Source organism: Hordeum vulgare, chromosome 7H (assembly GCF_904849725.1).
Source record: "Hordeum vulgare subsp. vulgare chromosome 7H, MorexV3_pseudomolecules_assembly, whole genome shotgun sequence".
In the NCBI taxonomy this organism is placed as follows: Eukaryota; Viridiplantae; Streptophyta; class Magnoliopsida; order Poales; family Poaceae; genus Hordeum; species Hordeum vulgare.
In genome coordinates, this window is record NC_058524.1 from 4,148,344 (window position 1) to 4,220,110 (window position 71,767).

The window sequence follows — 71,767 nt, forward strand, 5'->3', positions numbered from 1 at the left end:
GTGGTCTCCGCGCCAATGTGTTGTGGGACGCAGTCGATCCAGGAGGCGACGCTTTCAAGAAGGGGGGAGCCGAGCACTGGAAGGATCGGCAGGCGGCATCGGCGATTTACTCGGTGATGTCGATGGATGTCCTCCAACACCTGATCGCCAAAGAAACGGCGAAGGAGGTGTGGGATACCTTGAAGCTCATGTTCGAGGGACACGACCGCGTCAAGCAAGCCAATCTCCAAACTCTCTTAAGGAACTATGAGACTTTGGTCATGGGCGACAATGAGTCCGTGGACGCGTTCGCTTCACGCGTTGCTACTCTCGTCAATCGGATCCGCGCACTTGGAGAAAACCTCACGGAGGCCTCGGTTGTCCGTCGGTTCTTGCGCGCGGCTCCTCCCCGGTACCTGCAAATTGTCACGGCGATCGAGCAGTGCGTCGATCTCGCGACACTCTCCATTGATGATCTCGTCGGATGCTACAAGGCTCACGACGAGCGTATGCGGTATAGTCTCGGGGACGGGAAGAATGATGAGCATGTCATGCTCACGCGGGCTCAGTGGCAAGCGTTGGACTCAAGGAAAGGAGGTGAGGGCTCAAGCAAAAACACTCGCCAAGATCGTGCGCCAAACGAACAAATTCAGAAGAACGCTAGTGACGGCGCTCCGAAGAAGAAAAAGAAGTTCGACAAGCGCAAGATCAAGTGTCACAACTGTGGCATAATGGGGCACTTCAAATCGGAGTGCAAGAAACCACCGAAGGAGAAAGCTTTCATGGCCAAGGAAGGCGATGATGGCGACATGATGCTCATGGTCGAAGTATGCGAGCTAATGGACGAGGATAGTCTAACTCCTAAGGCGCCAGCTACGGAGGTTGTTACGCTCATAGAGGAGGCAGTTTTTCTTCATGACAAGAAGAGGATGAACTCGGCGAGGCACGTGTGGTACCTCGACACGGGAGCTAGCAACCACATGACCGGCGACAAGGACCAGTTTTCTGAGCTCAGACTTTCGGTGGGAGGCACGGTTCGGTTCGGCGATGGACGGACCGTTGACATCGCAGGGCGAGGTACTGTCCTGTTTGAGGTGAAGAATGGCGGCCACAAGGTACTCACGGATGTTTACTATATTCCCAAGCTAAAGAGTAGCATCATAAGTCTTGGCCAGCTCGAGGAGCGTGGTTGCAAGATTGTGCTCGAAGATGGCTATCTATGGGGGTATGATCGTCAGAGGATGCTAATTATGAAGGTGCAGAGGTCACCGAACAGACTTTACATCCTCAACTTGTCTCGTGTGGATCCAGTATGTCTCTTGTCGAGCATGGATGACTCGGCATGGAAGTGGCACGCACGCTACGGACATCTAAATTTCCAGGCTCTTCGGCAACTTGGACAAAAAGAGATGGTACGTGGTCTACCGTGCATCGAACATGTCGACCAAGTGTGCGACGGTTGTCTTATTGGGAAACAAAGGAGGGCCCCGTTCCCAAGAGAGGGAAACTTTAGAGCGAGTAAAGTTCTTGAGTTGGTCCACCGAGATTTGTGCGGGCCGATTACACCGGCCACCCCTGCCGGAAATAGATATTTCCTGCTCATCGTCGACGACTTCAGCAGATACATGTGGATTGTGTTGTTGAAGACGAAGGATCAAGCTTTGGAAGCCTTCAGGATAGTAAAGATGGCGGCCGAAGTGGAATCCGAAGCCAAGATGAAGGCCCTCCGTACCGATCGGGGGGGTGAGTTCAAGTCTTGTGAATTCACAAGATTCTGCGAAACACAGGGGATCAAGCGGTATCTTACGGCTCCATATTCACCACAGCAAAATGGTGTTGTGGAGCGGAGGAACCAAACTGTGGTGGCGATGGCACGGAGCATGTTAAAGAGTAAAGGCATGCCAGGGAAGTATTGGGGTGAGGCGGTCAATACGGCCGTTTATTTGCTGAACCGGGCTCCAACCAAGAGTGTGGTTGGAATGACGCCGTACGAAGCATGGTACGGACACAAGCCCGCGGTTGATCATCTTCGTACTTTCGGGTGCGTGGCGCATGTGAAGACAGTGGCGGGGCATACTAGCAAATTGGCGGATCGGAGTACTCCAATGATATTGGTTGGCTATGAAGCGGGCACAAAGGCGTACCGTGCGTGCAACCCCTCGAACAACAAGGTGGTTGTGACGCGTGATGTGGTCTTTGAAGAAGCGAGGTCATGGAATTGGAACTCCACCGAGCAAGTATACCCGTCATCAGATGACATTTTTAATGTCGTTTACGACGAACCTGAACATACAGAAGCTGACGATCAACTGAAGAGGTCGTCGGGACAGAGCGATCCTCCGAACGCAGGTGCTACTGAAAACACGCCAGCTAGGTCGGCCGTGTCGCTTGAGCCCGCGATCAGCACGTCCTCTAGCGCTGCTGGGTCTACATGCAGCCACCGAGGCAAGGGAGCCATACAAGCTGCAGCCTGCAGCACGCCTGACAGCGTTCCCCGTAGCGCTGGTAGCCCAGGCCGTGGCACCTCTCCTGGAGGTTCACGTGATGGTGGTATGACCCAGAGTCCACCAAGCCACGTGCATGGGGCTGATGGTTCTCTTGTACGTGCACCAGTTTCACCTGGTTCACCTCGTGGATGTGTAGCCAGCCCAGGGGTGCTCCAATCGCCAGAAATCAGAAGTGTGGCAACTTCAGCAGAAAATTCTTTGTCTTTGACGAAAGAGGAGACGAGGGAACGTCCGCCAACACCAGTACGTCTGCGATCAGTGGTGGATTTATATCCGAAGGAAACATTTCAAACCATAAATCCGGTGAAAATTAAGAGAAGAGGACGACAATGTTTGCTTAGTGTCGAGTAACCGACAAAGTTTGAAGAAGCAAACATGGAGGAGTGTTGGCGTCGTGCTATGGATGAGGAGTTGGGGTCGATCCGAGACAACAAAACATGGGAGCTCGTGGATCCTCCCAGCGGCCATAAAATTATAGGGCTCAAGTGGGTGTACAAGGTCAAAAAGGATGCCGATGGAAATCTTGTGAAATACAAAGCAAGGCTCGTAGCTAAGTGATACGTGCAAGAGCAAGGTGTGGATTTCGAAGAAGTGTTTGCTCCAGTTACAAGGATGGAATCGGTGAGGCTAGTTATAGCTCTTGCGGCTCAAGAATCTTGGAGGCTACATCACATGGATGTAAAATCCGCGTTTTTGAACGGGGAGTTGGAAGAAGAAGTTTATGTCAAGCAACCACCGGGGTACATCAAAGAAGGAGAGGAACACAAGGTGCTGAAACTACACAAGGCATTGTACGGGCTATGTCAAGCTCCTCGGGCATGGAACAACAAGCTTGACCGTACACTGGTTTCTCTTGGTTTTGAGAAAAGTCCACTCGAGCATGCTATGTATAAGCGAGGCAAAGGCAAGGATCGTCTCTTAGTGAGCATCTATGTCGACGATCTTTTGATAAGATCGTGAGCTAAGATGCATAAAGAAAATCAGGCACGATACGTGCCTGTGGCAATCAGCCGAGTTTTTTCTGCGCGTGAGTAGCTACTATACGAGATCAGTCCGTGCATACTCGTACGTGTATTCCGGCCGGCGGCAAGGAAGTAATCAAGTCACGGCTGTTGTGTACGTACGTGTGATCTTGGTGTCGCTTCCCAGATGATCGAGCAAGAGCAGACTAGCTAGTACAAGCTAGCTTTGCACTACAGTGTGTCGCGACGTAAAGAACTTCGTCGAGTTCAGCCAGTGGTTTGTCTTCGTCGTCGATTGTCACCGTCGCTGGAAAGTACTCGGCGTCGGGTCTGGGCCAACAATTGATAACCGGAGCAGATGAGGAGGAGATTGCTAGATTCAAGCTACAAATGAAGGAGCTATTCAAGATGAGTGATCTAGGGCTCTTGAGTTACTATCTCGGGATTGAGGTACAACAAAAGCCTGAGGGGATCACACTATGCCAGGAGGCATATGCAAAGAAGATTCTTGAAAGTTGTGGCATGGAGGACTGCAAACCAACTTTTGTTCCGATGGAGCCTCGTCTTAAACTTAGCAAGAGAAGCAAAGCATCCGTGGTTGATGCAACGGAGTATAGGAGTGTGGTCGGAAGCCTAAGGTATCTTGTGAATACACGACCAGACTTGGCCTATTCCGTTGGCATAGTGAGTCGCTTCATGGAAGCACCCACGAAGGAACATTGGGCAGCTGTGAAACATATACTCAGATACATCAAAGGGACAACAAACTTCGGTTGTGTCTATTTGAGAGGGAAGAAGAAGGAGATGGTGGAGCTACTTGGCTATAGTGATAGTGACCTGGCAGGAGATGTGGATGACCGCAAAAGTACCTCGGGAGTGGCATATTTCTTGGGCGGGAGCATAGTGAGTTGGCTATCACAAAAACAGAAGGTGGTCGCATTATCATCCTGTGAAGCGGAGTATATTGCAGCTGCAACCGCGGCGTGTCAAGGTGTGTTTTTAGAAAGGCTACTCGGTGACCTCACACACAAGGAACCGAAAGGAATGGTGCTCTATGTTGACAACAAGTCTGCGATTGCTCTATGTAAGAATCCAGTGCATCATGACAGGAGCAAACACATTGATACGAGGTATCACTACATACGGCAGTGCGTGGAAGAAGGCAAGATTAAAGTCAACTACGTTTGCACCGATGATCAGCTTGCAGATATCCTGACCAAATCTTTGGGACGACAGAAGTTCACGGATTTGCGGGAAGGATCGGCGTCCAAGCTGTAAAGTGAGGACATCGTGCTTAGGGGGTGATTGTTAGGAATAATCACGATTAGGCAAAAACCAGTCCGGCACGGACTTGGATTCTTTGCCGAGTCGGCTAGCTGCTAGATAGGACAGCTACTATTTATACATGCATCTAGTCCCCTGTAATCTCAGATCAAAAAATCAATGAGTATTGACGGGAACGATAAACTCCCGTGGCCATAACACGTTTTGTCTTCCGTGCTCGTAAGCGCTGGAAAAGCATCCAACTGCCAGTTTGTTTGTCTAGCTAGCTTACATAGCGGTTCTTAACGGAAAGTAAATCGCTGGGAACTACGCTCGACGATCTCGCCGAAAGTACTTCGCCCGATCGTAAGCTACGCCTCGTCGGAAGTCTACGACGAGTTGAACCTGTGCCAACACCATCGCGGGGGATACAGTTGCTCCAACTTGGGCCTGTGGTTTCCCTTGTCTACTGCTTCACTCAATAGCTCGAACTACGGCAATATTGTGGTCTCCACTTCATGGTACGTTGAAGCATTAGCAAGGAGATCCTTCAAGATCGGTGATGCAGCCACTTTTAGCTAATGCTTGAGGCAGTGCTAGTCAACGCCACTTCCATCGGATTGCAGGATTTATTTTTTGGGTGTATATGCCGAGGGAGGGGAGCTGTGTTTGTTTTGTGTGGACACTTAAGACGAGCACAGGAATTGCTTCTGGATGGCTGATGGATGAAAACCATGTTGAGTGGGGAATCACGAGATAAATTAGCCATCTGCAATGGCGACAAGAAAATAGAAGCCTACCTCCGTTCTTTTTTACTCCCTCCGTTCCTAAATATAAGTCTTTCTAGAGATTACACTACGGACTACATACGAAGCAAAATGAGTGAATCCACACTCTAAAGTATGTTTATATATATCCGTATGTAGTTCATAGTGGAATCTCTAAAAAGACTTATATTTAGGAACGGAGGGAGTATAAGACAATTTAGACAGCTGACCATGAACTGTTTTGAGCGCTGTCTGAACTGTCTAAAACGTCTTGTAAAAGTGAACAGAGGGAGTACTTTGGGGGCGGGGAATAACCTGAATAATTGATAGACAAGCAATGAAAGTACTATTTTCTGAGTGGGTACTTGTTTTTGTTTGTGGACTCTTAAGACAAGCATTGGAAATGCTTCTGGATGCTGTGATGGATGAAAAATCTGTTGGAGTGGGAAACGACGAGATAAACTACTCAACTGGCGATAAGAAAAAAGTACCTACTGGCGGATCAGATCTGTAGACAATAGCCAAGACAAAGAATACTATTTTGAGAGTGAAGAATGACCTGAATAATAGATAGAAGAGCGATAAAAGTGCTTCTGGACCGGAGATAGAAACGACCAATGAATAGAGCAATGGGCGAACAACCTGTTGAAGTGAGAAATAAGGAGACATATTAGCTGGTTGTAACAACAAAGATAGTAAGCAGCCATAAATACATGTAGAGGTGAATAGTGGTGAGTTTACAGAGATGAGAAGTGAGCCCCCCAGCGATGATGCAAGGTTGCTGGAGAGGCAGATAGTAGAAGCTAATGGTGTTGCCTGACAAGAGAAACGCACAAGCAGTCTGCTTCTCCCTACTTTTCCCCTGTTTCTCAGGTTTTTTGCTGTCCTCAAGCAACTATTGTTCGATCTCACATCTCAACGCTTGTCCAAGGCAACAGGAAATGACAGTTTTTGCATAGCCCTGCTTAATTGCTCTCTGTCAAGTCAAGTAGTCCACCATAATAATCAAGAAAATATCAGAAATTACCTCAAAAGGAACCTCCTCTTCAGGGCATAAACAAAAAGAATTTGGATATCATTGGCGCAAAGGGGATCAAGTTCTCCAATATATATTGTCAAAAAGTTGTGCATGCATAGACATACTGCATACAAGAACTAACCCACAAATACAATCCCCATGAGTGCATACTTGAAATAGCGAATACAGTCTCAGTCAACACTCTTATTATGTTCTGATGCATACACTACAACACAAACATGACACTATATATGGGGGTTGTAAGTAAGGCCCTTATACTACCTCGGGACAGTCCTTGCTCCGGCACCCCTCTACTCTGCCTCTGCTCCTGCGGTGTTGCACTAGGGATACAGCTGAGGCGGAGGGCCTCGGCGGCCAGCAGGAATCTACTATCCATCGATCTGCTCCCAGGCCGGAAGCAGGAACAGATCTACTAATGCACACGAAAAGGAACCAAAGATAAGGCAGCAGGGAGATGAATCTCAGCTATCACCGAGCCCTGAGACAGCCGCTGCCGGTGATCGGAGCCGAGGAAGGGAAGCCACGCGACCGGCATGGGAAAATGTAGTGCATCAATGCCAGAATCAAGCAAACTAAATCTTGAGGCAAGAACAAGAGTGGGCACTGTGCATGCAGTGACAGTACAACATAACTGATTGAGCTCAAACCTTTGATGGCAGTACAGAGCCCGCATCTCAACCACAGTCGTCTCTCAGTTCGTTGCACTTGCACAGGATGTGGTACGCGGTGGTGGTCCAGTAGGCAGTCACGGGCTGGCTGCGCCGGCTGAGGACACAGTCGGCGACGGGAGTCGGGCGGTGGGCGGGGCATACGGGAGATGCACACGGCACACCAGACCAGAGAGAGGACTTGCCGCCGGTGCCGATTTGCGGCCGAGACGCCGGAGAATGGGAGGTACGTTTTTCTTTTTTTTTTTAGAACCGGGAATGGGAGGTACGTGCGGCCTGGACTATGCGCGGGTCTGGACTGGGCTCAGCTGAGGTGCGTGCGTGAGTTGTGTACTGGACTAAGCCCACTGCAATTTCCATCCTTTTTCGAGCTATTATTTTTTTAATAATACATTTTGAATTAAATTTAACAAATATTACGCTGGTTAAAATATTTGCAAAAATAATACAGCGTCGGCCTCACCGAAGCCGACTGGGTCCAGTCGGTCTAGCCAAGACCGGTTAGGTCCTGTCGGCTACGCTAGGCCGATAGGCCTCTCAACCTTGCATGCTGCCTCCAATCGGCATTGGCTAGGCCGATTAGTACTAATCGTCTTCGTCGTGATCAATTAGTATTAATTGGTTTATTCATGATCAATTAATACTAATTGGTGTTGACAAAGCCGATAGATGTATTAAAAAAAATCCCTTCATAATTTCATTTTTTATGACCACAGTAGCAAAATAACCCCTTTATAATTGTTCCCGCCAGTTTTTTTCTTCTTTTTTCCCGCCAATTTTTCGGCTTTTATTTCCAGCCAATTTTTTTGTCCTTATTTTTCCGTCCTTGCACTTGTCATTTGAACCTATAAAACGAGGCATTGCAATTGTCTTTCTCCATCGTCCAACCACACATCAAAATACCAACATGCTAGTCATTATGAGTTTGCCTTACTCGGATCGAAGCATTAGGCCTAGGAAAATGAAGAGTGTGGGTTTGCCTCCGGGGGTGGAAGTACTGCGTTGTTGGTCTGACGATCTCTGCAAGGTGAAGGAGATGACAAATTTTTCACATTGGTTGGGCATGAAGTTTTTCATGTGCGTCAATTATGAGTAAGATCCATCCGTTGTTAGTTCACCATACAACAAGCCTCCGGTATGCTTTAGCCATCAAGAATAAACACGTTGTTGATTTGATATTTACATTTCTGTTTTTGTTGTAGTCTCCTCCACCTCTATGCATGTACTATCGTTGGATCGACATGAAAATACCGAACTGGGCGGTCACTGGGATTCGTGAAAGAGGTCGTCGTGCATGGAAAAGTTTGTGCTTGCGAGTGAGAAAAGTGTCATCTACACATATCACCGGTCGACAATGTCTGAAAGCTTCGATGCAGACACCGAAAGAGAAGAACAATCGATGCAGCACCCTCACAGCTGGGAACTCTGGTATGAACAAGTCTTGGATGTCGACATAGGTGTGTGGATTCCGGTTCTGCAATGTGGTGTGGAGCAAGACAACAGAATCATATACATCGAAATATGAAACAAATCTGGTCTCAATTGCCCTCTGCTTAGCCCTGCAAGCCTTGTCATAAGACATTTTGTATTTGAATCCGACGAAGACTTTCTGGATAGCCTTAACTTCCATCGCTTTGCTCTCCACTATCTCGTTGTAAAGCAACCGGGCAATGGCCGTGGAAGTAAGGTTAGGATGATCTTGAGGGATGTATGGAATAACACAAGTATGATGAACTATGTCACTGATGACCCAACTTGTGCCATACTTAGAGAGATAGTCATGCACCGTTGCGGGACAACCCTGGTTTCTACATACCATTGTCAAGTATTTCAGACTTGACACATTAGCTACAAAACTCTTTGCGTGGACATTGCACAATCAATGATTGCATCCTTCAGTGCTTGTTTGTTTGGATACAAGACACATGTCGCAATGTTGTTCTGGTGATACTGGCAGAATCATGACCATCGTTCACGATCATTGCAGATGAGAAGTCATGATTTCATGATGCAGGAATAGGCGCTTCATGTGTGTTCTCTTCTTCAACCGTCTCGACGGAATCATCGGCAATATCACCATCTCTATCTTCTTTCTCCATCTAGGTTTGCATGTGCCCGTCTATCTCGTCAGAGTTCGCCTCACCACTAACATAATCATCTACATTTCCTACTTCTTCCTGACTGCTCTGCCTTGCTTTGTAAACATCATTTACAGCATGAGACGCATAATTTTGTTCTGAATCATGCATCCCTTCACTGCTCTGGTCATAATCGTAACTACATTTGGCTTCAGATGCACTAATCGGCTTCATCACGAGGAGCAGTAAGGCGATAGGATTACATCCCCTACGCTCACAAACTTTTAATCAGTGCACCCACTAATCGTCCCGCTCTATGTGCTTCAAATAAAAGTAAATATTTGAACTGGGTCGGGTCCATAATACATGAACACTGATGGTATGTGTTTTGATATTAAACCCTAAACATTCGGCCAGTCATTCTGTCAACTGACTAACAGACCATGTTTCACGGGAAGTCACTCGCACGTCAATGTACTGAAATTCACTTAGGTCAGCTCACATCTCATTTGTTTGAACAGTACCACAACCATAGTGAAAACCTAACTTTACTACATCAGACATCTCTACTGACCTAAAAAATTATTCAACATGAACAAATTTTAAACAGAAGGACAAACCTAAAAGAAATACTAACAATATTTGACAGCTACGTGTATTATCAAAGCAACTACAAATATTCGCACAACTAATAATAAGAGGGAACGGACATTGTAACTTACCCTTGAACCGTGCGAACGACGAACCACGGGGAACAATGACGAACACCGAGAGACGAACGGCGAACACAACAGCCTCGACCATGGCCGACCCTTTAGAATCCCGAGTGGCGTGGTCCAGCCAGTAGTCCGCTGCCACATGACGGAATTCCCACTTGTCGGCTTACTACTATCCGATTGCCCCCTGTCGGCTCTGGTGTAGCCGACTGGATCCAGTCGGCCACCGTTAGACAAACGTTGTAATATAAATAATTTTTTTGAACTTGTGCCATATTTCTCAAATTTAATAAAAAAACATATATTTTTTTAAAAAAAAAGCCTTTTGGAAGCTCTCTAGTGACATTTTTCGAATGATCTACGCAGAGAATTGTAGATTTTGGCCTAAAAAATAGAGAATTGTAGATTTGTAGTGATAGTTTTCATAACATGAAAACTGCAGTGGTGTTTTCCAAATCTGCTATTTTGGACTAAAAAATAGAGAATTGTAGATTTGTAGTGATAGTTTTCATAACATGAAAACTGCAGTGGTGTTTTCCAAATCTGCTATTTTGGACTAAAAAATAGAGAATTGTAGATTTGTAGTGATAGTTTTCATAACATGAAAACTGCAGTGGTGTTTTTCAAATCTGCTATTTGTACTAAGAAATAGCGAATTGTAGATTTGTAGTGATAGTTTTCATAACATGAAAACTGCAGTGGTGTTTTTCAAATCTGCTATTTGTACTAAGAAATAGCGAATTGTAGATTTGTAGTGATAGTTTTCATAACATGAAAACTGCAGTGGTGTTTTTCAAATCTGCTAGAATCATCAATGGCTGTCTTTTTCAAAAAAGGACAGTAACGATTTCTCCTGCGCTCGCTAATCCGCCTATCTGCGTGCGTTGCATGCAGCCTGTTAGGAGCTCCTAATTAGATGTATGCAAAAAAATGATGTCAGTGGATTCTTTTTAAAAATTGAAAATTAAAAATGTTTTGTAGCTTAAACTATCCACTCGATTGAAAAACTGTTTTCACATAAAAGATTCTTCATCACGAGACCTTCAAAATTATATCGCGCGTTTTGATAAATTTCAACGACATTTTAAAAAGATTATAACATCTAAACTACGTAACCTATCACACCTATAACACATAAATTATCATGGTTTTTACAGTGAGGCTATTGGGTATATTTTAACCTTTTTTGTCTAAGTCAAAATATACCACATGATTCGTAAGTAAATTATTAGGTCCGCAATTCCACCGTCCATCATCGATGTCATGCCTAGCCGCAAGGTGAGGTTCACATGCCGATGTTGTATGGCCCGCTCATAAACATGACTTTGTGAGTCGTGCTTTGCTAGGTTCGTTTAGTCATGTGCCGGGTTGTGATTATTGTACATGCATTATCTGCAGCGTTGTCCATTCCTAAATATAATTTTTTTAGGGGTTTCATTTAAAGACTACATACGGATGTATATAAGATAAATATTTAGGCATGGAGGGAGTAAGCCTAACAGGGACGGTTCTAAAATGTTACTCCCTCCGTAAACTAATATAAGAGCATCTAGATCACTAAAATAGTGATCTAGATGCTCTTATATTAGTTTACAGAGGGAGTACATGTTAAACCAATACACGGTAAAAATGACAAAATAAAACGGTGCATGGGCTTTTTAGAGTCGGGATTTTTTGGTTCGGTCCAAAGCCCGGCCCGGCAAGTAATGCCCAGGTAGAGTGTGTACCGAAGCAGAATTTGTGTTTGGTCGTTAAATTGGCGTGAATTTCTCCTTCGGGCCGCGTTTGGGTAATAACCGGACTTGTTCCGTTGGATGCAATTTTGTCCTGGTAGTCGTAGGTATACCCCTCGGCCCAGGCCCCGTGCACACCGTTGGATTGCTTAATATATGGCATAGCAGGGCCCGGCACGGAGTGTGGTCGCTTGTACTAGAATCTAGAGACATCGCCGCACCGCCAAGAGACGAGACAGGGAGAGTTGTCCGCCAAGCCCTAGCAGCAGCCTCCTGCCCGATCCGCCGTCCATGGCCCTGCGTACGCTGGCGTCGAGGGCACGGGCTTCCGCCGCTGCGGTCCTCGTCCAGACGCCGGCCCTCCGCCTCCCCCCTCTGCTCGGCCGCCGTCCCAACTTCCACTCCGACGCCGGCCCCCGCCTCTGCCCTCCGGCCGGCGGCCGGCCCTGCCTCATCTCCACCAGAAACCTGGTACCTCCCGACCCCTTCTCTGTTGGATGATTGATTGATGCGATTTGGATCTTTTAGATGTTTATTTTTCATTCTACTGTATCTCGTTCGTTATTAAACACTGTGCATTCTCCTTTATGTCTTACTACTATATAAACACTAACTATGGTGGGGATAATTATTCATTCACTGATTATTGTTACTTACTTGGAACATTGATCCAAGCTATAGTATTATTTTCAGTAATTTTTGTAAAGCAGATACTGGTACAAGCATGCCTGCCCTAGAAAGGAGGTGAGATTTCTTATTTAACAAGATCCCTTACAGGATTTTTCCTATTTTTTATTGTAGCGCACAAGAATTAACTTGGAATCAGCTAACGTAGAGGAGCTTACACGTGAGGCAGCCTTCTTAAGAGAACAGATGGATGAGGTTGGGGACCTTCTCCGGTATGATTTTGTTTCCCTTTTCTAATGTTTAATACTAGTTTTTTTTTGGCATTTAAATAATCGTATGTTTTTTCTTTTGAAGTAAGGAGAGGGACAGGTCTGATCTAATCATGAAGGATCTTTGGCGTACTATGAAGCGTATGGCCTGTTGTGCTGCTGTGGTGAAAGTCATAACGCTTGTCATTTCTTATAAACTAGAGGAAGAAGATGAGGTGATGGATTAACTAGTGGAACAAGCTAAGGTGATGGACTACTGGAACAAGCTGAGACGTCTTGTCATCAGCTTGCAGTGAGCACTTAACGATTAGTAGGTTATATTAGGGAACTGGTGTATTAATATGCCTATCAGCCATGTGTCACTACTTGATTATATATGTTATAGAACTCCGAGCTGTTTGTATGGGTGTACGTCTTTTACCAGCTAGGTGTGAGCTCTGAACGAGTAGTAGGTTATGTTAGGAAACTAATGTATTGATATGTGTATCAGCTGTGTATAGACGTATGGGTGTATATCTAGCTAGCTATGATTATATATATATATATATATATATATATATATATGAATATTTGTTTGAAGAATTGACAGTGCTTGAATATATATTAAGAAGGGAGCAACATAGAAAAGTTGCTACAAAGTTGTAGGTGCCCAGAACAGTATACAAATAGTACAAGTTAATCTTGGTTTGGAGGTGGGTACGTAGTTTACAGTACACAAATATTACAAATTAATTTGGGTTTCAAGGTGGGTCATTTTAGTCATCCGACATCCAGTGAGTTGAAGACGAAGATTGCGAGATCTCACGTTTGAGGATGTTAAGAAGGGGAGCAGCGCTGAAGGAAGAACCCTCGTAATTAAACTAATCTGTTTTGCTCCTTCCAAATGTGCTAGCAGGTGTAGATGGTTATTCTTATGTCATTCTTGAACCATATCACTCCGCCGGGAAGCAATGGAGATGCCGGAGTTGGTGCTGAAGCTAAAGGCCTGAGTACCAGTCCACGAAGAAACCAGGAACCAGACCTCCAAGGACAAAGAACATTTCAGGGTCAGGCGGAAAGGAGCATCATCCTCTTGGTCGCACGGATTACAATAATCATTATGATCCAGCTCTCTAATTCCTAGGTTATCGTTAGTGACGATGCAGCCCTTTAGCCATAGACACATGAATAGCCGACGGTTGCCTTCAATCTTGCACTTCCAAAGCCTGGCAAAGTTGATTATGGAGAAGGAGCCTGGGAATTGGCAGCAGTAGGCCATACACACATTGTATATCACCGATCGGACAGTTCCATTTGAAGGAATCTTGAATGTCGCCGGTGAGTAGATTGCGACCATTCCTTGATGACATCATTTCACCATACCAAATGCTTTTGTCCCAGGACGTTTAGTCATAGACAATGCATTGTTAGCTTTTGAATGTCTTCACTTCCTTTGCCATGAGAAAATATCCAAACAATAGTTTATGTGCATATAAATTGGATCTTTCTAAGGCTTATGACATGGTGGATCGGGGTTTCTTGGAAGCGATGATCAAGTTAGGCTTCTCACATCAGTGGGTGCAGTGTAATAGGTAATGTCATGTGTTACCTCGGTGGGATATTCTGTTAAATTTAATGGAGCCATCTTGGATTTGTTTGCACCATCGCGAGGGCTTCGGCAAGGTGACCCACTGCCTCCCTTCTTATAACTACTTTTAGTTGACGATTTATCCTCTTTAGGCCTTATTTGGTTCCAGGGGAACTAATCCCCTAGTGGAACTAATCCACTAGGGGATCGAATTGATCCCTGCCTGTCACCAATCCACTTCATAGCTCATCCATGTCAAACCCCTTCTCTTCGAACTCATTTGGTTCTCTCAAACTAAAAGGGGGTTTGGTTCAACAAGAAAAACAAACATCTCTATTATTTGAGTACATTTATCTGAGAATTCTGAAGCTCTGAAGTTTAATGTTTGCATGCATCTCTATTACCGCCCGTCGTCATTTGCGCGGCACATCCAGCTCATCCAGAATTTGAATTCATCACAAGCATCTCAATAAAAGAAATTAACCAACTCATCCACTCCAACAATGCAGATAAAAGCTAAGTTCTCTCAGCTACTGATAGATCGTCTCAACTATGGGCATAGATTGAAAGGGGGCACACAGGCAGATAAAACTGAAGCCTTCTAAGTTCCAACAAAAACATCAGTACACAACATAAACATAAACCGAATTCTTAGACATCAGTGTTGGTCGAATTCAACCTGCTGACAACAGACATGTCATACTACATCAGCGCCACCTTGAACATCCGCCATCTACTCCAGATGTATGGCCCAAGCAAGATCAAGCTCAGATCTGCATACATGTATTTAGTTAGTTAGAAATTTTGAGCAACAACAGTTGATGCAATAGGTATCTTTCCTGTCCCATTTTCTTAGGAAGGAGGCATGTATGCAGAATCAAAACATATCCTGCTGGCAACATTCTCAATCACATACAATTGTCAAACATGCATGCAGAATCAAACCATGAATTGACTACCTGTACTAGCTAGTTTGACAATAATTAACTTTCTTTATAACCATGGGATTAGAAATTTGAAGCAATTGTTCATCAGTATTTTTCTTTTCTTTTTTGTATCTGAGATTCTGTTGTTCATCAGCTGTGTTCCTCGACCTCTTTCCACGAAACAGCTACCACAACCTAGCCGTTAGGAGTTAGCATGCGGTAGTAGTGCTTGGGATGTAACCAACAGGAGGAGGAATTAGTTGATCCCGTTGATTCCATTTGCCATTAACGTGCTTGGGATGTAACCAACAGGAGGATGTAACCAACAGGAGCAGTAACAGGATGTAACCAGCTACCTATACTAGCTGGTTCAGTAACAGGATGTAACCAGCTACCTGTACTAGCTGGAGCAGTAACAGGATGTAACCAGCTACTTGTTGTAACTGAATTTCAACAAGAAGGTGGTAGTATGTGCATGGAAATGACACAGTTTCTCTACTAAGAAGGTGGTAGTATGCTACCTCCGTCACGATTCAGTTCTACTAAAATGAGAGTAATATAAATGAACAAGATATGCATGTAACTTTGTTCCACGATTCAGTTCAACAAGATATGGAGCAAATGCTAGTATGTGCCACTGCTAGATGCAAATCAGTAAATACTACTAGATCCAATAGCAGAAATAGAGCAGAAACAGAGCAAATCAGTAAATAAGTAAGCAAGCAGAGAAATTATAGTATGTGCCACTGCTAGATGCAAGATATTATAGTATACCTTACTCAGGCTAGTCTAGCCAATTGCCTCCTTAACCACATGATGCGACTTGAAGGATCGGCGCTGAGGAAAATCTCTCTCTTTTGTTCATTCATGAAAACATCAAAGGCATCTACTTTTTCTTCAGTGGTTAGCTCTTCAATTTCGTTCGCCACAGCGATGCATTTCTTGATTGAAAACTCATCTACATCAGCCTTGGCTCTCTCCCTTGCTGCAGCTTCCTCTTCAGCTTGCTTGGTCTTCATGGCAATATAGCTCTCCATCATCCCTGCAACATCAACTTTCTTGCGTTTCTTTGGCTCCTTCTCCACTCGCTTGCCAACAATACCTTGAACCTCCATAGGATCTTTTCCAACCGTTTTTTCTGGTTGCTGGGTAGAGATGCTTATCTCATCTTCGTCGTCATCACCATCCACTCTCTCTTCAATATCCAGAAACGTGCTCGCTCTCTCGAAAGGCTCATCGACATTATCAACTTGAGTAAGAATAGGATGTTGAGAAGGTTCAAATGACGTGAAGTTCAAAGTTCCTTCAGCTGTTTGTCCTACACAAGGAAAATGACATAAGAGATCAATTAAACATAAATGTGACAACCTGCATAACTCAGTATAAATAAGTTTAGCTCACCATCATGTAGCTCTCCTAAAGCATCAAACAATGGAAAGGAAGCCCTGTTGGAGCGGAACTTCTTCGCTTTAGGAAATGACTAAAAAGAGAAGAAATTAGTTGGTGAATAGCCACACAAGAATTTATCACAATGAGGACAAAAGGCTAGATGAGGACAAAAGTAACTTACAATGAGAATATTTTCCCACAATGCAGGTTCAGCCACCACCATCTTCCTTGAGTCATCCCATGAGATTCCGCTTTTCATCCTTGCTTCTTTGAGGAAGCGATAGTCCCTTTTGAGTTCCTTTTCCTTATTTTGTATTTGCAGCTTTGTGAATAAAGCATATGGATGCTTCTCATTCATTTCTCTTGTTATCTTGTTCCATGCTTCAGTAGACCATCCATTGTCTCCCCTAAATGATGGGTTGTTATGCTCATGAAACAACTCAACTAGAGTCTTCTCTTGTTCAAAAGTCCATGATGCTCTAGCTTTTGGAGATGTCCCTTTCCTTTTTGAGGTACAACCTTTTGGAGATGTCCCTTTCCTTTTTGTACTACATGCTTTTGGTGACATCTTCTTGGACGGAGCCACGAACTTTGGAGAACCTCTTCCAAACATCATAGCTGTTGAGCACAATAATGTTAGTAACATTGTTATCTAACTTAGTCATGAAAAAATTATGTGCTAACAATTATGGAAAGAAACAAAGAGTTCAGATTACTAACTCTTTCCACATCCTCACTCCTCCCCACATCTTCCTTGCTACTGTTGGCGATAAATGACATAATCTTCCCACATCCTTATTGCAATCATGTCTCTATCATTATCTCCATGAACTATTTGATTACTCAACGACTCCACATCATTGTGGTATTGATTGTCACCTCCCGGGAGATCAACAAAATCCCTCGCTGGTATGTTATTGGGTTGATTGTCTAACCACTCCTCGTCACCTTTATGCATTCTAATGATATTATGAAAAACCGCAGCAGCTGCCGGTATCTTGACTTGGTTCTCTATGCGATGAAATGTACCAACTCTGAGGATAGGAAATCGTTTTTTCAGAACCCCCAAAGCCCTCTCTATATAATTCCTTAATATAGCATGACGAAGGTTGAATAATTCCTTGTAGTTCCTTGGTCGACGTTGACCACGCTGGAACTCTTTCAAGTGATATCTAACTCCACGATATGGAGCAAGAAATGATGGTGTATTTGCATAGCCACCATCAACAAGGAAGAATTTTCCTTCAGGAACTTGAAACCCATTATTCAAAGCCGATCTAAGGACTTCCGCATCCGTTGCAGATCCCTCCCAGCCACATGAGATGAAAGTGAAATTTAAATCAAAGTCGCAAGCCAACATCACATTGTGACTTAGTGTGCCCTTTCTATTCCTATATGGAGCAGCTTTGTCTCCTCTTATAGTAATAGGGATATGGGAACCATCGATTGCTCCAATGCAATTCTGCAAGGAAAAGGATGAAGAATGATTTTGTGATCTTGTGAGAAAAATAACTACTTCACAGCTAATACCTAATAATGTACCTTGAAGTAGGGGAAGAAGCGTGGATTTGTACTAATCGTCTGATGGGTGTGTTGAACATTGGGAAGTTTTAGAAACGTATAGGTGAGAGCAGGGACTATGTTGAAAAATGCCTTGATATGGCGATGTAATGTCTCGCCGCTGTACTTGAACTGGAGTTGTAGATCTTCAAATGATGCATTGTGTGAAAGCATGTACAAGAAGAACCCAAGTTTTTCCTCTACCTTCACTCTTGTATCACGCATCAGATTCTCTCGTCTAAGATAGTTAGCCAATGACGTGAAGATCTCAGGTTCCATACGGAATGCTACTCGGCAATCCATCACGTGACCTTCAAGTATTTCTCGTAGGCGCTCCTTGCCGGACAGTATCGATGTATGCCGACGCTTTTTGGGTACACTAGGACCCAAGAGGTGCAATGCAGGCAACAAGAAAAGCATAATATCATCATCTTCCTCCTCCCTCATCCTCTTTCCATCCACACTTGTCGAATTCATATTACCACTAAATAACCATCAAATAAAAAAATGTAACCAACAGGATGTCAATTTTTCATCAATGTAATGCATATCATATATGGCATTATGCAGAGATATATGTTTAAATCAAGGACTATAAAATTCATCATTGTAATGCATATCATATATGACAACACACATAAATCAATGACAAGGGTAAAGGTTGGATGCATCAAACCTGAATTTTTGACTTGATTTTTTTGACGTTGTTGCTTATGTCGCTTATCTAGATGATGAACTGGTGTCTTAACTGGATCCCACGACGGAGGTAATTCGTCCTCTCCCACTCGACCTGCAAAGAAAGTGATCTACAAAACAAAAAGAGAATATTAGATAATAGTTATGCCAAAGAAACTGTACTGAAACTGCGAGTAACTATCTATATCTATGTTGTCCTAAGCTGCTCTCTGTATTTGTTTCGTCCAAAACTCTGCAGCACTTCCGGTTCACTAGAAACAAACTATTTTGCAAGCATGGTTGCATCCGCTGTTTATTTTTATTTTTGTTCATAACAAAATCATTTAGTAGAAAGCAGGAAAAATATTCCATCTCACTGGGAGATCCTCTTTCTGCACCAGCACAAAACGGGAGTTTGTTAGACAAAATGCCATATGGCTTTGTCAAAAATATTCCATCTCACTGGGAGGCCCAGGAGATTTGTTTGATCATAAATTAGGTGTGATTGGATCCCATATGGCTTTGGCCTAAATGCCGAACCTATGCAATGAAACCTACAAACATATATCACAATTGATAAGCAATTATGAAAATCCAGCAATAATCAGATTGTATGATTAAATATGGCAAGCCACACTTTTTTGTCAGTAATGTGGATGGCTGGAATTAAAAAGAGAACAAATAAATCTAAACCTTCCATTAGACAATACAAATATTTCAACAGTCCACGACAAAACAAATAGCCTTTTCTTGTAAAATCTAAAAGCAAAACATATTGGGTTCGTAGCAAATGAGAAAGAGATATTATGATTTTGTAACATATTTACAGTACCACCAGGAGATTTGGTCAGAGCTATGCCATCTCACTGGGTCTCTCCCTCACCTTCCCCTCTCACAGCCTCTTGTAAAATCTAAAAGCAAAACATATTGGGTTCATAGCAAATGAGAAAGAGATATTATGATTTTGTAACATATTTACAGTACCACCAGGAGATTTGGTCAGAGCTATGCCATCTCACTGGGTCTCTCCCTCACCTTCCCCTCTCACAGCCTCCAAGATTACTCAACACACGGAGCATCTTGCATCTTGCTCCGTCTCGAACCCTAGTGGATCGTACAAGATTAAAGCCTGTCTCGAAGATTCTCAGCCACCAAAATTACTCAGCCTCCAAGATTAAAGCCTCCAAGATTACTCAGCCTCCAAGATTAAAGCCAAGAACTCACAGAAATACCGCACAGCTCTGTCTCGAACCCTAGTGGATCGTAGTGATGGCTTCGGAGCGGAGGCGGTCGGGGCTGGCGGCGGCGGCGGACGCCGCGTCGTGGTGCTGCGGGAGGTCGGGATTGGTGACGCTGCTGCTTGTGTTCTCGCTCCGCGCGGACGAGGGGGGAGAGGGCGGCGGGGTAAAGATGCAGCAGATCGGCAAGAAAAAGGAGAGGACTTACCGGAGAGAAGGATGCCGTCGTGGTCGCCGGAGGCACCGCGTCGCCGCTCGTTGTCGTTGCCGGAGGCACCGCGTCGCCGCCGCCAATTTCGCCTCCTCGACCTAGGTTTCGTGCTCTTGTCTCGTGTGGATTTAGTTCCACGCCTCTGAAACGATTCTTCTGGACCCCGTGAAACACAGCCGACAGACGTGGTTTGGACCGGTATCTTCCCCACCGTGACCCAAACCAAACAACAAAATAAAACCCACGTGGAACAGTTCCCAGCCTGAAACGACCCATGTGAATTGGGCCGAGATCCCAGGCAAACCACGTGGTTTACCTGCTAACCAAACGAGGCCTTACTGAGGCAGGGAGTGGAGACACAGGCAATACAACCTGTTAAGGTATGTAGCAGAGCGCCTGGAATACCACACCCGCTATTTACAGATGATACCCTGCCGTTTTTTTAAGGCTAATGTTGCCCAGGCCAGGGGCGGACCCAGAAAAATAATGAAATGGGGGAGAATTAGTGGAGTGTGGACATTTCTTCTATAATTATGAAAAAAAATAATCAATGAAACACAAGCACATTCTAGTGAAGTTTCAAAAACTCCGCTACACGTAGGTCTGCCCCTTGCCTATCATACGACAACATCCAAATGTTGATGTTGCAAAGGGGATAATTGTGGTCGTTTATAGTGGCCAGGAGGGGATCCACAAGTCGCATGTGATGCGACCGAGAAAATAGCCAAGCGCTGGAAGAAGCCACCGTCTGGGTGGGTGAAATTAAACGTTGATGGCTCGTCGCGGTAGGAGGATGAAACGGGAGGCGCTGGTATATGATACTTTGCGACCAAACAGGTTCTATTATACGTATATCTTTGTGTCAAGCCGTTTCATCCAAAGATGTACAAGTGCTCTAGAGGCGGATACCGTGGCCATTCTAGAGGGTGTGTCGCTAGCAATGGATAGAAGCAATGAACAGATATATATATAGTGGTGGATACGGACTGCATGGTGGCTGCACGGATGATCACGGCTCAGGTCCCTGATAGATCCTACTAACACCCATGGTCAATGATATCAAGCACCTCTTCCCCCACAACAACAAAAATGATATCAAGCACCTCCTGAGTAGCAGATCACATGAAATACTCCCTCCATTCCCTTAGGCCCTTCCGAGTACTCCATAGTGGACAGGTGCTAAGCATGCCACATAAGCAAAAAAAGATGACATGGCATAGCAATGAAGGAGGAAAAAGAACACTTTGGTGACCTCAGAAAGAACCAATGCCATACATGTGAACCTAGGCAAACCACTTAAATAAAAAGAAGATGACCAATGCATGAGAGAGTTTATGTGCTAAATCATTAAATAGAGTGAGCTTAGGCTGGTTGTAATGGGTAGTATCATATACTAGTATCATGCATATGATACTAGTCTATGATACCACATCCCTAATGCACATATGTTAGTATCATAGAGTAGTTCATTTATTGTCATGCAAGACACATAGTAGCGCATCATTTAATATGATACGGTATCCTAAACCCTCTTTTTTTTAATTCTATGCCACCTCATTGAGATTGCCTAGTTGGCATGCATGATACTACTTATGATACTCCCATTACGGACAGCCTTAGCAACAACAAGTTAAGCACCTATGCATTGGAAAGTTGAGTTGCTAAGCTATTTAATGCTCTTAGAGCATCTCTAGTAGAGCCCTCAAACCCTTAAAAATAACCGCTTTTTTACCGTTTTCATCGGAAAAACGACGTAGACTAGAACCCTTAAACCCTTAAACCTGTAAAAAAATTAGAGGTCCAACCTCAAACCCTTTCGCAGCCTGTAGAAGTGAGGGTTGGGAGGGAAAACTGCCCCCAACCCGCACTCCACTTCCCACCTCGCGCGGGAGGCAGTTGGTTCCCCGCGCGCGCGAGGAAGTTGTCTCGGCCACCGCCGCCCCGCCTCCCCCCACACTCCGGCCGCCGCCCCGCGCTCCCTCCGCGCCCCGGTCGTCGCGTCCCTGCGCCCGCCTCGCCCCGCCCGCCCAGGTCGCCGTCGCGCCCCGCCCGCCCCGGCCGCCGCGCCGGCCGCCGTCGCCATGGCCTCCATCTCCGCGGCCGCCAAGGCCACCTCCGCCGCCTTCGCCCACAAGGTCCCCTCCCCTTCCCTCTCCCTGCCGCAGAAGGAGCTCGCCGCGGCAGCGCCGCAGCAGCAGCAGCGCGCGAGCGCCAGCAGCCGGCGCGCGCGGTCCTGGCTGTATTCCGATTTTTGCATTAGGTGTAATATCCGATTAGCACTATTCGAACAGCAGTTATCAATCTCACGCTTTGCATATTTTTGCATACTGTATGCTTCTCACGTTATGTTTATTTTTAGTGTGATAAAATATTGGTTTTTGAACATACTGCTATGCTTTGATCTGTTTAATCTTATTTCAGGTGCCTCCAACCATCAGGTTTATTATGTTTTTCTAGTGAAAATTATGCAATGCTAAATGACAGTTTTAAGGGTTGGGGTTGGGGCAAAGACTAGAATCCTCAAACCCAACCCTTATAACGGAATATTCCGTTATAAGGGTTGGGTTTGAGGGTTCTAGTCTTTGCCCCTGTTTTTCAACCCTTAAAAGTGTCAAAAATGGGCAATTCTCAACCCTTAAAACTGATTTTAGATTTAAGGGTTTGAGGGTTCTACTAGAGATGCTCTTACCACCACATCTTAGCACCTTTGCATTGGAAGCAGCCTTATACAAGGTCATAAACTCATATTACAGGTACCAAGGCAAAATTTAATGACCGGTTGGAAAGTTAAGTTTTCTTTTCGTTAACCGGAATCATTAATACGCTGCATGCATGCAACAAATAAGTGAGAAGAAAGTAGCCAAGTGCCATTATGAATACATGCATGCAATTATTAAACAAGTTGCTAGTATGAGGAAACATCATTAATGTTACCTCGATTACTGGTGGTGGCCTTATATAGATGCAAAATGTATTTTTCATAGTGGCCTTAGGTGTTCTATGGAGGAGAACGAAGTCCACCTATTTCTGAAATTATCCGTGCAGGAGGTAGCATCCCCCTCGCCATGGCCAAGGATCCCGCTGAAAACTACAAGCGAGCAGCCAACAGTGGTCGCAATGAGTAGGTTATTTTCATCTTCCCATATTTTGTGCTCTTCTCGCTCTATCATTTGTAATTGTTGTCATTCTAGAATTGTTGTCGCATTGATCTAACTCTTGAAGACTGAATACTTAAATTAATTAGGAATGCAATATGGTGTTATAGGAAGATTGAGCAGGAGTCTAAGTTATATTTTATACCTTTTTTATGTTATATACTTTTCGCCTAGTCCTTGAGGATGAAATTATTTTAAATAATGCATTGTGTTGATTGAATGCATACTATTGGCCAATTTTCTTTTTGATTGGCATATTTGATTGTATCGTGTATCAGTGATTTCATTTTTTGTTGCCTGTAAAAGTTTGCCCCGGGTAACTTCAAATCCTGGATCCGCCACTGAAGGAAATGAAGGGAGAAATGAAGAGACCAAAACAAGGCGAGTCATGCCCTGGCTCACATGGGGCACGTGCTCTCCAAAAGGATGTCTAGTTGCGTTGTGCACGGGACGAGATTGTTTCTCTATGTCTTTTTTTTAGCCAATCGTTGCTCATTGACTATTTTACCCATACACAACAAAAATATGCCTCCATCATCGTTCCGTACGCGTGCATGTAGGTAATGATCAAGACATGTTTTGCTCGATCGAATCGGGCAGGTAAAGCGATGCGAGGGCAAAAACCGTCCTATAACAAATTATGTGTGGCCCATACATAGGAAAGGAGAGAAAAACTTAATCTGTGTCATTTAAGCCATCTATCAATCAATCATACTCCCTCCGTTCCATAATATAAGTTTTTTTAGAGATTCCACTAGAGGACTACATACGGATGTATATAGACATACTTTAAAGTGTAGATTCATTCATTTTGCTCTGTATGTAGTCCTTTAGTGAAATCGCTTAAAAGACTTATATTTAGAAACGGAGGGAGTAGGTGTGTAGGTTGTCTAGGGTCAGTTTTCTTCTGGACAGCGGCATCTTGATGGTGTGGCGGCGCTACTGCTGCGCAGAATAAGGTGTCCCCCGCTCTGGCCCCATTGCAATGCTTCTTCTTCGGGAGGCATTGAGGAGCGAGTGGAAAGAGTCATGTATAGGTTTGTGCCGTTGACTGCTGATTCGTGTGGTGGTGTCGGTTTCAAGAAATTGCTTGTTTTGACACTGGTTTGGGGGATTCTTCGTCGATTTCGTTGGCTGAAGACGTCGAATTTGAGGCCCAAGGTGCATGGGGTTGAACCCCGGTCGACACTCCACGCCTCCACGGCGATATGTTGTGCTCTGCCGTTTGCGGCGGCGGTGCTTTCTTCGGCTCACGAAGCTGTTTAGCGCGTGGTGTTTGTATCCTATTTCTCCGGCAACGGTGTTGCTCGTGGATGGTGACAGGCAAAGATTTGGTTATGCAACTTGTTTGGTTAATCCCTTCCACAAGGGGATTGGAGTGGATTAAGGTGAATTTTGACTTGCAGGGGATTTAATCCCTTTCAATCCCCTTCAAACCTCTTTAAATTTCGAGAAACCAAACACGGCCTCAATGATCTATTTGTAAAAAAAAATGTAGGGTGTTTTTTGCTAATGTGTGGGTGTCCTTCCTGGAATTGTCTTGTATGGATTGGATTGGTTTCCAGCATTATATGGACTACGTGTGTTGTAATTTCCAACATTATACTGTACGAGTATTATATAAACATGTGGTTTCCTTAAGAAAAAGGATCTGTCCGGTAATCCAACGAATCAAAGTCCCATGAAAAGTGTGTAGTCAATTTTCTCTCCAGATATATACCCGGCCGCCCACCCCTCGAGAAAAAGAGAGAGTTGGCCGGGCCGCGAAACCTAGCAGCGCCTGCCGTCCACCGCCGATCAGCCACCCATGGCGCTGCGAACACTGGCGGCGAGGGTGCGGACTTCCGCCGCTGTGGTCCGCCTCCAGACGCCGGCCCTCGGCCTCTCCCCTCCGGCCGGCGGCCGTGCCTGCCTCATCTCCAGCAGGAATCTGGTACGTGACATTACTCAGAGCCAAGATTTATTGTATTACGTTCAGAAAGCATCAAACTTGGCATCGTGAAACTCGTCCTCGGCAGGATTGTCACACGTACGCCTCACATATATACGGCACCTGTGACGATATTCCTCTTGTATTTCTTCCGCTTTGTAGTAGCTAGGCCAAATATTCTTTTCTTTCAGGCACTTGGATTCTTCCTTAGTATTAGCTGCTAGCTTGTAGCCGCTTTGGACAGTAGAATTTCCATCCTTTTCATATGGCAAGCCACAGCGGTCGGAAGCTTATTTAGGGAGTTTGATATTACTTACATGTTAAATCCGCATCGAAAGGGTTGGAATATCTGTCTGATCAATTGAATTTTATCCCACGAATTATTAGTGCCTGGAATCATGAGTTGGTTAACCCACCTCAGTCTAGATCTTCTCTTGAGCGTGCCAAGCCCTTCTCCCAATTGTCTCTCTGAATTTTGATATTCTTGCCATCACCTACTCCATATTAGTCCTTTCTTTATAACTTTACCATCACCCCAGTCTCCAATCCCACCGAAAATTTGAACGCGTGTCGGATAAGCAGGGAGGACTTGAATTACAGATTTGGCATGAACCTTTTTTAGCTGCATAGGAGATGAACTTTTCTGAGCACTCACTACATCTTTTACCAAGACAATCGACACTGAACTTACGACTCATAGACTAGTCGACGCTGAAGTGTAGTCGGCCCTGGAGTTGTGACCCGTAGACTAGTCTATCGACTAGTCCTTCGACTCGTAATCCATGTCTGATCTACTCCATAGTTTGTTCCGACCAAACCTCACTCGATAGCAACGAACACTTACTGCTGCTTAACAATTGTCCCGCGTCCCTCTGAAATTTCTCCAAGGCTTGTTGGGTAACATGACCCTGCTCCACGGTTGCTACCAAAAACAATAGGGAATCAACTGCAAATAGAAGGTTAGAAATAACTGGGCTGTCCCGAACCACTTTAATACTCCCTCCGTCCCAAAATAAGTGTCTTAAGCTTAGTATAATTTTATACTAGAGCTAGTACAAAATTGAGACAGTTATTTTGGGACGGAGGGAGTAGGTAGCAAGTTACCACCAGCAACTTCTTTGTTCAGAATGCTCGTCAGAACATCCGCCACAAAGAGGAATAGGTACAGACTTAGAGGGTCTCCTTGCCTCAGCCCCCTAGATGGATTGAAAGGTTCAAGGAGTTCTCCGTAACTCCGTTGCATCGGACCGCATACCTAACAGAATACCTAACAGAACCGACACACTTCACCACCCGATCCACCCATCTCTGGTCCAAAACAATCTTTGTGAGAGCTTCACGTATAAATCTCCAATCTACCCTGTCATAGGCTTATCCAACTCCCTTGAGATTTCTTTCCTATACACAATTTCCTCCCTAAGCAGCGTCTCATCCAACTCCCTTGAGATTTCCTTGCTTCTCTTCCGATTTCCGGTTGAAGGTCGTTGCTTACCCTATCTCACTGTGAAGTACTTTACTTTAATTTGTTTTCTAACAGAACCAAAATTCGATGGGTCCAACCTTGAAGCGCTTACTGCATAGCCATGAGTTCAAGCGAGGGGCCAGCCATAGAATCCACACCTACTCCTTTTCCCAAACTGAATTTACCACACATTAGCTCATAAGGAAAAGAGTTCTTCCTTGTGTACTCCTTCTCCCCAAACACAGGCAGCGACGGCAAGTGGTCAGGCAGACGAGATTAAGTGATGGACCCTAGCATTTTGGAACATTCCGGCGATGCTACCCCTCCGTCAAGCCTCCCAAACTGCTTATTGTCATATGTCCAATCTCTAGGAACGTGATTTGAAAATATGTTTTGTTGTTTATATTTTGAAGTCGAGCGTGTTTGTTTTCTACCATCTCAAAGATTTTGTAAGAACAACTGGAAAAGAAATATGGGTTTAACAGTTTTGGCTCCTAAGTCCTAATATTGGTTTTCACTCATTGGTGGGTTGATGAATCAGGGAGGTTCTTCACGTGAAGACGCTGCTCGCAAGATGGTGCTTGAGACTGCTGCCACACTTGAACGCCTGGAGAAGACTTACGAAAAATTTAAGTACGTGAAATGTTCTTTTCAAGTTTCTTATTTGTATTACAATACTACCTCCGTCACAGTTTATAAGGCATGCACGTGTACTTATGTCGTCAATTTAACTTATATAAAATATATTGTCTAATATAAAAGTTATATTATTAAAAAATAAAACATTTAAAGTTTTTAATGATATATTTTTTGTAATATATGTTTATTATTAAGTTGGTCAAATTGACGACCTAGGTATACGTGTCGGACTTATAAAGTGAGATGGAGGGAGTAGTACTTTTCTGTCATACAGATAAACTAATGCTGCTCGTCTTCTTTTTTTTCCTTTTGAAGGGCACAAGTTGGATTTCTGGAGAAGTTTTGCAAGGTTCTGAAGTGGTCGCTGGCTTCCATTATCCCTGTGCCTTTGGTTTACACCATCGCGGAGCATTATTAGGAAAATAAAGAGGAACTGACCCTTGGGTTATTTAATATCTACATCTGTGGTCTTTATCATCAGCAGTATCATTCACGCTAGTTAAATGTGTCATCGTTCTGCTAAGTGCATCATAAAAATGTTACTGTACGTGTTGACAGAGAGATTTGCCTGATATGTCCTTGGACCCACCTGTTATCAAGTCTTATCTCTATCAACAGTTGTACTCCCTCTGGTCCTTTTTTCTTCACGTATTATATTTGTGTCAAGACAAACTAGCAAAGTTTGACCAAATTCATATTAAAAATGTCACTATTTACAATGCCAAGTATATATACTATGAAATTACCATTTCATAATGAATCTAACAATGTTGATTTGGCATTGTTAATGTCGATATTCTTTCCTATAATTTTGATCAAAGTAAAGATACTTTAACTTCGAACAAAATTTATATACAGACTAAGAAGGATGGAAGCAAGTACTATTCTTTTCGTTAAGTTTCTGTGAAGACGTTCCACCTAGATATATCAATCCTTCGCTGGGACAGAAGCAAGATACACATACGTCTATGGCGACAAGAAGTGCACGAAGGACACATGGATTCTACCATTTGATTGCATAGTACGTTTGGACCGCAATATATGTAGTTTCGTTCCACCATAGCGTCTTTCTGCCGGATGTCGAATTCTTCCATCTGGCCATTGACGAGTTTCGGTCTTACCCGATCTGGCCGTTGACGAGTTTCGGTCTTCCTCGTCAGAGATTTATACGGATTGGCGTATGTCATCCTTGGATATGTAGATAGAGAGCGCGCACTCATATTATCAGCCAGCATGGCTTAAAGAGGGCTCGACGCGAAGCTTCGCTTTCTTGTCAGGGTCATGGGACATGTCTAAGTCAAGATTGCCAAGACATTGATGGAGATGGGGAATGTCATGACGGCTGCGATTGAAGGTTTTAAAGCATTGATGGAAAGGTGTACTGAATACGATGACGTCTGTGACTATGTACTAGGTGTTTGATGACTTCCAACACCGGCCTCGACAAGTGAAGGGTTATGGGATGTTGGCCTCAAGTTGAACTGTTTGCAAGTAATTCTATGATGAAGGTGCATTGCTCAACAGTCAAATCCGCCTTGAAATGCCTCATCCACTTGCGATTTTCGAGCCGATCTTACCAAAAGCACGTGCTAGAGTTGGCTCACCTTCCACTTTCGTAAAGTGTCTAAAAGCACGTGCTAGAGTTGGCTCTTAGCTAAAAGTCCGCTTACATTCTCTCTCCTCTTTTCTTTTCTCTAACTAAACAAAAATATACTACTTTATTTTTTATAACCAGCTGACTCAGCTCTATTATACTTGCATAGTTAAAAAAAAGAAGAGAAACAGGCTAATTAACTGCCGGCTGCACCACATACTTCTAGATACTATGTGAGAGAGTGATGTGGGACATATGTCAACAAAGCAGTATATATTTGGAAAGTCCTATTCTACTCCCTAGCACAAATGCGTGAACAGTAAAATTGAAACAAATTAGTAAAATAGTTCAAAAAATTCTGAAATCTTTTTATGATAAACTTTGACAAATATTTTACATACGTACCAAAATTCAGTACGAAACAACATTTATGGAAGTCGCAGCGGAAAAAAAATCAACTGTCCAAAATATATCCAAAACTAACATTTTTAGAGCAGCGATTTTGTTTTTTCGTCACGACTTCCACGAATGTTATTTCGAGCTGAAATTTTGTAAGCATACAAAACATTTGTCAAAGTTTATAAAAAAAATCAAAAAAAATTGAATGTTTTCACTATTTTTTTTTCGATTTTACTGTTTATGAGGGAGCATATGAGCTCGGGATTAAAAACTCCATGTCCTATATATTTGTATTCAACTATTGTACTGGTCGGCTATAAGGTTGGCAATAGATGATGTGACAACATAATATAGGCATCAATTGGCTATATTATTAACAATGTTCTTAGTGTAGAACGATCAGCACAACTTAGTGTAGGACTGACATAACTTAACTGATGTGGTAATTATGGTAAATGTTGAGATTCTACTAACAAACTAGCAAGTACTACAACAATGCATGATTCAGAATTCATGTCTAAACTAGGTATAGCTTTGATTGTTTATTTACCCACTTGATTTTAGTGGTCTCGGGAAAGAGACTTGTATGCCAAAACATATGTATAACAATTTAAATTTGCACTCAATAGAAGGTTCAAAATGCTTGGTAATTACCAAGAAAAATATATTATGTGAGCTACAACATGATCAAGAAAATCTGATGAAACTTCAGAAATAGGCTTGGTTTCAGAACAGCCTAGAAATTGATCGGTTTTGTCAGAATGGTCATGGTTAGATGGAGGCTCAATCAAAAGTTCGATCCCGGCAAAAAAATGTTCAAAACAGGAAATTAGAAACACACAGCAAACTTAACAGTGCTTAGTTCCATTCAACAAAATAAAGTAATAATTATGTTCACTAGATCTGGTAAGCTGCATACTGTTTAATCTGTTTCATAAATGACACTTAACATCTCATTACACTCTGCATATGCAGCATTGAAAGAGACCATCAGCAACATTCTGTTACCGTCGCAAAACACAGGGCATCGTAGATATTTGGCATAGATGGATAGCAAGTCATATTGAAGATCTATTTGCTTGACAGAAATGGAAATACAGAGCACAAAATGTAACTACTTCTAAACGTAGATAACGTAAGCTCACATTCAGACGACATAACAAGTGATCACGGTAACAAGTGCAGCATAAAAGCAAATATATTTAGGTGACTAAGTAATACATACACCTAATTAAGCATTACCCATTGGATCTCTTGTCACTTTCAAAATCTCTACCATTAACCAACATTGTTTGACGCCACAAAACGGCGGCGCCCGCAGAGCATAATTTGGAATGCTAGGAAGACATATCCAAACCAGTGCCACAGGACTAGAAGAGTGGGTTCTACAAAAGGCAACTAGTGCCCCACCAAAGACATGACGGAAACGCCGACTTTTCAGTGATCATCGGAGAGCCAAATCCCCAAAATCCGCAAAGCAGGGAATAAAAGGTAGACCGCCGAGGAAATCTCCAGAAGTGCACATAGGATGCACTTGCCCGCTGTCCATATCGTACGACAAATTCACCTCCCTCCAATTAGTAAGGAAAATCACATTGTGTTCCGGATGAATTGCAAACACATCATACTTATGGGTCCCATGCTCCTCTTGGTCAGAATATTCCTCGTCTTGGTCGGATTTCGTTTCTTCAAAGAGTTCCGGAACATTGACGGTATGCTTTAGGGTCCACTCTTCGGTAGCATAATCCTTGAGCACCCACACAGAGAGCTCGTAGTAACGAGGATCCATATACCAAGCATGGAGGAGTCCATGAGAGCACCCCACCGAAGCATAACCAGGTGTGGCTCCTACAAATCCATCTGGGGCAGCAATTTTCCGGCAAAGCTCCCCCTCAATGTCCAGTACGGCTATCAATGGCTCGACGATAAAAAAATGCAGGAAATGCATCATGCCATTCATGAAGACGGCGCATTCCGGAACGACGGCACGAAACTCTTCGTTTTCCCACCCGCTGCTCGGGGTCCATTGTCCGGTTTCCCATGAGTATATCGCGAGAACATCGTCCGTCTCGATGAGCGGCGCAAACACCACGAAACGAGACGGGACGGCCGGGTCGAAAACCAGGAAGGGATACCTCAGCTCGAAACATTCGGGGTCGCCGTCGTCCTCGTCTTCTTCGCCCGGCCATTCTATAGGAGGCAGCACGGTCCACTGCTCGGTCATCGGATTGCACACGACGAAATCGAACTCGTCATCGGATTCCGATTCCCAGCATTTGCAGAGGAGGAGGCTGGTGGAGCATTGCTCGAGCTTGATTTTCCGGTAGCTCTCACGGAGGAAAGGGAGCGAAGCGTCGACCAGCGGGCGTCCGCCGGACAGGTTGTCAAAGCAGAGGTGGCCGACCAGGTGGTTGTGGAAGAATCCGGCGAGGGTCTGCGGCGCCCTCTTGATGATTTCGGGGTCGGAGCAGAGCTGGCGCCACTGCTTGGAGACGCACTTGAAGCGGCAGAGCGAGCGGTAGGGCAGCCGTGACAGGATCTCGACGAGGGGGCCCTCGGGGATGCTCACCACCTCCGACGCCGGCTGCCTCTGCTTCCTTTTCTTCCTCTGCTTCTATTGACGAGGGGGCCCAAGAAAGATTGATTAGGCTCCCGATCGATTCCCTTCCATTGACCCAAGAAAGATTGGTTGGGGGAAGAGGTATGGAGCAGACCTGAGAATCCATGGCGGGGAACGGCGGCGCGGGACGGGACTCGTCGCGGCGCCGGATCGCCGGCGGGTGGCTCTGCTCCTTCCCCGTGCGGCCACGCTTGCTTGCTTCTACTCCCCCTGGCGGCATCGCGCTGCTCCTCGTGGGCTTGTGGATCAGCGCCTCGAGGCCGTCGTGGGAAAATGGTCCGAAGCTCGACGGAGCTCTCGCTAGGGTTTGGTAGCCGGAAGGGCAAGAGCGGCGGCCGCAGTGGTGTTCCACGATGACCTTTACGATTCTTCCAGAATTCTGCCGAAATAACCGTCCGCATATCTGGAAAAGTTTTTTTTTTCCAGTAAACTACCTTAAGAGTATCTCTCACAAACACCTTATATCAAGCTGAACTATAAAATAATTAATTTACAGTTTTGCACGAACGTCTCCGACAGACACCTTAAACGGTTCCGTCCCTTAAAAAAATTTAAGGGGCGATAAATTGTGCCCCACACGCATCGATGCCATCGTGAAAACACAGGTTTTCCCTTGCCCCGTCATTTCATCGTATCATGGGAAACAGTTGGTGGGAGAGACGTTTTAGCCGCCGCGCGTGGTCCTCCACCATTCCTCAGCCACCCGTTGTCGTCGCCGTCCGTCTGTCGCCTTCAATTCTGGCCATATTCATCGGCGAAAACACACGACCGGGCCACTACAGACCCGGGTCCACCACGTCGCTTCGTCGGCGCTGGATCCGCCGCACCGAGCTGCCCCCGGGTCGCAGCCACCCCAAATCGGCCACCGTCGAATCGCCGCTCACCCCGAATCCACCGGTGAGTCGTTTTCTGTCCCTTCAAGTTACATTCATCGAACGATTTACGTTCATACCGGGAAGTTAAAGACTCAAACACACACCACCAGCTTCAACACGATCTCATTGAACACAATTGACAAAGGCATAGGCAGCAAAAAAACCTTTTATTTTTACATTCATTTAGTTTAATTCATGTGTGATTTGTATTATTGTTGTATTCAAAATAATTCTTGTATTGAATTACAAACTCAATTATTAGATTTGAATAATTATTGTAATTTGGATGATTATTGTATTGTAATATTCAGATTTTAATCTACATTGATTTCATATTTCTATGTAATATGATATATATGTGCCAAATTGAGAAAAAAACACCCCAAAGGTCCGCGGGATAAGAGGCCTGCTAGAGATTCTCTAACAGGATGACAACTACCATGTGTCTTCTCTTCAAAATTTCCTGCCCGTCCACCTTTTCTTTTTTTAAACTATTTATTTTGGTCCATTTGCAACCTTTAACAACAAATCAACGGGTGAATCAACATGTGGTTGGATGGTTAGGGTTTCATCAGAGTTTAAGTCTCAGACTTGACATTGATGCTCGCATTTTTCTTGATTTATTTCAGGTCTTTCGGTGATGTACGGGCGTTCCCGTCAACTACAAAGATGTATGTGACGACTTTGTCTATCTTAAGATGATGGGTCGGTCATCTATCTATCGAAGATGTTTGTAGGGGTAGGGTGTGCACATAGGATGAGTGTGCTGGTGTATATGACGACTTCGATTGTACTTCATTGAAAAAATAAGAAATAAACGGCATTGTTCGCCAAACACTTTAACGATAAATTTTGCATGACAAACAATTTAACGACAAATTTTGCATGACAAACAATTCAACATGTTTCATCACCGAATGCAACAAAACGAACAAATAAAAGTTGGCCGAATTTTTCATGGCGAGCATTGATGTTGCAATGGATCGTGTGGAACCGCTTCTTAGCATCCACATTGGAGAGCCTTTTTGGTTCGGACAATTAGATACAGATGCATACAAGTAGGGGAAAGAGTGGAGAAACCCTACCATCCAATAAGAGACCACCACTAACCTGAAAGAAAAGCGACCAATAGGAGTATTTTTATCCGGGTGTCTATTTTTTTTATCCATTTGGGACTCGCGTCTGACTTTGGAGTCGTTCTCGAGCGACCTCGGAGGACCACGTCACCACCTACCTCCCACTGCACCATGCCCTTGTCGCCGTTAGATGTTAAGCCCTACACGATGAATGATGGTGACATGCTCAGGCTCGGCATGCGCGCTTCCTCCCCCTTCACAAGATGGTTGCTATGAAATCCCATCGAACCGCAACGATCACCTAGCAGGATCTGCATGGTCATCATTGTCGGAGCTAAATCCGGTTGATCTCAAGGTAGGGGATCCTAAACTAGGCTTCTTGAGACGATGGTAATAGCCACACATGATTTATCCGAAGACATAAAACACTATGTATTGCTTGCGTGATATTGCATTGCAGTGTGAATACATGTTAACTAACTTGATTTTCTGATGAGATGTAGATTGTCCTTTATCAACTAGCCTGACCCCAACTTATATAAGATACCGAAGGCCTAGTATTTCAAGAGTCTTAATCAGTTATGTCGATGATTAGGAGTCCTTCACGGATACGGAGTCCTTGTTTCGATCATCAAGACTTCTGCAGCTTTTTCGTAGAGCGTCATGGATCGACCAAGTGGCCGAACTAACATAATGATCCTCAACCCGGCCCACCAGGCCAGGAACCGACATGGTGAGAGACCCCTGGATCGGGACACCGCCATTGTGGAGAGAAGCGGTCTAGCTCAAAGAGGGGAGTAGGATGCTCATGGTGTAGATGAATGGGAATGGTGGCGGGCTGCAGCCTGCTTTCACCCTTGGCGAGAGAGAGAGAGAGAATGAGAGGTCGATCCAGACGACGACGAATCGACAGGTCTCACTCGTCTGGACCGTAGTCAGTTAACTAATTGGTATTTTGTCTGAGAAAAGGCCCAAATAACTAGATGGCTCAGTTCGGTTTAGGTTCGATTCCACTGTCCTAAATTCCTAAATTGTTGCACGCCCTGATGCACCATGATGTTTATTTTTTAGAATGCAACAAATTTGCCCTTGATGCAAGAACTTGGTATTTCGAATGTCGTGGAGTTCTCTATTCACTTTTAGTTACTGTTTTAAAACCTAAAAGTAGAACTAAACATTTCAAACAAATGCCACGAAAAAGGAATAAAGAAATATTGCCCTCATGGCTTGTCATGGGTGCGTTCCTGGGTTTGATAAAAAGGAGCAATGCCCCTGGCCAATTTTCTCTGTTCCTCTTCTTTTCCATCTCCTCTCCATCTCAGTTCAACAATCAACATTAAGGCATGAACAACAAGATGAACTAACAACATGACAGCAACAGTAAGAAGCAATCAATCGCAAAACTACATACATGTACTCTGCTAATGTTCATCGCAAATTCGGAAGAACAAAGAAAAGACTGCCTGCCTCTCCGTGGAATCAAGCACACCGAATGAATCGTGCTACGCTAGGAAAAACAAGAGCAAAACAAACCGAAAAACGACTAAGCAGCTCCGAATTGCAGCTAGCTCTATACACACCATGCCGAAGAAGATTTATCCGACGAGTCAGCTCAGCTCAGCTCAGGTTTCATTACCCGCCGAAGAAGGAGAAGAAGCCACCCTTCTTCTTGGGCCGCTCCTGCTCCTCGACCATGACGGCCGTCATCGCGTCCCGCTCCACCAGCCGCCACGTTGCCTGCTCCAGGGCGAGGCCCGCGGGCGTGGGTGGATCTGTCAAGACCAGCGGCACGCCCCGGTTCGTGCTGCGGATCACCTCTGAATCTTCTGGCACCACACCTAGCAGAGGTAACCCAAGCATTTCTTGCACGTCGAGTGCTGACATCATGTCCTCCCCCCTGACTAGGTCTGGCCGCACTCTGTTCACGATAATCTTGATGTCCTTGATTCCGTCGCATTCCAACAGCCCCGCAACGCGGTCTGCATCACGGAGAGCCGTGATGTCGGGAGTGGTGACAAGCACTGCCTCTTCGGCAGGGGCGATGGCTGTGACGAACCCGGCATCAACACCTACAGGGGGAAAAAACAAGTTAGGCAGCATGAAGGTGCGCGTTTCAGGCAACTGCATGAAACAGGTAGGGTTGAATGCATACTACAGAGGCTGGCAATCAAACTACTCTTGTAGAACTGTTGTTACTGATGATGATGCAAATTATACAGAATCATGCAAACGTTCACTGCTACATTACTGATACATGACACTACTAGCCACCAGGCAGTTGTTAAAACGGCGGTATATGAGAAGTTCAAGCAGTGAAACTTGAATAATGCTGCTTGAAAACAGCTGTAAGAAAATGCAAAACTAAGATACAGTGTTCCAAGAATAGCCCGATAAGTGGCTCAAATCTGACAATCCAGATACCATCACCATACCGGCTAAGTGCGCACTAGCATCATGAAACAACCAGAGATTCAGAACAAGCCCTTGCTCTGAAACCCTTATAATCTAGGGACTTAGATTTGAGCCATTTATCAGGCTATTCTTAAAACAAACAGACAGCAGTAGCTGCATTCCTCAAGCAAATCAAGGGGCAAACAACACTGACAATTCACCATACTAGCTGTTACATGACGCTGTCCATTTCATAAGAGTGATTGGTACCACGGTATAATCAAACGAGTAAATGAATAATCGATTGGCTACACTAAGAATATGGTGGATACATGACAGAATCATCATACTAATAAGACCTGAACTAATTGAAAAATTGATTCTTTGTGAATGCGGAATTCGCGCGAGGAGAAAGCGGCCGGACCTGCGGGGCAGTCGATGAGGATGAATGCGGGCGGGTCGGGGGATCGACGGAGGGCGTCGGCGACCCAGGTGAGGGTCTTGGAGCCGAAGGCGAGGGGCAGCTTGGAGCGGGGCTTGGAGAGGCAGAGCAGGTGGAGGCCCCGGAGGGAGCGGTGGCGGATGAGGGCCTGGTCGAGGCGGCAGTCCCCGGCGAGCACGTCGGCGGCGGTCAGGTTCACCCGGTTCTCCAGCCCCAGCAGCAGGTCCAGGTTCCGGAGGCCCGCGTCGGCGTCCACCGCCACCACGGGGAGCCCCAGCCGCGCCAGGGAGGCCGCCAGGTTGGCCGTGGTGGTGGTCTTCCCCACGCCGCCCTTGCCCGAGGTCACCACCACCACCCGCGGCGTCGGGCCCGACAGCTCCGGCGCCGTGCGCCCACCGCCGTTGTGCCGCGCGGAGGCCCGCGCCGGAGTGGGCCCGGGTGGACGGGGCGGCAGGAGGAGCCGCGGCGCGAACGCCGCCATTGGCGTGCGTGCGGCGGCTAGGGTTTCGGTCGGGAGGATCTCACGAGGTGGCGGCTGCGACCATGGCTGAAAGAGAAACCACACTACACTCCTACACAGTGCCACTGCTTCACAAGGGTTCAGACTACCAAAAATGTCCATTTTACCCCTCACAAAACACAAAAGAAAAGAATGGCACTGCTTTTTTTCTCTTTGTTCAGCTGAAATTCTCTTCTCTAAGATTGACCAATGTATAAATTATCATTTTGTAATGATAAACTTAAATTCATGTCACAAATTTCAGCAAGAATTTTATCCCAACTTTGTTGAGCTAAATAAATATTATGCAAATCAACAGGGACAATGCCCAGCCCAACAGGGTTCAAATCCTGGTGCTTGCATTATTTCAAGATTTTCAACGATACATTTTCAATGAGAGGAGACGTTTTCATCAATGATGAGACACCCACGATGACTTCATAAATCTTAAGATGACATGTCGTCAAGTGTTCATAGGGGTTAAATATTATGCAAATCAACATGTGGTTTCATGGTCAGAGAGACAATGCTATCCCCAGTCCAACAGGGTTCAAATTCTGGTGCTTGCATTATTTCAGGATTTTCGACGATACACTTTGAATGAGAGGAGATGTTTTCATCAATGATGAGACACCCACGATGACTTCATAAATATCAAGATGACATGTTGTCTCAGTCTTTCGAAGGTGTTCATAGGGGTTAAGTGTGCGTTCATAGAGATAAGCGTATGCGCGTGTATATGAACACTTGCGGCTGTATTGTGTTAAAAAAAAGATATTGTGCAAGGATGACCATCATCCATGTATCTTTTTGTTTGTTGAACTTTCACTTGGTATCACATCCTTTTGCACCAGCTGGTATGAATTGTATTTTTTTTTCAAAAAAAAAACTGAAGCATCAGGGGGACCAAATGCAAATATGTTATTGTTAATCTGGTACCTTTTTTTTAGTATTTATACAAAAATGAAAAACAAATAGTCAGACACAGAAACAGACACACACAGGTACAGCTGTGGCTGCTACAATGACAGCACCCAATGTATCCTCCTCCATCCCTCCCTCCTCACCAGATCATCAGGCATCAGCAACCCATCTAACCATTTCAGACACAAAGTACTACATACATGGCACACACCAGCACCAGCGAAACTTCCTCCCTCGACGAGCTATCTTATCTTGTAGCAACCGCAAACGCTAACGCAAGTTCGTCCATGGACACAGAACATGGTGGTTTGTTTGGGTGATAGGGTATGGCGACAACAGCTACAACAGAGCCCTTCTTCATCTGTATCTCAGGTTCAGGTCGAGCTCGGGCCCATACATGCCGCCTCCACCGGGTACAGGGCCGGCCATGGCTGGGTGCATCTGCTTTGATCTGGCTGTCAGCTCCATCTGCATCAACCTCTCAAAGGCGTCTGGGTGGTTGCCTCGCACCTCTGGACCCGATGGACCTAAATAAGGAGAAAGCAGGGTTGGATCATAGTAAATTCAGCATAAAATTAAACGGTTTGGATCATAATAAATTTAGTGTCTGATAATTCAAACTGGAAAACAAGAACCATTTTCCTGCAATCAGGGAGAAACTAGGAGATAGTAAACTACCTTTAGCTTTGAGAATAACTCATTTTCTTTTCATGTTTTAGCATTAAATGAAGTTCCGACGAAAGATCATAACCACCAAAAAGATGCAGAATTCAACTCCAATCAACCAATTCAGATTGGTAAAATTTCAGGAACAACTTGAATGAATGGATTTTGTGGGATGTAGTAAGAGATGTCAGATTTTGGTAGTAAACAAATCGTTCTTGTCTAGACACCAACAGCAGGCCAGAGCCTCTCTGCCATCAAAACTTTGAAACAAACCAAACAGTAACGGAATAAACTGCAAGTAAACACAAAGTACAAAATGAACTTGTACAGACTCTTACCTGGCGGCATCAACCCAAAGTCTCCATAGCTGGGCTGGCGAGGGTGCATATGGAAATTATTTACATTGTTCATCTCAGGTCTATAACCAGCCGCCTGATGCACAGGCTGAGATGGCAGAACACCTCTTGGCAAGCCTTCTGCTGGAAAACTTCCACTCATGCGCTGCAGCATAAGATGATGGGCAGCAGGATCTACATGAGGGGCCCCTGGAGCATTTAGTGTGTGTTGCATAGGATTCATATTAGGTGGGAAAGAACGTCGGGGATCATGTCGTATCACTTGTGGCATGTCAAATGGGGCTTGCTGACTCCTATTACCAACATGATCCACCATCGGACGAGGAGCCAGTGCAGGTTGCCTACCGCCCTGTAGAAGATGGTAAAGATTCTGAGACTCAACCTGATAACGCTGTTCGTGGGAACGAGACCCCAGAGCATCAGGACCAAGTACTTGAACAGGTTCTACATCACCAGACACAAGGCCTTGAAGCTTGTAGTTAAGATCATCAACTGCCTTCTGCGGTAATTGCACGTCCACCCTACCGGATCTCAGTGACTGCAGCACATCAGGCTTTCGAACACCAAAAGAGTCACTCATTGTAAACAAACTGTCTTCCTCAGGCAGATTAATTTCCAAGCCATTCTTGTCAAAGCTAGTACCCTGACTTGGACCACTGAATGATGTATTCCTGTACTCTATTCCAGTTCTTGGTTCTTTAAAAGGATCTCCACCTTCATTGCTGTTGAAGGGCAGAGCCTCTTCACCAGGGTAGTATCCTTCATGACTAGATGCAGATCCCCGAATAGAAACTGGTGCATCCTTGGAATGGAGCTCATTCATAAATGCTGCCCCGAATAATGCTTCCAAGGTCCCGCTCTTCCCTGAAGCAGGAACAGTTTCAGTTTTGTTAGTCGGAACAGTTTCAGTTTTGTTAGTCGGAACAGTTCCATATATCCCACCGTTGGTCATGGCATTTACATTAGAACTTTGTGCTACATCAGTTGATCCTATGTGGAAACCAAACGGAGATGATCCCTTGCTATTTGTTCCCTTCTGTAATAATGAAAGAAGATGATGTGATGCATGATTGTCTACAGCTACTTTCTGCTTGCCGGCTGGCTCATCCAAAACAGCCTGATGCCTCTGTACAGCACTCTTCTGAGTAGAACTGCTATTGCTAGCAACCTGTGCCAGCATCGCCTGCTCAAGATCCTCACATGTCATCATAACTGGAGCTGGCTCTGGGATACCAGGATGGCTGTACTGTTCCTGGATACCACCAGGAGGTGCGGGAGATGGAAATGGTAGTAGCCTTGATGAAGCATCGACTTTATCGGTAGTTAATTTTGATGATAAATTCTGAATAGCACCATCAGACAAAGTTGGGCCAGGAGCTATGTTTTGTGGGCCTGGTTTGTCATTGTTCACAATCATGGAGAGCAGGCTCTTTGATGGCAAGTCCTCTGAAGGTTTTGGATCTACAGGATATACAAATACAAAAATCATCAGACAAGCCTTAATAAAAGGAAAAGTGTAAACATGTCTTTTAACCTAAATTTACTTTGCGTACTGGAAAGAGGGATATGTATAAAAATAACTTCTGTTAGGAAATTTTTGTGGCATGACTATTCTATTTCTATTGACTGACACATAGCATATGACACAATTATGAAACAGGATTACCTTCATTACGAAACCAGCGAGCAAATTTGGATGATTCTGGTACGGAAGAGGGCATCATATCAGCACCCGTATTCAGCTGTTGACTCTGAAAAAAGACGGCGGAGACAGAATAAACACACGGCAGTTAATAGATATCTGAATCCCCAACAAAATTGTAGCTTCCTTCTTACTGGAGAACCTTGCAGCAACGTGGCAATAACCAGGAATATTTTCACTTCTGCACTGTGACCTCCAAATGCTACTTTTAAGCACGAGCGGATAACAGGTTAAGCTATGGTTATGATGCCATCTAAAGAAGTAAAAGGTCTAAGAAGTTTATATCACCATCAGCTATCAACGTTCAAGACTACATGTAGATGACTATCATAATTTGATACAAAATCATTGAATTGGCACACGAAAATATATCATATTTGAGCAAGACCTATTGCCATTATATGATGATGACATGAACAGCATAAAACCGTCATAAAAAAATTGCAGAGGTGCAAATTCAGCCAACAGAACATTTACATTCAGAAGATAAGGTTGGTCCATATCACAGGTCATAACCGTGCAAAATGGTCTTAAATTAGTAATACAGGAGTATCTAATGCTTATATACAGAGATGACCAAATACACACAAGACAACCGCACATGTCAGAAATGAAGAGTGAATACACCAAAACAAGGATTTGTTGGCATATTACCTCAACATATGTCGGTAAAGTGCCACCACCTTTTGACAATGCGTTGCCAAAGAACTCTTCCAAGATTGATATTGAATTGTCCTTCACAACTGAACCACCATTTTTTGACATGCCTTGTTTCTCAATGGAGTACTTATCCATTGCATCAGCCTCCCAATCTTCAGTTCCTTTCAGAATTTTGGAAAACAATTCAGTTGAAGAGCTAACACCTCCAGATGGAAGTGTGTGCTTTTGATGTACACCAATGTTGTCAGAAATGCCCTTCTCCTTTTTGTTGCTTGCAGTGATGTCTGTTGCTGACTGGTTTCCCTCTACTTGGCTACTAAATTGCACAATAGTTGGTAATTTATCCTCTCCAGCTGGAATGTGAGCCTAAAAAAGAGCAAACACAATTGAGGAACAGTATGGCCTTGGCAGATAGTATATTGTTAACATGTTTTGCTACAGAGATGGCAACTAGAATCCCAAGAGTGCTATTCCCTTTATATTGATGAACAATTGATCTAGTAATTGCGGAAATCAGAACAATATCTCATAGTGCATGAGTATCATAAACTATAAAGTAACTGTTTTTCACCTGGTGTTACACACTCGTGTCAGTAAAAGATATGAAAGAGATGAACCCATGAGACATGAGTAAAAACTGTCAGCAACAGTAAATAGATTTTTTAGACCGATTTTGATCACAGAGAAGATGTGATGGTTCAGTAAACTATGTTTTGGTAGCAACTACTCCCTCCGTCCCAAAATAAGTGTCGAAAATTTAGTACTAAGTTAGTACAAATGTAACACTAAGTCAGCGACACTTATTTTGGGACAGAGGGAGTACATGGTACAGAGCTGGTACTTAGATGATAATTGCATGAATTTGCTGGCATCTAACTATATTACTGAAACAATGTCAAGCTGTGCACCTTTGGTTCAAGTGCAATGTTGGACGTCTTGGACTGAACCTTTTTCTCCACAACTGCATTTGAGAAACCAGGCGGGACAAGTGGCCTCGCTGCAGGAACTGGTAGAACTGAAGATGTTTTAGTGGTATCTTGATAAACTGAGGGCACTATTCCATCTGGCTTCCCACTGTTAGTTGCGGAACCTAAGTTTTCAGTAGAATTCTGTAACATTGTCATGATATCATCACCAGGACCACTCTTCTTTTCTTGCAATGATTTATGTTGCTCTTTCCTCATCAATTCAAATGATGCTGCACAGAAGGGCAGCATCAGATATTGTAGATGACTATAGCAGAAACAACATACATTATATGTGGCAGTAATAAACACTGACCCCTTCGTTTCTTTTCTTCTTCTGCTCTATCATCATTTGAGCATTCAAAAGACCCAAATGTTTCATCATTCATTGAGTCAACATCTTTTCGTGAAAGAGGTCCAGCCTGTCATTGGTGTGTAATGTATTCACTAAACAATTGTAGTTGATCTACAATATAAAGAAAGATGGAGACACGCGTGCAAGCTCAGACCTTGTAAGGGCGTGGTGGCTGATAGCGCTCCGCTGTCCTGTTTGGCTGAGGCGCATTCCCACGATCCTTGGCCGCCAGCGGCCCTGCATATCCTGAAGGTCTAGGGAATCCACCGCTTCCCAGCAGGCCATCATGTTCTACTTTTTGCCAAGTGCGTTTGTTTTGGGTTCCATTATGCCTATCTACAGACATAAAAAGAATTCCACAGCAGATAAGAAGAATGCAGTTGACATGTCTAATAAGTGCGGAAATTAGGATGCACGGGAGAGAAAATTAGTATAGCTAACTAATAAACAGTATGAGCATGTAATTAATTGGCTTCATCTGTTTACTATTATTAGCGACATGGGCACAAACTTGCAGGTTTCCTTTTTGAGACGTAAAGTAACAAGCTCCTGATACGCAACAAAACATCATTTCACCAACAGAGTGGTCATATCGAAAAGGCCAACGTAACAACTATTAGCTAATCTTTCCATGCTCCCAGAGCTAAAAGGAAAGTAAGAAGTACTGACAGCAAACACTTGCCCAAAAAGAACGCGTGCTTACCCTGCGTGAGCGACTCGCGATCAGGCAAGTCTCCTTCTCGGTCACTCGACCCCGTCGAGCGAGTATCCCACCTTCCACCAGAGCTCCCGCCACGCGACGAGTAAGTGTAACCCCCGGACCCGTCGGATCTTCCCAGGGGCGTCGTGTACTGACCCCTGTTGGTCCTCTCGTACGCCACCGACGACGCCTCCTGCAGCTCACTGCTCGCAGACAGAGATAAACGGTTGTCACCACCTGAATAAATCGTTCACACACACACAAACATACACACGGGAGGCAAAGTGAGAGGCGGTACTTGAGGAGCGACAGGTTGACGCCGGGGGGCAGGTTCTTGCAGCGGCCGGACTCGCCGATCGAGATCAGGAACTCCCTCGAGTAGACCATCCTCATTTTCCTGCTGGCACAGACAGACAGACAAACACGCAATCGCGGCGGCGAATCAGATGAAGGGGGTCTCTAGCACAGAAGCAGCAACAGACAACGCAGGGCACAATGATGAGTACTCACTTAGGGGCCTCGGAGCTCATCGCGCAGCAACAGCAACAGCAATACCTCTAGGTAGGCTACGCTAAAAAATGTCTAACAGTAGTAGCAGCAGTATCATGTAATTAACCGGGGCGGGAGGGAGGGAGGCGCTCGTCGGGCTCAAACCGCGGCCGCCGCCGCCGCCGCCTTCTTCCTAGGGCGAACGAAACCTAGCTCATCTCACGCCGCGCACCGGGAAGCAGCTCCCCCTCGCTCCCTCCTGCGCCGGGGGCGAGGCGAACGAATCGGGCGTGGCCCCGCGCCCCGTAGACCCCCGAGAACCCCGCGCGCGCGGCCGCCTTCCTCCTGCAGAGGGAATCAGAAGGGAGAACGAAGCCGGCGTCAGAGGGGAACAATCGCGGGCGAATCTGACGGAGCTAGGGCCGCGGGCGGGCGGGGGGGACAGGGCCCTGCGTACCTGGGCTGGCTGGTCGGGGATCCGCGGCCGGAGGCGGTCGCCTGAGTCGGGGACGGCGGCGGGGGCGCGGGGATGGGTGGATTCGGCTGCTCCGATTGGCCGGGCTCGGGAGAGGGAGATCGGACGGGGAGCGATGATGGTGAGGAAGAGAGAGAGAGAGAGGGGAAGGAAGCTAACAGGTGAGAGAAAACATTTTGGAGAAGGGAGCGGCACATTTCGCGTTTCACCCCTCCACACTCCGCTTATTCTCCACTCGTTCCCTGGTGGGCAATTTCACTATTTTGGCCCTTTTGAAAAAGTTAAGTAAGATACCGTGAGTGTGGATGAAGGTAGGGTATAACTGCCTACCGCCGAGGCCCGTGGTGGTAAGGAACTTATTCACGTTAGCATCCTTAACGGCATGCTCGCCCCTACTAGTAGTCCTACCGTCGAGTTCCGTGGCGGTAGGGTATTATACCCTACCACCATCGACCCGACGGTAGGGTTTGAACAGTTAAAGGCCGTAGGGGCGGCTGGCGGGTCCCACCCATCAAGCCAGCCCATGTCAACTTGGAGGTAGGCATTCATGAATTATTATTGTTGACATTACCCTTGAGGTAAGCAGTTGGGAGGCAAAACTGTAAGCCCCTATCTTTCTCTGTGTCCAGCTCAAACTTTGATCTCATGAGTACCACGTGAGTTGTAGCAATTGTAGAGAACGAAAGAATGATTGAGTATGTGGATTTTCTTTACAAGCTCTTATTTGACTCTTTCTGATGTTGTGATAAATTGCAATTGCTTCAATGACTAAAGGCTATCGGTTGTTACTTCTCGGTAAGGTTCTTGATCCATGCTTTACTTTGTGAAGGAATTATCACTTTAGCATGAGAGATTATATGTTGGTATTGTTGTTCTGATCTTGATCATGATGCATGCATGTTCGTATCTTGTTTTGTCGACACCTCTCTCCCTAAACATGTGGACATATTTATCGAGCTAGGCTTTCGCTTGAGGACAAGCGAGGTCTAAGCTTGGGGGAGTTGATACGTCCATTTTGCATCATGTTTACATGTTGATATTTATCGCTTCTTTGGCTGTTATTTCACTTCACGGTACAATTCTTATGCCTTTTCTCTCTTATTTTGCAAGGTTTACATGAAGAGGGAGAATGTCGACAACTGGAATTCTGACCTGAAAGTGGAGCAAAGTTGAGATACCTATTCTGCGCAACTCCAAACGCCGTAAAAATCAACGAGGATTTTTTTCCTGATTTATCAAAAATACTGGGCCGAAGAAGTGCCAAAGGGGCGCCAGGGGTTGGCCACAAGCCTGTACGGCGCGGCCACCCCCCCAGGTCGCGCCATGAGGGCTTGTGGGCAACCTGCTGGCCCACTGGCCCCCCTCTTCTGCTATATGAAGGGTTTCGTCCAGAAAAAAATCAGGGAGGAGCTTTTTCGTGGATTCGTCGTCGCCACGAGGCGGAACTTGAGCAGAACCAATCTAGAGCTCCGGCAGGACGATCCTGCCGGGGAAACTTCCCTCCCGAAGGGGGAAATCGTCGCCATCGTCATCACCAACACTCCTCTCATCGGAGGGGACTCGTCACCATCAACATCTTCATCAGCAACATCTCATCTCCAAACCCTAGTTCATCACTTGTAACCAATCTCCGTCTCGCGACTCCGATTGGTACTTGTTGTTGGGTAACGTACCATAAATTCAAAATTCTCCTACGCATATTCAGATCTTCCTATGGAGAGACCAGCAACGAGAGAGGGGTAAGAGCATATTCATACCTTTGAAGATTGCTAAGCGGAAGCGTTGCTAGAACGCGGTTGATGGAGTCGTACTCGTAGTGATTCCGATCTAGTGCCGAACTACGGCACCTCCGCGTTCAACACACGTGCAGCCCGGTGACGTCTCCCGCACCTTGATCCAGCAAGGAGGAGGGAGAGGTTGGGGAAGAAGTCCAGCAACACGACGGCGTGGTGTCGATGGAGAGACGAGGTCTCCCGGCAGGGCTTCGCCAAGCACCGTCAGAGAGGAGGAGGAAGAGGAGTAGGGCTGCGCCGAGAGAGAGGAAAAACTGTGTGTCTCAATGGCCAAAAGTGCCCGATATATATAGGGGGAGGGGAGAGGGGGTGCCACCCCTAGGGTTCCCACCCTAGGGGGTGCGGTAGCCCCCCCAGATGGGAGGTGCGGCGGCCAGAGGGGGAGGAGGGGGGTGGCGCACCAACTGGTGGGCCTTAGGCCCACCTGGCTTAGGGTTTGCCCCCCCCCCTTTTTCTCTCCCCTGCGCATTGGGCTGAGTGGGGAGGCGCACCAGCCCATCTAGGGGATGGTTCCCACCCCCACTTGGCCCACCTTATCTCCCGGGGTCGTTTCCCCCCTTCGGTGGTCCCCCGGGGCCACCTCCGGTGGTCCCGGTGGTCCCGGTACGTTACCAGTGACGCCCGAAACACTTCCAGTGTCCGAAACCATCCGTCCTATATATCAATCTTTACCTCTGGACCATTCCGGAGCTCCTCGTGACGTCCGGGATCTCATCCGGGACTCCGAACAACTTTCAGTAACCTTGTATAACAATTCCCTATAACCCTAGCGTCATCGAACCTTAAGTGTGTAGACCCTACGGGTTCGGAAGACAGGCAGACATGACCGAGACAACTCTCTGGCCAATAACCATCAGCGGGGTCTGGATACCCATGGTGGCTCCCACTTGCACCACGATGATCTCATCGGATGAACCACGATGTCAAGGATTCAATCAATCCCGTATACGATTCCCTTTGTTTGTCGGTATAGAACTTGCCCGAGATTCGATCGTCGGTATACCTATACCTTGTTCAATCTCGTTACCGGTAAGTCTCTTTACTCGTTCCGTAGCACGTCATCGTGTGACTAACTCCTTAGTCACATTGAGCTCATGATGATGTTCTACCGAGTGGGCCTAGAGATACCTCTCCGTCACACGGAGTGACAAATCCCGATCTCGATTCGTACCAACCCAACAGACACTTTCGGAGGTACCCGTAGTGCACCTTTATAGTCACCCAGTTACGTTGTGATGTTTGATACACCCAAAGCACTCCTACGGTATCCGGGAGTTGCACAATCTCACGGTCGAAGGAAAAGATACTTGACATTGGAAAAGCTCTAGCATACGAACAATACGATCTAGTGCTAGGCTTAGGATTGGGTCTTGTCCATCACATCATTCTCCCAATGATGTGATCCCGTTATCAATGACATCCAATGTCCATGATCAGGAAACCATGATCATCTATTGACTAACGAGCTAGCCAACTAGAGGCTTGCTAGGGACACCTTGTGATCTATTTATTCACACATGTATTACTGTTTCCTGTTAATACAATTATAGCATGAACAATAGACGATTATCATGAACACGGAAATATGATAATAACCATTTTATTATGGCCTCTAGGGCATATTTCCAATAGTCTCCCACTTGCACTAGAGTCAATAATCTAGTTACATTGTGATGTATCGAACACCCATAGCATTATGGTGTTGATCATGTTTTGCTCGTGGAAGAGGTTTAGTCAACGGGTCTGCAATATTTAGATCCGTGTGTACTTTACAAATATCTATCACTCCACTCTGGACATGGTCGTGGATGGAGTTGTAGCGGCGTTTGATGTGCTTCGTCTTTCGGTGAAACCTGGGCTCCTTGGCTATGGCAATGGCTCCAGTGTTATCACAGAAGAGTGTCATAGGACCCGACGCGCTTGGAACCACTCCAAGGTCGGTGATGAGCTCCTTCATCCAAATTCCTTCATGAGCCGCTTCTGAAGCAGCTATGTACTCCGCCTCACATGTAGATGCTGCCACGACTTCTTGCTTGCTACTGCACCAGCTCACCGCCCCACCATTCAACACATATACGTATCCGGTTTGTGACTTTGAGTCATCCGGATCTGTGTCGAAGCTAGCGTCGACGTAACCCTTTACGACGAGCTCTTCGTCACCTCCATAAACGAGAAACATTTCCTTAGTCCTTTTCAGGTACTTAAGGACATTCTTGACCGCTGTCCAGTGTTCCATACATGGATCACTTTGGTACCTCCCTACCAAACTTATGGCAAGGTTTATATCAGGTCTGGTACACAGCATGGCATACATTAGAGATCCCACGGCTGAAGCGTAGGGGACAGAACTCATCTTCTCTCTATCTGCTGCCGTGGTCGGCGACTGAGTCTTACTCAATCTCATACCTTGCAAAACTGGCAAGAACCCTTTCTTTGAGTTTTCCATATTGAACTTCTTCAATATCTTGTCAAGGTATGTACTTTGCGAAAGACCTATGAGGCGTCTAGATCTATCTCTATAGATCTTGATGCCTAATATGTATGCAGCTTCTCCAAGGTCCTTCATTGAAAAACTCTTGTTCAAATAGGTTTTTATGCTCTCCAACATCTCTATATTATTCCCCATCAATAATATGTCATCCACATACAGTATGAGGAAAGCTACAGAGCTCCCACTCACTTTCTTGTACAGACAGGCTTCTCCATAAACCTGTATGAACCCGAACGCTTTAATTACCTCATTAAAGCGAATGTTCCAACTCTGAGATGCTTGCACCAGCCCATAGATGGAGCGCTGGAGCTTGCACACTTTGCTAGCACCCTTAGGGTCGACAAAACCTTCTGGTTGCATCATATACAACTCTTCTTTAAGGTTCCCGTTAAGGAACGCTGTTTTGACATCCATTTGCCAAATTTCATAATCATAAAAGGCAGCAATTGCTAACATGATTCGGACTGATTTCAACTTCGCTACGAGAGAGAAAGTCTCTTCGTAGTCAACTCCTTGAATTTGTCGAAAACCCTTTGCGACAAGTCGAGCTTTGTAAACGGTTACATTACCGTTTGCATCAGTCTTCTTCTTGAAGATCCATTTATTTTCTATGGCTCGCCGGTCATCGGGCAAGTCCACCAAAGTCCATACTTTGTTCTCATACATGGATCCTATCTCGGATTTCATAGCCTCAAGCCATTTGTTGGAATCCGGGCCCGCCATCGCTTCTTCATAGTTCGAAGGTTCACCGTTGTCTAACAACATGATTTCCTTCACAGGGTTGCCGTACCACTCTGGTGCGGAGCGTGCCCTTGTGGACCTTCGCGGTTCAGTAGTAACTTGATCCGAAGCTTCATGATCATCATCATTAACTTCCTCTTCAGTCGGTGTAGGCGCCACAGGAACAACTTCCCGCGCTGCGCTACTATCCTGTTCGAGAGGGGGTGTAATTACCTCATCAAGTTCTACCTTCCTCCCACTTACTTATTTCGAGAGAAACTCCTTCTCTAGAAAGGATCCGTTCTTGGCAACAAATGTTTTACCTTCGGATCTAAGATAGAAGGTATACCCAATAGTTTCTTTAGGGTATCCTATGAATACGCATTTCTCCGCTTTGGGTTCGAGCTTTTCTGGTTGAAGTTTCTTCACATAAGCATCGCAGCCCCAAACTTTAAGAAACGACAACTTAGGTTTCTTGCCAAACCATAGTTCATACGGTGTCGTCTCAACGGATTTAGACGGTGCCCTATTTAAAGTGAATGCTGCAGTTTCTAATGCGTATCCCCAAAATGATAGCGGTATGTCGGTGAGAGACATCATAGATCACACCATATCTAATAAAGTGCGGTTACGACGTTCAGACACTCCGTTGCGCTACGGTGTGCCAGGCGGCGTCAGTTGTGAAACGATTCCACACTTCCTTAGGTGCGTGCCAAACTCGTGACTTAAATATTCTCCTCCACGATCAGATCGCAGACATTTAATTTTTCTGTCACGTTGATTCTCAACCTCACTCTGAAATTCCTTGAACTTTTCAAACGTCTCAGATTTGTGCTTCATCAAGTAGATATACCCATACCTACTCAAATCATCGGTGAGAGTGAGAACATAACGATAACCACCGCGAGCTTCAACGTTCATTGGACCACACACATCAGTATGTATTATTTCCAATAAGTCGGTTGCTCTCTCCATTATTCCCGAGAATGGAGTCTTAGTCATCTTGCCCATGAGGCACGGTTCGCATGTGTCAAATGATTCAAAGTCAAGAGACTCTAATAGTCCATCAGTATGGAGCTTCTTCATGCGCTTAACGCCGATATGACCAAGGCAGCAGTGCCACAAGTATGTGGGACTATCATTATCAACTTTGCATCTTTTGGTACTCACACTATGAATATGTGTAACATCACGATCGAGATTCATCAAGAATAAACCATTCACCAGCGGAGCATGACCATAAAACATATCACTCATATAAATAGAACAACCATTATTCTCTGACTTAAATGAGTAGCCGTCTCGCATTAAGCAAGACCCTGATACAATGTTCATGCTTAAAGCTGGTACTAAATAACAATTATTAAGGTTTAAAACTAATCCCGACGGTAGATGTAGAGGTAGCGTGCCGACGGCGATCACATCGACCTTTGAACCATTCCCGATGCGCATCGTCACCTCGTCCTTGGCCAGTCTCCGCTTATTCCTCAGTTCCTGCCTTGAGTTGCAAATGTGAGCAACAACACCGGTATCAAATACCCAGGAGCTACTACAAGCGCTGGTAAGGTACACATCAATAACATGTATATCACATATACCTTTAACGTTGCCGGCCTTCTTGTCCGCTAAGTATTTGGGGCAGTTCCGCTTCCAGTGACCCTTTCCCTTGCAATAGAAGCACCCAGTCTCAGGCTTGGGTCCGTTCTTTTTCTTCTTCCCGGCATCTGGCTTACCGGGCGCGGCAACAGCTTTGCCGTCTTTCTTGAAGTTCTTCTTACCCTTGCCTTTCTTGAAACTAGTGGTCTTGTTGACCATCAACACTTGATGCTCTTTCTTGATTTCTACTTCTGTAGACTTGAGCATCGAGTACAACTCGGGAATGGTCTTCTCCATCCCTTGCATGTTGTAGTTAAGCACAAAGCCTTTGTAGCTTGGTGGGAGAGATTGGAGGATTCTTTCAATTATAGCATCATCCGGAAGTTCGACTCCAAGTGAAGTCAGACGACCGTGTAACCCAGACATTTTGAGTATGTGCTCACTGACAGAACTGTTCTCCTCCATCTTACAGCTAAAGAACTTGTCGGAGACTTCATATCTCTCGACACGGGCATGAGCTTGAAAAACTAGCTTCAGCTCCTGGAACATCTCATATGCCCCGTGTTGCTCAAAACGCCTTTGGAGCCCCGTTTCTAAACTGTATAACATGCCACACCTAACCAAAGAGTAGTCATCACTCCGCGTTTGCCAGACGTTCAGAATGTCCTGGGCTGCTGCGGGAGCGGGAGGGTCACCTAGCGGCGCATCAAGGACATAAGCCTTTTTAGCTGCTTCAAGGATGAGCTTCAAGTTGCGAACCCAGTCCGCATAGTTGCTACCATCATCTTTCAGCTTGTTTTTCTCTAGGAATGCGTTGAAATTGAGGTTGACGTTGGACATCTACAATATTTATAAAGACAACTTTTAGACTAAGTTCATGACAATTAAGTTCATTTAATCAAATTAAGTAAGAACTCCCACTTAAATCGACATCCCTCTAGTCATCTAAGTGATACATGATCCATGTTGACTAACCCGTGTCCGATCATCACGTGAGACGGACTAGTCACCATGGTGAGCAACTCCATGCTGATCGTATTCAACCATACGACTCATGTTCGACCTTTCGGTCTCTTGTATTCGAGGTCATGTCTGTACATGCTAAGCTCGTCGAGTCAACCTAGGTGTTTCGCGTGTGTAAATCTGGCTTACACCCGTTGTATGCGAACGTTAGAATCTATCACACCCGATCATCACGTGGTGCTTCGAGACAATGAACCTTCGCAATGGTGCACACTTAGGGGAATACGTTCTCGAAATTTTTAAGAGGGATCATCTTATTATGCTACCGCCGTTCTAAGCAATAAGATGTAAAACATGATAAACATCACAATGCAATCATATAGTGACATGATATGGCCATTATCATCTTTGCTCTTTCGATCTCCATCTTCAGGCATCGCATGATCATCATTGTTACCGGCGTGACACCATGATCTCCATCATCGTGTCTCCGTGAAGTCGTCACGCCAACTACTACTATCACTACTACTATAGCTAACTGTTAGCAATGAAGTAAAAGTAGTAAGCACATGGCGTTGCATCTCATACAATAAATTAAGACAACTCCTATGGCTCCTGCCGGTTGTCATACTCATCGACATGCAAGTCGTGAAACCTATTACAATAACATGATCGTCTCATACTCATACATGCAACATCACAACTTTGGCCATATCACATCACATGTCAAACCCTGCAAAAACAAGTTAGACGTCCTCTAATTGTTGTTGCAAGTTGTACGTGGCTGATTTGGGTTTCTAGCAAGAACGCCTTCTTACCTACGTGACAGGCACAACGATGATATGCCAAAGCTATTTACCCTTCATAAGGACCCTTTTCATCAAATCCAATCCGACTAGAGTAGGAGAGACAGACACCCGCTAGCCACCTTTATGCACGGTGTGCATGTCTGTCGGTGGAACCAGTCTCACGTAAGCGTACGTGTAAAGTCGGTCCGGGCCGCTTCATCCCACAATACCGCCGGAAAAGAATAAGACTAGTAGCGGCAAGCAAATTGACAAATCATCGCCCACAACTTTTGTGTTCTACTCGTGCATAGAATCTACGCATAGAAAACCTGGCTCGGATGCCACTGTTGGGTAACGTAGCATAAATTCAAAATTTTCCTACGCATATTCAGATCTTCCTATGGAGAGACCAGCAACGAGAAAGTGGTAAGAGCATCTTCATACCTTTGAAGATCGCTAAGCGGAATCATTGCTAGGACGCGGTTGATGGAGTCGTACTCGTAGCGATTCCGATCTAGTGCCGAACTACGGCACCTCCGCGTTCAACACACGTGCAGCCCGGTGATGTCTCCCGCACCTTGATCCAGCAAGGAGGAGGGAGAGGTTGGGGAAGAAGTCCAGCAACACGACGGCATGGTGTCGATGGAGAGACGAGGTCTCCCGGCAGGGCTTTGCCAAGCACCGGCAGAGATGAGGAGGAAGAGGAGTAGGGCTGCGCCGAGAGAGAGGAAAAACCGTGTGTCTCAATGGCCAAAAGTGCCCGATATATATAGGGGGAGGGGAGAGGGGGTGCCACCCCTAGGGTTCCCACCCTAGGGGGTGCGGCAGCCCCCCCAGATGGGAGGTGCGGTGGCCAGAGGGGGAGGAGGGGGGTGGCGCACCAACTGGTGGGCCTTAGGCCCACCTGGCTTAGGGTTTGCCCCCCCTTTTTCTCTCCCCTGCGCATTGGGCTGAGTGGGGAGGCGCACCAACCCATCTAGGGGTTGGTTCCTGTTGGAAATATGCCCTAGAGGCAATAATAAATTAGTTATTATTATATTTCTTAGTTCATGATAATCGTTTATTATCCATGCTATAATTGTATTGATTGGAAACACAATACTTGTGTGGATACATAGACAAAACACTGTCCCTAGTAAGCCTCTAGTTGACTAGCTCGTTGATCAAAGATGGTCAAGGTTCCCTGGCCATAGGCAAGTGTTGTCACTTGATAACGGGATCACATCATTAGGAGAATCATGTGATGGACTAGACCCAAACTAATAGACGTAGCATGTTGATCGTGTCATTTTGTTGCTACTGTTTTCTGCGTGTCAAGTATTTGTTCCTATGACCATGAGATCATATAACTCACGGACACCGGAGGAATGCTTTGTGTGTATCAAACGTCGCAACACAACTGAGTGACTATAAACATGCTCTACAGGTATCTCCAAAGGTGTTCGTTGAGTTAGTATAGATCGAGACTGGGATTTGTCACTCCGTGTGACGGAGAGGTATCTCGGGGCCCACTCGGTAATACAACATCACACACAAGCCTTGCAAGCAATGTAACTTAATGTAAGTTGCGGGATCTTGTATTACGGAACGAGTAAAGAGACTTGCCAGTAAACGAGATTGAAATAGGTATGCGGATACTAACGATCGAATCTCGGGCAAGTAACATACCGAAGGACAAAGGGAATGACATACGGGATTATATGAATCCTTGTCACTGAGGTTCAAACGATAAGATCTTCGTAGAATATGTAGGATCCAATATGGGCATCCAGGTCCCGCTATTGGATATTGACCGAGGAGTCTCTCGGGTCATGTCTACATAGTTCTCGAACCCGCAGGGTCTGCACACTTAAGGTTCGACGTTGTTTTATGCGTATTTGAGTTATATGGTTGGTTACCGAATGTTGTTTGGACTCCCGGATGAGATCACGGACGTCACGAGGGTTTCCGGAATGGTCCGGAAACGAAGATTGATATATAGGATGACCTCATTTGGTTACCGGAAGGTTTTCGTGCATTACCGGAAAAGTTTCGGGCTCATCGGTAGTGTACCGGGAGTGCCGGGAGGGGTGCCGGGGACCATCGGGAGGGGTGTCACGCCCCAAGGGGTCTCATGGGCTATGGGAAGAGATAAACCAGCCCCTAGTGGGCTGGAATAAGTTCCCACTAAGGCCCATAAGGTTTGAGAAGGAAAAAACACAAGGTGGAAAGAGTTTCCAAGTGGGAAGGTGGAATCCTACTCCAAGTAGGATTGGAGTAGGACTCCTCCACCTCCAATTTCGGCCAAACCTTTAGGTTTTGAGGCTGCCTCCTCCCCTCCCTCCCACCTATATATACGGAGGTTTTAGGGCTGATTTGAGACGACTTTTCCACGGCAGCCCGACCACATACCTCCACGGTTTTTCCTCTAGATCGCGTTTCTGCGGAGCTCGGGCGGAGCCCTGCTGAGACAAGGTCATCACCAACCTCCGGAGCGCCGTCACGCTGCCGGAGAACTCTTCTACCTCTCCGTCTCTCTTGCTGGATCAAGAAGGCCGAGATCATCGTCGAGCTGTACGTGTGCTGAACGCGGAGGTGTCGTCCGTTCGGTACTAGATCGTGGGACTGATCGCGGGATTGTTCGCGGGGCGGATCGAGGGACGTGAGGACGTTCCACTACATCAACCGCGTTCACTAACGCTTCTGCTGTACGATCTAGAAGGGTACGTAGATCACTCATCCCCTCTCGTAGGTGGACATCACCATGATAGGTCTTCGTGCGCGTAGGAAATTTTTTGTTTCCCATGCGACGTTCCCCAACAGTGGCATCATGAGCTAGGTTCATGCGTAGATGTCTTCTCGAGTAGAACACAAAAGTTTTTGTGGGCGGTGATGTGCGTTTTGCTGCCCTCCTTAGTCTTGTCTTGATTCCGCGGTATTGTTGGATTGAAGCGGCTTGGACCGACATTACTCGTACGCTTACGAGAGACTGGTTTCATCGCTACGAGTAACCCCGTTGCTCAAAGATGACTGGCAAGTGTCGGTTTCTCCAACTTTAGTTGAATCGGATTTGACCGAGGAGGTCCTTGGATGAGGTTAAATAGCAACTCATATATCTCCGTTGTGGTGTTTGCGTAAGTAAGATGCGATCCTACTAGATACCGATGGTCACCACGTAAAACATGCAACAACAAAATTAGAGGACGTCTAACTTGTTTTTGCAGGGTATGCTTGTGATGTGATATGGCCAACGATTTGATGTGATATATTGGATGTATGAGATGATCATGTTGTAATAGATAATATCGACTTGCACGTCGATGGTACGGCAACCGGCAGGAGCCATAGGGTTGTCTTCATAACTAACGTTTGTGCTTGCAGATGCGTTTACTATTTTGCTAGGACGCAGCTTTAGTAGTAATAGCATGAGTAGCACGACAACCCCGATGGCGACACGTTGATGGAGATCATGATGATGGAGATCATGGTGTGACGCCGGTGACAAGAAGATCGTGCCGGTGCTTTGGTGATGGAGATCAAGAAGCACGTGATGATGGCATATCATGTCACTTATAAATTGCATGTGATGTTAATCCTTTTATGCACCTTATTTTGCTTAGAACGACGGTAGCATTATGAGGTGATCTCTCACTAAAATTTCAAGACGAAATTGTGTTCTCCCCGACTGTGCACCGTTGCTACAGTTCGTCGTTTCGAGACACCACGTGATGATCGGGTGTGATAGACTCAACGTTCACATACAACGGGTGCAAAACAGTTGCGCACGCGGAACACTCGGGTTAAGCTTGACGAGCCTAGCATGTGCAGACATGGCCTCGGAACACATGAGACCGAAAGGTCGAGCATGAATCGTATAGTTGATATGATTAGCATAGAGATGCTTACCACTGAAACTATTCTCGACTCACGTGATGATCGGACTTGAGATAGTGGATTTGGATCATGTACCACTCAAATGACTAGAGAGATGTACTTTTTGAGTGGGAGTTCTTAAGTAATATGATTAATTGAACTAATTGTCATGAACATAGTCTAATGGTCTTTGCGAATTACGATGTAGCTTGCGCTATAGCTCTACTGTTTTATATGTTCCTAGAGAAAATTTAGTTGAAAGTTGATAGTAGCAAACTTTGCAGACTGAGTCTGTAAAACCGAGGATTGTCCTCGTTGCTGCACAGAAGGCTTATGTCCTTAATGCATCACTCGGTGTGCTGCACCTCGAGCGTCGTCTGTGGATGCTGTGAACATCCGACATACACGTTTCTGATGACTACCCGATAGTTCAGTACAAAAATACTTAATGGCTTAGAAGCAAGGCGCTGAAGACGTTGTAAAACGTCACGGAACATAAGTGATGTTCTAAAGAGATGAAATTGTGATTTCATGCTTGTGCCCTTGTTAAGAGGTACGAGACCTCCGACAAGATTCTTTGTCCACAAAGCACAGGAGAAAAGGCTCAATCGTTGAGCATGTGCTCAGATTGTCTGAGTACGACAATCGCTTGAATCAAGTGGGAGTTAATCTTCCAGATGAGATAGTGATAGTTCTCCAAAGTCACTGCCACCAAGCTGTGAGAGCTTCGTGATGAATTATAACATATCAAGGATACATACAATGATCCTTGAGCGATTCGTGATGTTTGACACTGCGAAAGTAGAAATCAAGAAGGAGCATCAATAGTTGATGGTTTGTAAAACCACTAAGTTTCAAGAAAGGCAAGGGCTAGAAGGGATACTTCGTGAAACGGCAAAACAGTTGCTGCACTAATGAAGAGACCCAAGATTAAACCCAAACCCGAGACTAAGTGCTTCTGTAATGAGGGGAACAATCACTGAGGCGGAGCAACTCAAGATACTTGGTAGATAAGAAGGCTGGCAAAAGTTGAAAGAAGTGTATTTGATATACATGATGTTGATGTGTACTTTACTAGTAATCCTAGTAGCACGAGGGTATTGGATACCGGTTCGGTTGCTAAGTGATTAGTGACGCGAAATGAAAGCTACGGCATAAACGGAGACTAGCTAAAGGCGAGGTGACGATACGTGTTGGAAGTGTTTCCAAGATTGATATGATCAAACGTCGCACGCTCCCTCTACCATCGGGATTGGTGTTAAACCTAAATAATTGTTATTTGGTGCTTGCATTAAGCATGAACATGATTGGATCGTGTTTATTGCAATACGATTATTCATTTAAAGAGAATGATGGTTACTCTATTTTCTTGAATAATCACCTTCAATGGTTTATTGAATCTCGATCGTAGTGTTACACATGTTCATGATATTGGTGCCAAAAGATACGAGTTGATGATGATAGTACCACTTACTTGCGGCACTGCCGCTTGAGTCATGTTAGTATAAATTGCATGAAGAGGCTCCATGCTGATGGATCTTTGTACTCACCTGATTTCGAATCACTAGTGACATGCGAATCATACCACATGAGCAAGGCCTTGTTTTCATTGAGATGAAATAAGATAGTAACTTGTTGGAAGTGATACATTTTGATGTATGCAGTCCAATGGGTGCTGAGGCATGCAGTGGATATCATTATGTTCTTACTTCACTGTCGATTTGAGTAGATACATGAGTATTTACTTAATGAATCACAAGTCTAAAATGTTGAAAAGTTCAATTCCGTTTCAGAGTGAAGTTCGTCGTAACAAGAGGATAAACTGTCTACGATATGATCATGGAAATGAATATCTGAGTTATGAGTTTTGGTACAGAGTTAAGACAATGTGGAAATTGTTTCGCAGTTCATGCCACCTGGAACATCATAGTGTGATGATGTGTCTAAACGTCATAGCCACACACTATTTGGTATGGTGCATACTATGATGTCTCTTATCGAATTACCACTATCGTTTATGGGTTATGCATTAGAGACAACCGCACTCACTTTAAATAGGGCACCGCGTATTTCCGTTGAGATGACACAGTATAGACTGAGGTTTAGAGAAACCTAAACTGTCGTTTCTTGAAAGTTTGGGGTTTCGACACTTATGTGAAAAAGTTTCAGTCTGATAAGCTCGAACCAAAAGCGGATAAATGCATCTTCATAGGATATCCAAAACAGTTGGGTACATCTCCTATCTCAGATCCGAAAGCAAAGTGTTTGTTTCTAGAAACGGATCCTTTCTCGAGGAAAGGTTTCTCTCGAAAGAATTGAGTGGGAGGGTAGTAGAACTTCATGAGGTTATTGAACCATCACTTCAACCAGTGTGTAGCAGGGCGCGGGAAGTTGTTCATGTGGCGCCTACACCAATTGAAGTGGAAGCTGATGATGATGATCATTGAGCTTCGAATCAAGTTACTACAAACCTCGTAGGTCGACAAGGTCGCGCACTGCTGCAGAGTAGTATGGTAACCCTGTCTTGGAGGTCATGTTGTTGAGCAACAGTGAACCTACGAGTTATGGAGAAAGCGATGGTGGGCCCAGATTCCGACAAATGGCTGGAAGCCATGAAATCCGAGAGAGGATCCATGTGTGAAAACAAAGTGTAGACTTTGGTAGAACTACTTGATGGTCATAGGACTATTGAGTAAAAATGGATCTTTAAGAGAAGACAGACGATGATGGTGATAAGTCACTATTAAGAAAAGCTCGACTTGTCGCAAAGATGTTTTCGATAAGATCAAACAGTTGACTATGATGAGACTTTCTCACTCGTGGCCATGCTAAAAGTCTGTTAGAATTATGTTAGTTGTTGATGCATTATTTATGAAATATTGCACGCAGGATGTCAAAACATTGTTTTCTCGACGGTTTCCTTGAGCAAACATTGTATGTGATACAACCAGAAGGTTTTGTCGATCCTAAAGATACTAGCAAGTATGCAAGCTCCAGTGATCCTTCAATGGAATGGTGCAAGCATCTCGGAGTTGGAATATACACTTTGATGAGATGATCAAAGATTTTGGGTTTGTACAAGGTTTATGAGAAACTTGTATTTCCAAAGAAGTGAGTGGGAGCACTATAGAATTTCTGATAGGTATATGTGGTTGACATATTGTGGATCAGAAGTAATGTAGAATTTCTGTAAAGCATACAAGGTTGTTTGAAAGAAGTTTCCAAAGGAGTACCTGGATTACGCTACTTGAACGTTGAGCATCAAAGATCTATGGAGATAGATCGAAAGCGCTTAATAGAAGTTTCAACAAGATGCATGCCTTGACAAGTTTTTGAAAGAGTTCAAAATAGACCAGCAAAGAAGGAGTTCTTGGTTGCGTTGTGAGGTGTGAATTTGAGTAAGACTCAAAACCCGACCACGGCAGAATAAAGAGAATAGACGAAGGTCGTCTTCTATGCCTTAGCCGTAGAATCTAAAGTATGCCATGCTGTGTACCGCACCTGAAGTGTGCCTTGACTCAAAGTATGTTGAGAGGTACAGAGAGTGATCCATGATTGAATCACTAGCAGCGGTCGAAATTTATCCTTAGTAACTAATGGACTAAGGAATTTTTCTCGATTATGGAGGTGGTTAAAGAGTTTGTCGTAAAGGGTTACGTCAATGCAAGCTTTGACACTAATCCGGATAACTATGAGTAGTGAAACGGATTCGTATAGTAGAGTAGATATTTGGAGCATTTCCGAATAGCACGTAGTAGCAGCATCTATAAGATGACATAAAGATTTGTAAATAACGCACGAATCTGAATGTTTCAGAACCGTTGACTAAAACCTCTCTCACGAGCAAGACGTGATCAGACCCCATAACTATATGGGTGTTGGATTCGTTGAAATCACATGGTGATGTGAACTAGATTATTGACTCTAGTGCAAGTGGGAGACTGTTGGAAATATGCCCTAGAGGCAATAATAAAATAGTTATTATTATATTTCTTAGTTCATGATAATCGTTTATTATCCATGCTATAATTGTATTGATTGGAAACACAATACTTGTGTGGATACATAGACAAAACACTGTCCCTAGTAAGCCTCTAGTTGACTAGCTCGTTGATCAAAGATGGTCAAGGTTTCCTGGCCATAGGCAAGTGTTGTCACTTGATAACGGGATCACATCATTAGGAGAATCATGTGATGGACTAGACCCAAACTAATAGACGTAGCATGTTGATCGTGTCATTTTGTTGCTACTGTTTTCTGTGTGTCAAGTATTTGTTCCTATGACCATGAGATCATATAACTCACGGACACCGGAGGAATGCTTTGTGTGTATCAAACGTCGTAACGTAACTGGGTGACTATAAAGATGCTCTACAGGTATCTCCAAAGGTGTTCGTTGAGTTAGTATAGATCGAGACTGGGATTTGTCACTCCGTGTGACGGAGAGGTATCTCGGGGCCCACTCGGTAATACAACATCACACACAAGCCTTGCAAGCAATGTAACTTAATGTAAGTTGCGGGATCTTGTATTACGGAACGAGTAAAGAGACTTGCCGGTAAACGAGATTGAAATAGGTATGCGGATACTAACGATCGAATCTCGGGCAAGTAACATACCGAAGGACAAAGGGAATGACATACGGGATTATATGAATACTTGGCACTGAGGTTCAAACGATAAGATCTTCGTCGAATATGTAGGATCCAATATGGGCATCCAGGTCCCGCTATTGGATATTGACCGAGGAGTCTCTCGGGTCATGTCTACATAGTTCTCGAACCCGCAGGGTCTGCACACTTAAGGTTCGACGTTGTTTTATGCGTATTTGAGTTATATGGTTGGTTACCGAATGTTGTTCGGAGTCCCGGATGAGATCACGAACGTCACGAGGGTTTCCGGAATGGTCCGGAAACGAAGATTGATATATAGGATGACCTCATTTGGTTACCGGAAGGTTTTCGTGCATTACCGGAAAAGTTTCGGGCTCATCGGTAGTGTACCGGGAGTGCCGGGAGGAGTGCCGGGGACCATCGGGAGGGGTGTCACGCCCCAAGGGGTCTCATGGGCTATGGGAAGAGATAAACCAGCCCCTAGTGGGCTGGAATAAGTTCCCACTAAGGCCCATAAGGTTTGAGAAGGAAAAAACACAAGGTGGAAAGAGTTTCCAAGTGGGAAGGTGGAATCCTACTCCAAGTAGGATTGGAGTAGGACTCCTCCACCTCCAATTTCGGCCAAACCTTTAGGTTTTGAGGCTGCCTCCTCCCCTCCCTCCCACCTATATATACGGAGGTTTTATGGCTGATTTGAGACGACTTTTCCACGGCAGCCCGACCACATACCTACACGGTTTTTCCTCTAGATCGCGTTTCTGCGGAGCTCGGGCGGAGCCCTGCTGAGACAAGGTCATCACCAACCTCCGGAGCACCGTCACGCTGCCGGAGAACTCTTCTACCTCTCCGTCTCTCTTGCTGGATCAAGAAGGCCGAGATCATCGTCGAGCTGTACGTGTGCTGAACGCAAAGGTGCCGTCCGTTCGGTACTAGATCGTGGGACTGATCGCGGGATTGTTCGCGGGGCGGATCGAGGGACGTGAGGACGTTCCACTACATCAACCGCGTTCACTAACGCTTCTGCTGTACGATCTACAAGGGTACGTAGATCACTCATCCCCTCTCGTAGATGGACATCACCATGATAGGTCTTCGTGCGCGTAGGAAAATTTTTGTTTCCCATGCGACGTTCCCCAACAGTTCCCACCCCCACTTGGCCCACCTTATCTCCCGGGGTTATTGCCGCCCTTCGGTGGTCCCCCAGGGCCACCTCCGGTGGTCCCGGTACGTTACCGGTGACGCCCGAAACACTTCCGGTGTCCGAAACCATCCGTCCTATATATCAATCTTTACCTCCGGACCATTCCGGAGCTCCTCGTGACGTCCGGGATCTCATCCGGGACTCCGAACAACTTTCGGTAACCTCGTATAACAATTCCCTATAACCCTAGCGTCATCGAACCTTAAGTGTGTAGACCCTACGGGTTCGGGAGACATGCAGACATGACCGAGACAACTCTCTGGCCAGTAACCATCAGCGGGGTCTAGATACCCATGGTGGCTCCGAGTTGCACCACGATGATCTCATCGGATGGACCACGATGTCAAGGATTCAATCAATCCCGTATACGATTCCCTTTGTCTGTCGGTATAGAACTTGCCCGAGATTCGATCGTCGGTATACCTATACCTTGTTCAATCTCGTTACCGGTAAGTCTCTTTACTCGTTCCGTAGCACGTCATCGTGTGACTAACTCCTTAGTCACATTGAGCTCATGATGATGTTCTACCGAGTGGGTCCAGAGATACCTCTCCGTCACACGGAGTGACAAATCCCGATCTCGATTCGTACCAACCCAACAGACACTTTTGGAGGTACCCGTAGTGCACCTTTATAGTCACCCAGTTACGTTGTGACGTTTGATACACCCAAAGCACTCCTACGGTATCCGGGAGTTGCACAATCTCACGGTCGAAGGAAAAGATACTTGACATTGGAAAAGCTCTAGCATACGAACAATACGATCTAGTGCTAGGCTTAGGATTGGGTCTTGTCCATCACATCATTCTCCCAATGATGTGATCCCGTTATCAATGACATCCAATGTCCATGATCAGGAAACCATGATCATCTATTGACTAACGAGCTAGCCAACTAGAGGCTTGCTAGGGACACCTTGTGATCTATTTATTCACACATGTATTACTGTTTCCTGTTAATACAATTACAGCATGAACAATAGACAATTATCATGAACACGGAAATATGATAATAACCATTTTATTATTGCCTCTAGGGCATATTTCCAACACTTGTAAGGTTGCTAGTAGTGTTGATTACTCTTTATAGTTGATGCTAGTTGGATTATTTGGTGGAAGAGTTTATGTTCAGATCCTTGATGCTACTCATTACCTCTCTGGTCATGAATATGATTATGCTTTGTGAGTAGTTAATTTTGTTCCTGAGGACATGGGATAAGTCATGCTAATAGTAGTCATGTGAATTTGGTATTCGTTCGGTAATTTGGTGTGGTGTATGTTGTTTTTTCCTCTAGTGGTGTTATGTGAACGTCGACTACATAACACTTCACCATTATTTGGGCCTAGAGGAAGTTATTGGGAAGTAGTAAGTAGATGATGGGTTGCTAGAGTGACACAAGCTTAAACCCTAGTTTATGCGTTGCTTCGTAAGGGGCTGATTGGGATCCACTAGTTTAATGCTATGGTTAGACTTTGTCTTAATTCTTATTTCGAAGTTGCGGATGCTTGCGAGAGGGGTTAATCATAAGTGGGATGCTTGTCCAAATAAGGGCAGTACCCAAGCGCTGGTCCACCCACATATCAAACTATCAAAGTAACGAACGTGAATCATATGAACATGATGAAACTAGCATCACAGAAATTCCCGTGTGTCCTCGGGAGCGTTTTTCCTCCTATAAGACTTTGTCGAGGCTTGTCCTTTGCTACAAAAGGAATTGGTCCACTTTTCTGCACCGTTGCTACTTTTGTTACTTGTTGCTCGCTACGAATCATCTCACCACACAATCACTTGTTACCGACAGTTTCAGTGCGTGCAGATTTTACCTTGCTGAGAACCACTTGTCTGATCCTTCTGCTCCTCGTTGGGTTCGACACTCTTACTTATCGAAAGGACTACGATTGATCCCCTATACTTGTGGGTCATTGATACGTCCATTTTGCATCATGCTTTCATGTTGATATTTATTGCTTTTTGGGCTGTTATATTACTTGTGGTACCATATTTATACCTTTTCTCTCTTATTTTGCAAGGTTTATTTGAAGAGGGAGAATTCAGGCAGCTGGAATTCTGGACTGGAAGAGGAGCAAATCTTAGTCCAATATTCTGCACATCTCTAAATGCCCTGAAAAGTTACGTGGATTTTTTTGGGATTATATAAAAAATACTAGGCGAAAGAACTACCAGAGGGGGGCTGCCAGGGCGCACAAGCCCTGACACCGCCACCCCCCTGGTGGCGGAGTGGGGGCTTGTGGGCTCCCTGGCGGCCCACTAGCCCCCCTCTTTTGCTATATGAAGGGTCTTGGTCCAGAAAAAATCACACGGGAGCTTTTTCGCGGTTTTGCCGCCGCCACGAGGCGTAACTTGAGCAGATCCAATCTAGAGCTCCGGCAGGACGATCCTGCCGGGGAAACTTCCCTCCCGGAGGGGGAAATCGTCGCCATCGTCATCACCAACACTCCTCTCGTCGGAGGGGAGGCATCTTCATCAACATCTTCATCAGCACCATCTCCTCTCCAATCCCTTGTTCATCTCTTGTAACCAATCTTCATCTCGCAACTTCGATTGGTACTTGTAAGGTTGCTAGTAATGTTGATTACTCTTTGTAGTTGATGCTCGTTGGATTACTTGGTGGAAGAGTTTATGTTCAGATCCTTGATGCTATTCATTACACCTCTGATCATGATTATGATTATGTTTTGTGAGTAGTTACTTTTGTTCCTGAGGACATGGGATAAGTCATGTTAATAATAGTCATGTGAATTTGATATTCGTTCGGTATTTTGATATGTTGTATGTTGTCTTTTCCTCTAGTGGTGTTATGTGAACGTCGACTACATACCACTTCACCATATTTGGGCCTAGAGGAAGGCATTGGGAAGTAGTAAGTAGATGATGGGTTGCTGGAGTGACAGAAGCTTAAACCCCAGTCTATTCGTTGCTTCGTGAGGGGCTGATTTGGATCCACTAATTTAATGCTATGGTTAGACTTTGTCTTAATTCTTCTTTTGTAGTTGCGGATGCTTGCGAGATAGGTTAACCATAAGTGGGATGCTTGTCCAAGTAAGGGCAGCACCCAAGCGCCGGTCCACCCACATATCAAACTATCAAAGTAACGAACGTGAATCATATGAACATGATGAAACTAGCATGACAGAAATTCCCGTGTGTCCTCGGGAGCGTTTTTCCTCCTATAAGACTTTGTTCAGGCTTGTCCCTTGCTACAAAAGGGATTAGGCCACTTTCTGCACCGTTGCTACTACTTGTTAGTTGTTACTTTTTGTTCGCTACGTTTCACCTCACTACACAATCACTTGTTACCGCTACTTTCAGTGCTTGCAGTTGTTACCTTGCTGAAATCCGTTTATCGGAGCCTTCTGCTCCTCGTTGGGTTCGACACTCTTACTTATCGAAAGGACTATGATTGATCCCCTATACTTGTGGGTCATCAAGACTCATTTCTGGCGCCGTTGCCGGGGAGTGAAGCACCTTTGGTAACGAAACATTTATATATTGTGCTGAAATTTATTGTCACTTGTCACTATGGAAACTGTTCCTTTGAGGAGTTTGTTCGGGGTATCTTCACCATGAACGGAAGCACGAGGAGTTGTTCCTCAACCTGAGGTACCTACTGAAAATATCTTTTATTAAATTCCTTCACGTATGCTTGAGAAACTGCTGGCTAAACCTTTTACAGGAGATGGATCTTCACATCTAGACTTACATCTGATCTATGTAGATGAAGTTTGTGGTTTATTTAAGCTTGCAGGTTTGCCCGAGGATGAGGTAAATAAGAAAGTATTTCCTTTATCTTTGAAGGATAAGGCGTTGACATGGTATAGGCTATGTGATGATACTGGATCATGGGACTACAATCGGTTGAAATTGGAATTTCATCAAAAGTTTTATCCTATGCATTTAGTACATCGTGATCGGAACTTTATTTATAACTTTTGGCCTCGTGACAGGGAAAGCATAGCTCAAGCTTGGGGGAGGCTTAAATCAATGCTATATTCATGCCCCAATCATGAGCTCTCGAGAGAAATCATCACTCAAAACTTTTATGCTCGGCTTTCTCATGAAGATCGTACCATGCTTGACACTTCTTGTACCGGTTCTTTTATGAAGAAGGATATTGACCACAAGGGGAATTTAATGGAAAGAATCAAACGTAACTCTGAAGATTGGGAGCTGGAGGAAGGTAAGGAGTCAGGTATGAATTTCCAGTTTGATTGCGTTAAATCTTTTGTTGAGACAAACACTTCTAGAGATTTTAGCGCTAAGTATGGACTTGACTCTGAGATAGTAGCTTCTCTATGTGAATCTTTTGCTGCTCATGTTGATCTTCCCAAAGAGAAGTGGTTTAAATATCATCCTCCTGCAGAAAGCAACATAGCCAAAACCAATCTAGTTCAGGAGAAAATCATTGCTTTTAGTGATCCTGTTGTTCCTTGTGCTTACACTGAGAAGCCACCATACCCTGCTAGGATAAAAGATTATTCTAAAGCTCCAACTGTGATACGTAGGGGTTACATTAGACCACTTGCACCCCCTGAGGAGATTAGAGTTGAACCTAGTGTTGCTATTATCAAAGATCTCTTAGCCGAAGACGTAGACGGGCATGTTATCAAATTCTGTGAGGACTCTGCTAGAATTGCTAAACCTCACGCAAAAGACAAACACGGACATGTAGTTGGCCTGCCCGTTGTTTCTGTCGAGATAGGAGATCACTGTTACCATGGTTTATGTGATATGGGAGTTAGTGTTAGTGCAATACCCCGTTCTCTATATGATGAAATCAAAGATGAAATTGCACCTGCTGAGTTAGAACCCATTGATGTCACTATTACGCTAGCTAATAGAGACACTATCTGCCCTCTGACGTAGAAGTCTTGTGTGGCAAGACGAAGTATCCTACTGATTTCCTCGTCCTTGGTACTGCACAAGATAGCTTTTGTCCCATCATATTTGGTAGACCCTTTCTCGACACCGTCAATGCTCACATTGATTGCATTAAGCAGACCGTCACTGTTAGTTTCGAGGGTGTGTCTCATGAATTTAACTTCTCCAAGTTTGGAAGACAACCCCATGAAAGAGAGTCGTTTGGTAGGGAATAAATCATTGCTCTTGCCTCTATTGCCGTACCTCCTACGGATACTTTAGAGCAACATCTTCTTGAGCATGAAAATGATATGCATATGGAGGAGAGAGATGAGATAGATAAAATTGTCTTAGAACAATATCCTATTCTCAAGAATAATCTGCGTGTTGAACTGCTTGGGGATCCTCCCCCACCAAAGGGTAATCCTGTGTTTGAGCTTAAACAGTTGCCTGATACTCTTAAGTATGCCTATCTTGATGAGAAGGAGATATATCCTATCATTATTAGTGCTCTCCTCTCAGAGCACGAAGAGAAGAAGTTACTAAGAACTATGAGGAAGCATCGTGCTGCTATTGGATATACTCTTGATGATCTTAAGGGTATTAGTCCTACTCTATGTCAGCACAAGATTAAAACCCATCCTTACTTCAAACCAGTTGCTGATCATCAAAGGAGATTAAATCCTAAGATGAATAGGAGATTAAATCATTTATCTTGTTGCTCATAGTGATTGGGTAAGTCCAGTACATTGCGTACCTAAGAAGGGAGGTATCACCGTTGTTCCTAATGATAAGGATGAACTAATCCCACAAAGTATTATTACCGGCTATAGGATGGTGATAGACTTCCGGAAACTGAACAAGGCAACCAGGAAAGATCGTTATCCTTTGTCGTTTATCGACCAAATGCTAGAAAGGCTATCAAAGCACACACACTTTTGCTTTCTAGACGGTTATTCAGGTTTCTCGCAGATACCTGTTGCACAATCTGATCAAGAGAAAACCACTTTCACCTGCCCTTTCGGTACCTTTGCCTATAGACGTATGCCTTTTGGCTTATGCAATGCACCTGCTACCTTCCAAATATGTATGATGGCTATATTCTCTGACTTCTGTGAAAAGATTGTCGAGGTTTTCATGGATGACTTCTCCGTTTACGGGTCTTCCTTTGATGATTGCCTCAGCAACCTTGATCGAGTCTTACAGAGATGCGAAGAAACCAACCTCGTCTTGAATTGGGAGAAGTGCCACTTTATGGTTAATGAAGGTATCGTCTTAGGACACAAAATTTCTGAGAGAGGCATTGAAGTTGATAAGGCTAAGGTTGATGCAATTGAGAAAATGCCTTTCCCCACAAATATCAGAGGTATACGAAGTTTCCTAGGTCATGCTGGTTTCTATAGAAGGTTCATTAAAGACTTCTCTAAGATTTCTAGGCCTCTTACCAACCTCTTGCAGAAGGATGTTCCTTTTGTTTTTGATGAGGATTGTGAGGAAGCCTTTGAAATACTTAAGAAGGCTTTGATAACTGCACCTATTGTTCAACCACCTGACTAGAACTTGCCCTTTGAAATCATGTGTGATGCTAGTGATTATGCTGTTGGTGCTGTTCTAGGATAGAGATTTGACAAGAAGTTGAATGTCATTCACTATGCTAGTAAAACTCTAGACAGTGCCCAAAGAAACAATGCCACTACGGAGAAGGAATTTTTAGCAGTCGTGTTTGCATGTGAAAAGTTCAGATCTTATATATTTGACTCCAAAGTCACTATTCACTCTGATCATGCTGCTATTAAGTACCTTATGGAGAAGAAGGACGCTAAGCCTAGACTGATCAGATGGGTTCTCCTGCTACACGAATTTGATTTGCACGTCGTTGACCGAAAGGGTGCTGATAACCCTGTAGCAGATAACTTGTCTAGGTTAGAGAATGTCCTTAATGACCCACTACCTATTGATGACAACTTTCCTGATGAGCAATTAAATGTCATCCGCACTTCACATAGTGCATCGTGGTATGCCGATTATGCAAATTATATCGTAGCCAAATACATACCACCCAGTTTCACCTATCAGCAAAAGAAGAAATTCTTCTTTGATTTGAGACACTACTTTTGGGATTATCCTCACCTTTATAAGGAAGGAGTAGATGGTGTTATTAGACATTGTGTGCCTGAACATGAACAGGGACAGATCTTGCAGAAGTGTCATTCCGAAGCCTACGGAGGACACCACGCTGGAGATAGAACTGCTCATATGGTATTGCAATCAGGTTTCTATTGACCCACTCTCTTCAAGGATGCACGTAAGTTTGTCTTGTCTTGTGACGAATGCCAAAGAATAGGGAATATCAGTAAGCGTCAGGAAATGCCTATGAACTATTCACTTGTCATTGAACCATTTGTTGTCTGGGGCTTTGATTACATCGGACCTTTCCCGAGTTCCAATGGGTACACTCACATCTTAGTTGCTGTGGATTACGTTACTAAGTGGGTAGAAGCTATCCCCACTAAAAATGATGATCACCACACCTCTATTAAGATGCTTAAAGAAGTCATATTCCCAAGATTTGGAGTCCCTAGATACTTGATGACTGATGGCGGTTCACACTTCATTCATGGTGTTTTCCGCAAGATGCTAGCTAAGTATGATGTCAACCATAGAGTTGCATCTCCTTATCATCCTCAGTCTAGTGGTCAAGTGGAGTTGAGTAATAGGGAGATCAAGTTGATCCTACAAAATACCGTCAATAGATCTCGAAAGAATTGGTCTAGCAAACTTGACGATGCACTATGGGCTTATAGGATTTCTTATAAGAATCCCATGGGCATGTCACCGTATAAAATGGTTTACGGTAAGGCCTGTCATTTACCTCTTGAGTTGTAACACAAAGCTTATTGGGCAATCAAAGAGCTCAACTTTGATTTTAAACTTGCCGGTGAGAAGCGGTTGTTTGATATCAGCTCGTTAGATGAATGGAGAGCCCAGGCATATGAGAATGCCAGGTTGTTCAAGGAAAAGGTTAAGAGATGGCACGACAAACGAATACAGAAACAAGAGTTCAATGTAGGTGATTATGTCCTGCTATACAATTCTCGTTTGAGATTCTTTGCAGGCAAGCTTCTCTCTAAATGGGAAGGTCCCTATGTTATCGAGGAAGTATATCGTCCCGGTGCCATCAAAATCAATAACATGGAAGGAAATTTTCCTAGAGTGGTAAATGGGCAAAGAATCAAGCATTACATCTGTGGTACTCCCATAAATGTTGAGACCAATATCATCAATGTCATAACTCCAGAGGAGTACATAAGGGATTTTTAGCAGCCTGTTTCAGACCTTGAAAACGAAGAGGTATCTGTTTCGGTAAGAAATTGGACTCCAATGATTTTCCAATAGGAAATTTCCTCCGTTTTGGAATTTTTGGAAAATTAGAAAAATAAAAAGCAGTCCGGAGAGCGAACGAGGTGGCCACAAGCCCTGCCACCGCCCCCTACCCCCCTGGTGGCGGAGGGCAAGCTTGTGGGCACCTCGTGTGCCTCCCGGACTCCGTTTTCTTGTGGAGGACTCCTTCTGGCCCAGAAAAAAATCAATATATAGTCGCCCGAAGGTTTTGATCTCCGTATCACGCAGTTTTCCTCTGTTTTCGTTTCGAGCTTGTTCTGCCGCAGATCTAGGTCAAGATGTCTTATCAAGATTCAGAGGGAGAGATCTATGTGGCTGACTACCTTGCTAACCCCAAGGTCTATGAGGACTTGGAACCATATGGCTAGACCACTGATGAGGAAGAGAACTATAAGCCCAAAGGGAAGGAGCAAACGAGTTCCGATGAAGAGGAGTCTCCTCTACCTCAACCTGCAAACACCCATGTGGAGTTCAAGAAGTCAAGCCTCCCTGACCATAGGAAGAAGCCTAAGACCTTGTTTATCCCTTCTCGTTTCTTGCAGGAGAGTAAGCAGGAACTTTGCCATAGAGTGTTGAAACTTGAGGAGGAAAATGATGATCTAAGGGAGCAGAACTTTTTGCTCAAGTGGAAATTAGACACGCTCAAGACTGCTTCAACAACTCCACCACCATCACCACCGAAGGAAGACAACTAAGCATTGGTATGGGCAATCCCCTTGGCTTCTGCCAAGCTTGGGGGAGTTGCCCTGGTATCGTATCACCTTTATATATTTTGCCTTTACCTTTGTTTTAGTTCTTTCCTTTTCAGTTTTTATTTCTTCTCTTAGAGGAATAAGTCTTTAGTTTTTAGTTTGAGTCTTTTGCTTTTGTCTCTCCCCCGATGTATTCGAGCTTGTGAGCTATATAATAAAGAGTATCTTAG

The 71,767-nt window shown here is 44.9% G+C and overlaps 4 protein-coding genes across 5 annotated transcripts; 1 reads left to right on the forward strand and 3 right to left on the reverse strand.

Moving 5' to 3' along the window:
- Window positions 1-11,914: 11,914 nt before the first annotated feature.
- On the forward strand, window positions 11,915-13,121 carry LOC123410932. The gene is made up of 3 exons (XM_045103857.1): window positions 11,915-12,183; window positions 12,514-12,611; window positions 12,694-13,121. Exons 1-3 carry the CDS (start codon window positions 12,004-12,006, stop codon window positions 12,833-12,835), a joined length of 420 nt encoding a protein of 139 aa, XP_044959792.1. The 5' UTR covers window positions 11,915-12,003; the 3' UTR covers window positions 12,836-13,121.
- Window positions 13,122-30,533: 17,412 nt separating this feature from the next.
- LOC123409874 (putative F-box protein At5g42430) lies at window positions 30,534-32,342 on the reverse strand. The gene is made up of 2 exons (XM_045102741.1): window positions 32,068-32,342; window positions 30,534-31,967 (listed from the first exon to the last, which is right to left on the reverse strand). The coding sequence occupies exons 1-2, from the start codon at window positions 32,191-32,193 to the stop codon at window positions 30,798-30,800; spliced, it is 1,296 nt and encodes a 431-aa protein (XP_044958676.1). The 5' UTR covers window positions 32,194-32,342; the 3' UTR covers window positions 30,534-30,797.
- A 2,963-nt stretch (window positions 32,343-35,305) lies between these two features.
- Window positions 35,306-37,345, reverse strand: LOC123407369 (putative septum site-determining protein minD homolog, chloroplastic). Its single transcript, XM_045100484.1, has 2 exons — window positions 36,740-37,345; window positions 35,306-35,993 (listed from the first exon to the last, which is right to left on the reverse strand). Exons 1-2 carry the CDS (start codon window positions 37,236-37,238, stop codon window positions 35,557-35,559), a joined length of 936 nt encoding a protein of 311 aa, XP_044956419.1. The 5' UTR covers window positions 37,239-37,345; the 3' UTR covers window positions 35,306-35,556.
- An 814-nt stretch (window positions 37,346-38,159) lies between these two features.
- Window positions 38,160-44,690, reverse strand: LOC123412241. Of its 2 annotated transcripts, XM_045105188.1 has the most exons (11): window positions 44,531-44,690; window positions 44,095-44,418; window positions 43,883-43,981; window positions 43,588-43,787; window positions 43,039-43,220; window positions 42,846-42,951; window positions 42,473-42,762; window positions 41,559-41,930; window positions 40,869-40,953; window positions 39,185-40,663; window positions 38,160-38,707 (listed from the first exon to the last, which is right to left on the reverse strand). In XM_045105188.1, exons 2-11 carry the CDS (start codon window positions 44,112-44,114, stop codon window positions 38,538-38,540), a joined length of 3,003 nt encoding a protein of 1,000 aa, XP_044961123.1. In that variant the 5' UTR covers window positions 44,115-44,418; window positions 44,531-44,690; the 3' UTR covers window positions 38,160-38,537. The 2 variants fall into 2 exon arrangements, with proteins under 2 accessions (XP_044961123.1, XP_044961122.1); XM_045105187.1 differs by lacking the exon at window positions 44,531-44,690 and having other exon boundaries at window positions 43,883-43,984; window positions 44,095-44,192.
- Between the last annotated feature and the right edge of the window lie 27,077 nt (window positions 44,691-71,767).

Excerpts from the sequence above, each read along its gene's own strand:
- LOC123410932 (XM_045103857.1), top strand. The coding sequence starts at position 12,004 with ATGGCCCTGCGTACGCTGGCGTCGAGGGCACGGGCTTCCGCCGCTGCG. Across the intron at positions 12,184-12,513 it reads TCATCTCCACCAGAAACCTG|CGCACAAGAATTAACTTGGA; the intron begins GTACCTCCCGAC and ends TTTTTATTGTAG. Across the intron at positions 12,612-12,693 it reads GAGGTTGGGGACCTTCTCCG|TAAGGAGAGGGACAGGTCTG; the intron begins GTATGATTTTGT and ends TTTCTTTTGAAG.
- LOC123409874 (XM_045102741.1), bottom strand. The coding sequence starts at position 32,193 with ATGCCGCCAGGGGGAGTAGAAGCAAGCAAGCGTGGCCGCACGGGGAAG. Across the intron at positions 31,968-32,067 it reads TCCCCGCCATGGATTCTCAG|AAGCAGAGGAAGAAAAGGAA; the intron begins GTCTGCTCCATA and ends CCTCGTCAATAG.
- LOC123407369 (XM_045100484.1), bottom strand. The coding sequence starts at position 37,238 with ATGGCGGCGTTCGCGCCGCGGCTCCTCCTGCCGCCCCGTCCACCCGGG. Across the intron at positions 35,994-36,739 it reads CCTCATCGACTGCCCCGCAG|GTGTTGATGCCGGGTTCGTC; the intron begins GTCCGGCCGCTT and ends TTCCCCCTGTAG.
- LOC123412241 (XM_045105187.1), bottom strand. The coding sequence starts at position 44,114 with ATGAGCTCCGAGGCCCCTAA. Across the intron at positions 43,221-43,587 it reads TCGCGAGTCGCTCACGCAGG|ATAGGCATAATGGAACCCAA; the intron begins GTAAGCACGCGT and ends TTATGTCTGTAG. Across the intron at positions 40,954-41,558 it reads CTTTACCGACATATGTTGAG|AGTCAACAGCTGAATACGGG; the intron begins GTAATATGCCAA and ends GTCTTTTTTCAG.